Source organism: Dipodomys merriami, unplaced genomic scaffold (genome assembly GCF_024711535.1).
Source record: "Dipodomys merriami isolate MVZ:Mamm:240054 unplaced genomic scaffold, mDipMer1.0.p SCAF_275, whole genome shotgun sequence".
Taxonomy (NCBI): Eukaryota; Metazoa; Chordata; class Mammalia; order Rodentia; family Heteromyidae; genus Dipodomys; species Dipodomys merriami.
Window position 1 is genome coordinate 1480180 of NW_027204215.1, and position 66640 is coordinate 1546819.

Genomic DNA, 66640 nt, shown 5'->3' on the forward strand with positions numbered 1-66640 from the left:
CCGCACAGCTGATGTGTGCGGGGCTGGGCATGTGGGTCCGCAGAGCCAAGCCCTAACACACCCAGGTCCCTAGAGGGCCAGAGTGGGTCCTGCGGGACCCTCTGGTCCCCCATCTCTTGCTCCCAAAGAAGCTAACACACACATTGTCCCCTCCACTCCGGAGTCACCAGCTGCCCATACCACCCTCAGCTCCTGCAGGCTCCAGGCCCAGGGAGGCCAGGCAGGAGGGGCGGAGGAGTGAGAAGGGGCAGAGGAGGGGTGAGGAGGGGCGAGGAGGGGCAAGGAGGGGCGAGGAGGGGCGAGGAGGGGGGAGGAGGGGCAAGGAGGGGCGAGGAGGGGGGAGGAGGGGGGAGGAGGGGCGAGGAGGGGGGAGGAGGGGGGAGGAGGGGCGAGGAGGAGCGAGGAGGGGGGGAGGAGGGGCGAGGAGGGGCGAGGAGGAATGAGGAGGGGTGAGGAGGGGTGAGGAGGGGTGAGGAGGGGCGAGGAGGGGTGAGGAGGGGTGAGGAGGATGCCCGCCACCCCCAAACCTGCTCTGCCTGCGGCCGGCAGACCTGAGCGCCATCCCAGCAAGGGAACTCAGGAGGCAAAGCGCCCCCACAAAGCAGTTCACCTCCCTGCCTCAGTTTTCCCACTTGTAGGAAAGGGAGGGACGGAGAAGCTGAAAAGGATCAGAGGAGGCGTGGTGTCACACGGCCCTGAGCCCCCACTGCCGACCCGCCAGACCGAGAGAGGCTCCGAGCAGCTGGGTGGAAACTGCCCGGGTCGGGCACTTCTGCTTTTTCATCAGCCTTTTCCTGACAGAATGAACTGTGTTCTTCCCCCGTGATCCCAGGCCCACGCTCCCACTTCCCCCCAAGTTTGTGGTTCACCAGGTATCAGTCTTGGCTGAGTGATGTCCTGAGGGTGGCCTGAGGCGGGGAAGGAGTTTGGCGAGGGCAGGGAACACGCCTAGGAAATTAACTTATCCCAAATGACTCCACCCCATTATCCTGGCTGGGCCTGGTGCCAATCCCGGTACTCAGGAGGTGAGGAGGGGGTCCTAGGCCAAGGGCCACCAAGACCAAACAATCTGTACCACTGAACGTGACCCCAGCTGTGGGAAAGGGCAAAAATAGAATTGCAGTCTAGGCTAGCCCAGGCATAAATGTGGGACCCACCTGGGAATAGCAGAAGAGGCCTGGGGTGTGACTCGGGTGATAGTACTTGCCACGCAAGCGCTGAATTCGAACCTCAGAGCTGGCTGAGCATGGCTATTTAAGACCAAGAGTTTGACCCAGCTTGGAGGACATAGCAGGACCTCATCTTTTTGCCAGTCCTGGGGCTTGAACTCAGGGCTTAGCCGCTGTCCCTGAGCTTCTTTTGCTCAAGGCTAGTGCTCTACCCCTTGAGCCACAGCAGCACCTCCAGTTTTTTCTGTGTCTGCGGTGCTGAGAAATCGAACCCAGGGCTTCCTGCCTGCTAGGCAAGCCCTCTACCACTAGGCCACATTCCCAGCCAAGAAAATTTTCTTGACACAGTTTGCACAAAACCAAGTTGATGTTCACACCTAGGGTATAGACAGGAGTGCTCAGATGAGCAAATAACCAGCCCGTTCCCACCACCCAGACAGCTTTCCCCAGGCCTTTGCCTGGGCCCTGTCCTTTGCCTGGGCCCTGTCCTTTGCCTGGGCCCTGTCCTTTGCCTGGGCCCTGTCCTGACCCAAGCACCTGGGCAGGCCTCAGGCCTCAGCCTCTTCAGGCTCCAGTCCCCCCCAGCCCCCCCGTCTCCAGTCCCCTCCCTGGGTCATGCAGCCAAGCCCAGCAGCTCAGCTCACTTCATGGCCGGGAGCCACAGCACCAGGATGCCCATCACGAGGCGGGGGCCCCTGTATTTACCCACGGACCTGTTCCGGGTTTTTTTGTTTGTTTGGTTGGTTGTTTTTGTTGGTTGTGGGACCTGAACTCTGGGCCTGGGCGCTGTCCATCAGCTCTTCAGCTCATGGCTAGCACTCTACCACTTGAGCCATAGTGCCACTTCTGGCTTTTTCTGCTTATGTGGTGCTGAGGAATCGAACTCAGGGCCTCATGCATGCAAGGCAAGCGCTCTACCACTAAGTCAACTTCCAGCCCCACCTGTTCAGTTTTGAATGAGTATAAACCCAGCGGCTGCGGACATCCACGGGACTTCTGGGGGCTCCTCGGCTTTTGTTCCATCACTGGCATTAGAGCCCCTGCCCAGCCAAGTCAGTCCCAAGCAGGAGACACACATGGGCCGCACATGCCCCAGCTGGCTCCACATGCAACCTCAGCTCTGCTGAGCTGCCGAGGAAGCTCTAGCTCAGAGACATTGGTTACCAGCCTGGGAGGCCCAGCTCCCAAGGGTAGAATCATGATCCCACCCTGGCTGGGTCAGGAGCTGGGCAGAGGCCCGGAACCCAGATGCAGGGCTGATCCAAGTCATTTCAAGGAGTAGCACGTCTGACGGAGGGCCTGTGCCCCTACCTCCTCATGGAGACCCCCCAAACATACACATCCCGCCAAAAGCCCCCTGGTGTGTACTCCCACCACCCCCATGCTGAGCATGTACCCAGCAGGCCAAAGTTGTCACCACGTGCAGACATGGAAACATGCTGGGGACACACAGCCGGGGACATGCAGCTGGGAACACACGCAGCAACCAGGGGCAGCTCGGTCCCCAGGCTGCTATATACACCACCACGCCGGGGCTGGGGGGGCTGAGGATCAGCAGAAGGCTGTTTCTCAGAGTCCTGGAGGCTGGAAGTTCAAGGTGAGGGCCAGGCTGGTTTCCTTGTTCCCAGGTCTCACCGCATCCTTACCCGGCAGAGGGACCGCAAGCTCTTGGCCCCTTGTCTAAGAACACTGGCCCCATTCCTGAGGCTCTGTTCTGGTGGCCTAATCACCTCCCAACCCACCCCTACACACACACACACACACACACACACACACACACACACACACACACCTGTGGGAACATAGCCCTGGGTTACAATATCAACGTACAAATTTGGGGGTGACCACAACAAAAAAAAGCAGGCATAATACACACTGGGTGCCATGCAGGTGTGCATGCTGACCCACACACCACTGTCCCCACACGCCCAGTGTCCCCACACTCCAGCCCTTGCCCACATGGCCCCGCCTGCCCCCGCCTGTGCTACAGAGGCAAACATGCCACAGGACAAGGCAGACACCTCTGACAGAGGGTAAGCACCCCCAAATAGTCCCCTTCCCAGAGTCCAGCCCGGGGCCATCAAGGCTCACACCCAAGCCGGTACCATCTGGGGCGGGAGCAGGAAGTCTGCAGCCTGGTCCTCCCACCTCACCTGCAGGGAGCACCTGAGCCCCACCACTCCCGAGGCCCACTTGGTGTGCTGTGGGGCGGGGAGGCGGGCGGGGGGGGGGGGGGAGAGCTCAGCTCCATTCTGGAGCTCCCAGGACTCAGGAGTTTGTTCCCCTGCTTCTGTGCACAGCCAGGGCAGGGGCGGAGGAGAGCACGGACAGCCACGGCCTCTGCTCTTCCTGCATGAGTGCAACCAGCACGTCTCCATCCAGAGAACAACGGGGAAACAACCGCCGCAGCTCCTCCAGACCCTGGGGCCCCTGACCTGGCCCTCACCCTCCAGAGCCCACCTGGCTCACCTGACTGGGGTGTCCAACCGCCCCCAGACAGCCCGAGAGGCCCGCCCACTGACCTTGGTCAGGGGCAGATCTGAGGCCCAGCCAGTCCCTGCCATCTCCAAGGAAATCAGAAGCCAGCTCTCCCGAGGGGAAGGGGCCAGGCAATGCCAGGCCCAGCCAGGTTCCTTCCAAAGCCCCTCTGGATTTCTGGGGCCAGGTCTTGGGTTTTGTGTCCTCTGTCACGGAGGAGGGGTGGGAAGGGGAGCTTCACCTGCCCAGAGTCAGTCTAGGGGCTGCTCAGGCCAGAGCCTGTGCCCGCCTCTGCTCCCCGCTCCCCTCCACCCACCCCGCTGCCCTCGGGGCCAGCCCTGCGGTCCAGCCCAGTCAGATGCTCCCCGTGGGCCGTTGCTTGTGCTGCCAGAGCCGGCTGTGCGGATTCCGGGGAAACAATCACCTCTATGTGGCTCAGGCCCGGCTGGTTCGGCCACTTTTCAGGAGATGGCCGAACCTGTAGGACGGCTTTGGGCAGCCCCTGCCTCCTTTCCACTCCTGCCTGGGAGAATGGGAAACCCGTCCAGCGGGTTTGGCCAAACATCCCGCCTTGCTGCCTCACAAGTTCACACAGTGCTCACTCCTATCTCTCCTGGGTGGGGAGCTCGGACCCAGGCCCCGGAGTCCAGGCGGGTCGAGGGCCCGGTGAGTACCCACAGACTCCCGGCAGAGTTGCTGAAGAAGGGGCGAGGGGTCACTTTGGGGACGGGAGTGCTCAGCTCCTGGCTCTGTCAGGGAGGTGGGAGGCTGGAGGCGGAAGGCTGGAGGTAGGAGGCTGGAGGTAGAAGGCAGGGGAGGGCTGGCCACCTACCCGCTGCGTGGCATGAGAGACTCATTGCCACCTGTTCTGCAATTCCTGATCCCAGGGACAAACAAAGGAGGCAGGCTCAGTGGGCTTCCTGGGCAGGGGCCTGGCCACAGAGCCACAAGGCCTGTCCTGGTATGGTGGCCTCTGGAAGTTTCCACAGTCCACTGAAGGGCTCTGAGACGCAGGAATGAGCTGGTGGCCACACAGGCTATCCTGACCTCCCCCAGCCCAGCTCCTTGTGGAGCAGGGTTTGGAGGGTGCAGCGCACCAGGCCGGGGCACTGGGTTGATATGACAGGCGGTACCGAGGCGGCCTGCTCGGCCCCTGCCCCAGGCCGGAGGCTCCTGGAGGAGTCGGGTTGCAGGGCCTTGTTACTTGAGCAGCAGCGCAGCCTCATTCCTCTGCGCATGTGTGCACATGCACGCAGGGTGTGCACGCGGATGGAATCCCCAAGCATGTGCCTGAGCTCAGGTGTGTACACAGCCCATGCAGAGCCGCACCGTGCTGGGCACACACGAGGGGCACCACAAACGTGTAATGAGCTCTGACCATGTACCCGGCGCTGGGCGGCCCAGGCAGAAGGATGGGGAGTCACTGCGGTGGAGCTGGCCAGGCAGTCATTCTGCAGGGAGAGGGACAATCAGGTATCCAGACCCACAGCCTCCGCCTGAGTAGAAGCAGCAGCAGCGTCCCCTCAGCCCCCGCCCAGGGGTGCCTGCTACCAGGGAGGGGCCCAGGAGAAGGGCAGGCAGCCTGGGCAGATATTCTTGGGGCCTTCATTCTGTGCCCTGGAAGGGCAGAACACTGGCTCAGTCCAGCTGAGGGCAGCGCAGGGCAGCACAGGGCAGGGCTCAGGTCTGGCTGCTGCCCAGAGGGCCAGATTCAGTCTAACCCTGGGGGCTGCACACAGACCCCAGCACTGAGGGCCAGATGGTCCCCAACCCCGCCGTGGAGCCTTATCTGTGCAAGGACAGTGTGACCCTCCGCGGACCACCCACCGAGATCGTCCTCACTGCAGGGTCTGTGTCAGCCTTGAGGGGGTCCCAGGCTCTGACCTGGATTTGGGGGTCCCCCTGGAAAAGGCCTTCTGGCCCTGCCACTTGAGCTTCTCTGGAGAGGAGGGACCCCCTCCCACCGGCGGGACTGTCAGCCGCCAGGGGGCTGTGGTGAGGGGCACTCACGGGTTCAGGGCTCACTCCACACCCAGGCACTGGGCACCTGCCTTAGCCGCAGCATGTGACAGCTGTGGAGCTTCAAAGCAACCTGGCTCAGAGAGGTACTGTAAGTTACCCAAGGCTGCACAGAGGATAAGGGCTAGAAGGCTAACCCACTATCCAAGCTGATGTCCAGCTAGCTGAGGGGTGCCCCTCCCTCTGGGACACAGTGAACCTGGCCTCTGAGAGGCTACTTGCGGGGGGGGGGCAGTAAAGGAAGGTAGGGGGCTGGAAAGCAGGTGAGGTCTAGGGGTGTCCTGAGGGCCGGGCACAGGGAGACGGGCAGGATCTGCAGAATGGGTCCTTCTTAGAGAGTGGAGGCCGTTCCGCCAGCTTCCATTCAGGGTGGAGCGCTCCCCTAGCCGGTGTGCGCTGTTCAGTCCTGGTAAACAGGGCACAGAGGCACTGGTTCTCAGCAGCGCCCACCGGATCGCAGTGGAACCCTGAGCCTTCTGGGTCTGCCAGCTTTTTTCTTTTTTTTTCGGTCGGTCATGGGGCTTGAACTCTGGGCCTGGGCGCTGTCCCTCAGCTCTTCAGCTCAAGGCTAGCGCTCTACCACTTGAGCCACTGCGCCACTTCTGGTTTTCTGGTGGTTTATTGGAGATAAGAGTCTCATGGCCTTTCCTTCCCGGGCTGGCTTTGAACCGCGATCCTCAGATCTCAGCCTCCTGAGTAGCTAGGATTACAGGCATGAGCCACCGACCCCTGGCTTGCCAGCTTTGACTCTAAGCAAAACCCCACCTCCGGGGCCGTGTCCTCACCACAAAGGAGGGAGAAAACGAGGCCAGAGGCAGCAGGGTCTGAGGAGGCGGCATCTGCCATCCCTCTCTTCCTCGCCAGCCTCCGGACGCCTCTGCTCTTCCCACCTTATCCTGCGGTGCAGTGTCATGCGAGACCTGCCAGCCCGAGCATCCAGGCTTGGGGGACCTCTCCGCCTGCCTCGGGACCCTCACACACCTCCACCCACCCTGCCCTGGGCCACCCTCTCAACGCCCACCTCCTGCTCCTGTGTATAGCTCCCTACAGCTGCCACCCCAGGCCTGGGCAGCTGGAGAGACCCCCACCCTCACCTGCAGAGTTCCTGTATCCCTAGGGACCCCAGCCACCTCTGGCATGGCCTAAAGCCAGACCAGGCCTGCCGGGGAAAGCCAGCTTGCCGGCTGCTGGCGCTGGGCGGGTGGCATGCGCCTGTGTTATAATCAGACGCATTCCACACACAGCAAGCATGAGGCTCACAGCTTCCCCAGGAGCCTACCTCCCTCCTACCCTAAAACTCCTACCCGAAAAGCTAGGGACAGGCCACTGTAGAGGTGGCAGGAGGCCGGGTACACTTGGTTTGGGACCAGCGTGTGTCCGCCACCTGCTTGCTGGGGAACTCGTGTGAAGGGTCGCCTTGGGAATGTCAGGGTGGATGGCTTTGCTCAGGAGCACCGCGGCATGCTTTCCTGGGGCAAGTGCCTTCGGCAGGGTGCCCCGTCCAACTGCGTCCAGCCGCCACACCGCCACACCCAGCACCGAGTGTTTCCTGCTAGCGTTGGGAACTGCAGAAGAAGCCAGGCAGCCTGGGGGGTGGGGGCGCAGAGAGGAGCCCTTGGGTGTGAGGGGACAGGGCTCAGCACAGGGAACCTTGGCCCACCAGACCATGATAGCTCCGTTGGGAACAGTGTCCACCACGTGCAGCCTTGGGTAGGCCTCTCCCAGGCCCCTGCACACCTTGGGAGGCTCCAACACAGGCCTCAGCCCAGCCTACGCAGCCAGGCGCTGGGAGCCGGGCCGAGCTCTGGGCCAGTTGGGGTGGAATGTCCAGTGCTGCCTTTCAGCCCCTTCCCCACCCTGCTCTGCCCAGCTGCCAGGGGCCTGAGCCTCCATCTCACCTTTCAGGCCCCTTGGTAAGGCAAAGCAGCACAGCTGGGCACACAGCCATCAGGAAATACCCCAGGCCCCCAAGTGGGGAGCACACAGCACGCATGGCCCCAGGAACAGAGCTCAGGTCCAGCCTCCACAGTCTCCTGTGTGATCGAGATGGGGACAGGACTTCTCTAAGCCTCAGTTTCCCCATCTGTAGAGAGGCCCCTTGAGATGTGGCCAGGGCAATGTCTGTGTGTGTATGCATGTCCATGTCTGTGTCCGTGTGCACCTGCATGTGTGTGCATGTCCGTGTCTGTATCTTTGCATCTGCATGTGTGTGTGTGCTTTCTCATTGGGCTGAGCATAGCCATTCAGATGGTGTATGGGTTGTTGTGTGCATGGGGTCTGGGCTGCTCTGGGCTCTCCTCAGAGGGGGCCTTGGTGAGCAGAATCCTTCCCTGATGGCAGGCTGACCTTGCTCCCCGAGGCCCTGTCCCCTGGGCAGGCAGATGGGAGGTGGGACACTTCTGGGAGGCCAGGACACAGCTCACCTCCAAAGCCCCCTTGGCCCCTTTACCCTCCCCAGGTTGACCAGCCACCTGACCTCTAGCCACACATCTGCACCTGCACAGCCTCCACCGGCAGCACCAGCACCGGCTGGGCCTGGCCGCCATGCGAACCTGGGGAGCTCACCTGCGGCCCTAGCTGGGCTCTCAGCCCACCTCTGTCCCCTCTCCCCTGCGGCAGTCTGAAGACAAGAGTGGTCGGAGAGGCCTCTGCTGTCCCCACTGGCCTAGCAGGGCGCCAGGGTGCGGGGCCATGGAGAGCTTCATGGAGTCGCTGAACAGGCTGAGGGACGTGCACGAGAAGGAAGTGCTGGGTGAGTGGCAAGCAGCAGAGCTCCGGTCCTGAGGACGGGCATGAGCTCCCAAGGCCAGGGCACGTGGTCCCGGGGGCCAGGGCACGTGGTCCCGGGGGCCAGGGCACGTGGTCCCGGGGGCCAGGGCACGTGGTCCCGGGGGCCAGGGCACGTGGTCCCGGGAGGCCTGGGCACGTGGTCCCGAGGCCAGGGCACGTGGTCCCGGGGGCCAGGGCACGTGGTCCGAGGCCAGGCCAGGGCACGTGGTCCTGAGGCCAGGGCACGTGGTCCTGAGGCCAGGGCATGTGGTCCCGGGAGGCCAGGGCATGTGGTCCCGGGGGCCTGGGCACGTGGTCCCGGGGGCCTGGGCTCGTGGTCCCGGGGGCCTGGGCACGTGGTCCCAGGGGCCTGGGCACGTGGTCCCGGGGGGCCAGGGCATGTGGTCCTGAGGCCAGGGCATGTGGTCCCGGGAGGCCTGGGCACGTGGTCCCGGGAGGCCTGGGCACGTGGTCCCGAGGCCAGGGCACGTGGTCCCGGGGGCCAGGGCATGTGGTCCTGAGGCCAGGGCATGTGGTCCCGGGAGGCCTGGGCACGTGGTCCCGGGAGGCCAGGGCACGTGGTCCCGGGGGCCAGGGCATGTGGTCCTGAGGCCAGGGCATGTGGTCCCGGGAGGCCTGGGCACGTGGTCCCGGGAGGCCAGGGCACGTGGTCCCGGGGGCCAGGGCATGTGGTCCTGAGGCCAGGGCATGTGGTCCCGGGAGGCCTGGGCACGTGGTCCCGGGAGGCCAGGGCACATGGTCCCGGGGCCAGGGCACGTGGTCCCGAGGCCAGGGCACGTGGTCCCTGGGGGCCTGGGCACGTGGTCCCGAGGCCAGGGCATGTCATGCGTCACCCTTAATTCTGAGGACCATCTTCCTGGCCCTGTAAGACAAGTCCTGACTCGGGCTGGAGCCGCATCCAGACCCCCTGCCGGCACTGTCGTCCTGCAGGTGTCTTCTGACCAAAGCCTGGAGCGTGGCCTGGTGGGGAGAGGCCCCTCAGGGATCTGAGGCCACCCCCCCCCATGCCCAGGCCCCAAGTGTGTCCATGCTGAGTTCAGACTCAGCCTGCACAGGCAGAAACAGACTATCCATCCCGAAGGCCCCTGGCCGGGAGACCAGCCTCTTCTGTTTCAGGGCCTGAGTGCTGTCCTTTCGCTTTTTTGCTCAAGGCTGATGCTCTACCGGTTGAGCCCCAGCTTTACTTCCAGCTTTTGGGTGATGAATTGGTAATAAGAGTCTCACAGACTTTCCTGCCCTGGCTGGCTTTGAACCACTATCCTCAGATCTCAGCCTCCCGAGTGGCTAAGATTACAGATGTCAGCCACCAGCACCAACAAGACCATCTATTTCCCCGGACCTCCAGAACATTCCAGGAACATAGCTGGCATTCTCTTCCCTTCAGGATTGTCATCCCTAAGCCCTGCCCTCCTGTCTACCATTTTCACCCTTCACCCCACACACACACACACACACACACACACACACACACACACACACACACACACAAAGACACACACAGAGCAGTTCCAGGCCTGCCCCTTGGGAGGCCCCTAGTGCTTACAGCAGCCCCCATTCCATGTCACCCGCTGCTCCTAAGCACTAAGAGGCAGGGATGCCTGGGCCAGAGCAGATCCCAGACAGGTGATGAGAAGGGGGGCTGCCACAGAGGCCTAGAGAGGAGAGGGAGCCAGGTACGCTGGGAGCAGGCAGTGCCGGGAACGTGCAGGGCTTTCCTGGGACTTTGGAGCCAGCACTGACCAGACAGAGGCTGGGCTGCTCCTGGAACAAGGGAGGAGTCGCCTCGGCTGGTTCTGGGCAGGGTTAACGGGAGTCCATGGTCTTGCCTAGAGGACTGTGTGCTCAGGAGCACAGGTGGGGCTGCAGGAGTCTGGGTGCAGAGTGGGCGCGGCAGCAGCTGCTGGCAGAGCGGGAAGCCGCCAGGGCCAGGTGGCCAGAACAGACCTGACCCAGAGGCCAGGGTGGCAAAGTGGGGCGGCTGCCAAGCCGCCTCCCCTTTCCAGATGCCCACCACACTTCTGCGGTCTCCTCGAGCCGAGTGTAGTGCACAGGCCTGTAATCCCAGCACTAAGGGGCTGAAGCATATGGATCGTGAGTTTGAGGCCAAACTGGGCTTCATGGTGAGACTGTGTCGCAAAACAAAACTGCTTCGCATTCTCCGAGCTCCCTCGGTCACTTCCAGCACCGTTCCCCACCCTCGCCAAGCACCCCAAAGCTGGAGCCAACCACGGCAGGGAGCAGTCCACGGCCTGGGGCAGCCACTGACGGGGCAGGGCCTCGGTGGGGGCCCTGAGCAGTGAGCACGGCCAGGAGCCCACCATGGGGTGCAGGGGAGCTGTGTGCCCACCGGGGCAGCAGAGGCCACCGGTGAGGGGCTTGTGGTGAGCTGGACCTGACCCAGGCCCCCCACTCTGCCTTCCAGGCCTGCAGAGCAAGCTTCTGGAGCTGAACTCTGAGCGATGCCGGTGAGTCTGCGCAGCTGGGCCAGAAAGGGATGGGCAGCGAAGGCAGCCACAGCCACCAAGACAGCCCCAAAGCCTCGGGTGCCAGCCCTGCCCCCGTCCCAGACGAAGAAGGGAAAGTGAGGCTGGCATGTGGGTGGGCGGTGAGTACCTTGGACAAGGAGATGTGACGTGCAGGTGATAGAGTAGGGACCTCGGGCCGGCGGGGCTGGGCCCCCAGCAGGGGCTCCACTCCATAACGCCAGCCAGCAGGTGACCAAATGCATGGTGAGGGAGGACATGTGGCCCCATCTGTTCCTAGCTGACAGCGAGTCAGGTGTCCATGTCCCGTCTCCAGGCAGCTGCAGGCTGCATGCACAGTAGCTACAGTGGCACCGAGGTTCAGGGAGCAGCTGCAGGCTGCATGCACAGTAGCTGCAGTGGCACCGAGGTTCAGGGAGCAGGTGCATGCACAGTAGCTACAGTGGCACCGAGGTTCAGGGAGCAGCTGCAGGCTGCATGCACAGTAGCTACAGTGGCACCGAGGTTCAGGGAGCAGCTGCAGGCTGCATGCACAGTAGCTGCAGTGGCACCGAGGTTCAGGGAGCAGCTGGCGTCTGGGCTGCCGGGGGAGGCCTGGCCTCACAAGGCCCCACTTCCAGGCAGATCCCTACAGAGGGAGGCCTCGGTCAGCCAACTCACCTCCACCACGGCTGGTCTCCACAGGGAGGCGCAGAGAGTGGAGGAACTGTTTGCCAAGAACCACCAGCTCAGGGAGCAGCAGAAGGTGCTGAAGGAGAACCTGCGGGCTCTCGAGAACAGGTGAGGGAGGCTGGGAGCCGTTGGCACAAACCAACCCAGGTAGGTTCCTCCAGCGCAGGACCTCTCAGAGCCTTCCAGATTCCTTCCCAAACTCAGCTGAACTCGGGACATGAGGCCCGCAGGGTGGGGTCGGGTCTGAGGGTTCAGGAAACAGTGCTGGGGAGAGGCAGGAGGAGGTCCTACAGTGGGGGCCCCTCAGCAAAGCCCCTCGCCTCCCCCACCCAGGCTGAGGGCTGGCCTGTGCGACCGGTGCAAAGTCACCCAGGAGCTGGCCAGGAAGAAGCAACTGGAGCTGGAGAGCGCACACCTGCAGAGCCTGCAGCACCTCTGCGTCCTCAGTGAGTCCCTGCAGCAGCCCGGGCCTCCGTCCGTCCTCACTCAGAGGGCCTCTGTCCCCAGCAGCCTCCGTCCTCAGCTCAGCGGGACTCCGCCCCCAGAGGGCCTCCGTCCCCAGCAGGTCCCCACCCTGCAGGCCTGGCCCACCCAGCCTGACATGGAGCCATCGGAAATGGGGAAGGCGCCCGGCCCCACACTGTGGGGAGCCCCCTGCCCACCCCCACACGCTCCCCTCCCTGACTGCATGGGTAATTTCTGTCCTTTGCAGCCAACGAAATGAATGGGTTGAAGGAGGAGAACAAAATGTTGAAGGAGGAGGTGAAGCGACTTCGGGGCCTGGAGTGAGTGAGAGGGCCGGGCCCAGAAACAACCCCCACAGAGCCTGCATGACTCCCCCCAGATTCTGTACAACATCCCCAGAGCCTGCACAACCCCCAAACCTTCATGACCCCCCGACTGCACGACCCCCCAGAGCTTGCACAACCCTCCACCCCCAGAGCCTGCACGACCCCCCAGCCTGCATGACCCCCCCAGCCTGCACGAACCCCAGCCTGCATGACCCCCCAGCCTGCACGACCCCCCCACCTCCAGAGCCTGCACAACCCCCCAACCTGCATAATCCCCCACCTCCAGAGCCTGCACGACCCCCCAGCCTGCACGACCCTCTATCCTGCACAACCCCCCAACCTGCATAACCCCCGACCCCCAGAGCCTGCACGATCCCCCAGCCTGCACGACCCCCAGCCTGCACAACCCCCAACCTGCATAACCCCCCCACCTCCAGAGCCTGCATGACCCCCCAGCCTGCACGACCCTCCATCCTGCACGATCCCCCAGAGCCTGCACGACCCCCCACCCCCAGAGTCTGCACGAACCCCCAGCCTGCACGATCCCCCACCCCCCAGCCTGCACAACCCCCCAGCCTGCATGACGCCCCAGCCTGCACGATCCCCCCCCAGCCTGCATGATCCCCCACCCCCCCAGCCTGCACAACCCCCCAGCCTGCACGATCCCCTATCCCCCCCAGCCTGCATGATCCCCCACCCCCCCATCCTGCACAACCCCCCAGCCTGCATGACGCCCCAGCCTGCACGATCCCCCACCCCCAGAGTCTGCACGAACCCCCAGCCTGCATGATCCCCCACCCCCCCAGCCTGCACAACCCCCCAGCCTGCATGGCCCCATCCTGCACGATCCCCCACCCCCCCAGCCTGCACAACCCCCCACCCCCAGAGCATGCACGCACCTCCAGGAGCTGCGGGGAGGGGAGGCAGGCTCGCTGTGGGGAGGGCTGTGTCTTCCTTCTGGGATCTGGGTCCTTGAAGAGGCCCTGTGGCTCCCTGGCCCTCCGGGGCTGGTGGCCTGCCTTTTCTCACCTTGGACCCCTTTGCCTCCCCTCCAGAGACAGAGCAGTGCCCGTGGCCAGGGAGGGCACCCCAGGCCCCCCATCCCCACTGCTGCTCCCCTCCCCTGGCAGCTGGAAGACGGTCCCTCAGGAGACACTGGCAGGTTCCGGGGAGGACCATGCGGGCCCAGGTCCATGGGGAGAAGTCCTGTGGAGTGGGGGAGAGGCCAGGGGCTGGACACCCATGGGCGCTGCCCGCTCTGGCCTGGGCTGAGCCGCCCGCTCTGCACACCTCCCTAGCCCACATCCCGCTTCTCCTCCCACAGAAAAGCCAACGGGCCATAGGACGTCGCCAGGGACTAAAATCTCCCCAGGCACCAACCTGCCTGAGCCGCGCACCCCAGACATGGTGAGGGCAGGGGTCCCTGACCCGCCACTCCTGGGGGACAGGCAGACATGGTGAGGGCAGGGGTCCCTGACCCGCCTCTCCTGGGGGACAGGCAGACATGGTGAGGGCAGGGTCCCTGACCCGCCACTCCTGGGGGACAGGCAGACATGGTGAGGGCAGGGTCCCTGACCCGCCACTCCTGGGCGACAGGCAGACATGGTGAGGGCAGGGTCCCTGACCCGCCACTCCTGGGGGACAGGCAGACATGGTGAGGGCAGGGTCCCTGACCCGCCACTCCTGGGGGACAGGCAGGGCTCTCTGTGCACCACGTCTGCATGGCAACCTCACACCACACAGGCCTATGCCCTGCCAGCTGGGGACACTGGGCTGCACTGGCCACAGGAGCAGGCCAGGCTGGCGGGGGAGGGGGGACCCCAAGCCAGGTCGCCCCGCCAGGCTGACCTCTTGCCCCCCACAGAGCCCCCAGCGCATATCCAACCAGCTGCATGCCACCGTCGCCGTGGTACGGCCTGGGTCCCGGGCCTGCCCTGCTGACTGCGGCCCCTCCGGTGGGACACCCCCACCCACGACCACCAGGAGCAGCCCAGCCAGCCCAGTATATGAGCACAGCGCCCCCCTGGACAGGTGAGGCCCCACCCCCACCGTCCCAGATCCCGGGCCACCTTCTGGCAGCAGACTAGCAGCCCAGGAACCCAGCATGGCCCCTCAGGGCCCTGCCTTCCTCCAGCTTGGCTTTCCCAGATGTCCCACCTGGTACCGCGTTCTCACGTGGACACCTGCGTGGCCAGGCGGGGGGGGGCATGTCCAGGAAGCATGCTCAGAGAGACCCCCGCCATGCCTGTCTCGTGGTCTGAGTTAGTGAGCGGGGCTGAGGAGGGAGGACTGTACACAGGACTGGCGGCTGATGATCCTGCTAGGATGATAGAACCATGGGCAGCTTGCTTCCGCCCACTGGCCTCAGTTTCCTCCCCTTTGAAATGGCGTGCTTTCTGTCTCTCCTCTGGGGGCTTGCTCACTTCCAGTCACTGCTGACCACGAGCCACAGTCCTGGGCTTTTCCTCCCTCCCAGCTTTCTGCGAGCCTCCCGGTCCTCGGCCGAGGCCTTCGAGTCCCTGAAGCGCTCCCTCCAGGCCGACCGCCGCTGCCTCCTGAACCGCCAGCTGTCCCTGCGCCTGCGCAGCCCCCACGGGAGCCCCCTGGCTGCCCCCAGGGCTCCCCACAGCCCTCAACTCCAAGGCCTGAAGGCTCAGGACACAGAGGCCTGGGAGGAGCCCACGGGCCTGCTGGGCCTGCCCAGCGCCTTGGTGGGCATGCAGGACCCACGGCTGGAGGGGGCCCTGCACCTGCTTCTGGCCCAGCAGCAGCTGTGGGCTCGGGCACGGGCGAGCAGGCTGCGGGACTCACCCACACCCGGAGAGGAGCCCGCGTCCCCGCCAGCCGGCTCCCACTGGGAAAGCCCCGGGGGCCAGGTGCTCCGGGCAGGCGTCGGGACAGCGGTCCCTCCGGGCGGGTGGCACTCTTCCCCTACGGGTCCCAGCGGCCTCCAGAGGAAAGAGGACAGCGCCACTCAGGACTGCGCCTCAGACAAACCCCTGGACCTCTCAGACCCGGCCCGCGGCCGCGACTCCAGACCCGTCGGCCAACACAGACCACTCAGCCCTGCAGCTGCCCCTGCGCAGAGCCCGGAGCCCCTCGAAGGAGCAGTGCCTGCCCTGTGCACACCCCTGACTCCCGGTCCCCAGGCACGCAGCAATGGCATCAAGGGTACCAGAGTGACAGAGCGTGAAGAACTCTCCATTCCCACGGTAAGGGGCTGGCACGGGCTGTGGGCTCTGCTCCTGCTCTCAGCCTCCGTGGGCCCCAGCTGCACGCTGGCCTCCGGCCTCCACCCCGGGCAGTCAGTGCCAGGCAGCACTGAGTGCCCCGCCACCACTGGGAAGGCCAGTGGCTCAGCATCATCCAGGCTACTCCGGAGGCTGAGAGCTGAGGATCTCAGCGCAAAGCTTTCCCAGGCAAGGCTAGCCCACCAGACTCTATCTCCACTTACCCACCACAAAGCTGGAAGTGGAGCCAGCCCGGTCAGCAAAGTCTGTAAGACTCATATCTCCAATACACTACTCTGAAAAGAAACCGGAAATAGTGTTGTAGCCGGAAGTGGTAGAGCTCTAGTCTTGAGAAAAAAAAAACAACTCAAGGACAGTGCCCAGGCCCTGAGCTCAAGACCCAGTACTGGAACCTCCCCGCCCCCAAAAAAGGGGGGATAGGGCTGACCTTCCAGCTACAGCCCCAGATAGGGCCCCAGGCTGCATCCAGGGCTGAGAAGTAGAAAATGACCCCCAAAGAACTCAAGCCACTTACTTGCCTCCCCCAGGAAGCCTCACCCCCTTGTCCAGGGTCCCCCCACAGACAGCCGAGTCCTGGTGGGATGGAAGGTGAGGCTGGAGGAAGACTGAAGCGGGGGCCCTGCCCGCAGAGGATGGATGGTGACCGCTCCCCAGGTGAGGTGAAGCCCTGGGAGGGGGGCCTCCGTGGGTGGAGGAGCCGTGGCCAGCCACTCCCCCAACTGGCCATGCCCTGCTCCCAGGGCTGGTGCCTCCCACGTGGGAACTAACCAACCACCCCCAGCACAGAGAGAGCCATTCCCGGTGCCGTCCCTGCGGTGATAGTGCAGGCTAGGCCTCGGTTTGCACCCAGCCGGCCTCTAACCAGCAGGAACCCTAGCACAGGCGACCTAGCCCCTCCGTGTCCTCCTGCCCTGGCCACCGGCCCAGCTGCCCCCACCCCCGCATCTTGTAGAGCCCAGCAAGGCTAGCGTGCAGAGGCCAGAATCGGATGCACTGGACGAGCCTGCCGCCTCACACAGCGAGGTGAGTCCCGCCCTTCTCCCAGGCCGGCCCTGGCGCTGCGGCCCGGGGGGGGGGGGGGTATGTGCTCCCTGACCTGAGCGCGTCCCCTCTGCCCAGGCGGACGCAAGCTGTGAGGCGGGCACCGAGCTGAGCCTGCCCGTGAAGGGCCCTCCGCAGGATCTACAACAGAAGAGGAAGTGGGACCTGGACCTGGGGGACACAGGTACGCCTGCCCAGGGCAGGTGGGGCCTCAGCCCTCTGTTCCCACGCCCTCTCCCTGGGGCCAGGGCTGCCCTCCACGGGCCGGGCCACCTGGCCTGCGCTCTGGAGTGCTTAACCTGCTTCCTCTCCTGGGAGAGGGCAGACACGGGAGCTCTGGCTTTCAGCGGGCTGGGATGAAGGCCTGCTAGGGCGGAGGCCCAGAGAGGGGGCTGGGGCTACCATCACCACTGCCCCGGGAGTGAGGGTCACCAGCCAGCTTCCCTCAGGATGACCTCATAAGCCCTCTGTCACCTTCCAGCGGGAGCGCCCACGGGTGACCCCACCCACACTGGCTGGGTCCCACCCGGAAACCGGGCTGGTTGCACTTGCCCAGGGTGGTGCCTGGGGCTCAGCTCCTCCCCATAAAGCTGCTGGGGCAAGCCCTGGTCCCAGGATGTCAGGCCAAACCTCCTCTTCCTGCTCTGCTCACAACTGCAGAGGCTTTGCACACCTAAGCTAACCATCAGGCAGCCCTGGTGTTTGTGCAACCAGGACTCCAACTCCTCAGGCCGGGCTGGGCCACCACCATGCACCATTGTTGCCCTGAAGGTGGCTAGGCCTGTGTGTGCTCCAAGCCGAGGCCAGCACATCTGTGTCCTTTCCAGGCTCTTCCATGCACACCCGTGCAGGACCTGTCCTGTATGCTCTCCCGGCTTTTCTGTGCACATGAGTGTGGAACTTGTCCTGTGTCCGTTCCAGACTCTTCATGCACACATGTGTGGAACCTGTCCTGGGTCTTTTCCCGGCTCCACCACGTGTGTGCAACCTGTCATGGGTAGGGTGTTGTCCACCTCCACCCTGAGCAGCACCAGCCGCCCACCCCCAGCCCACCCTCCTGGCCTGGTCAGGGTAGGACTCCCTCAGGCAGCAGCCACTCAGCAGGCAGCACTTGCCTAGCTGGGCACCACTCAAACCTGGCACTGGCCAAATACCCTCTTGTGCTGAGCAGAGTGAGAAGGACGAGGTCAGCAGTGCTTGGGCCTCCAGCCCTGCCCAGCAGGTAGATCATCCCTGCTTCACAGGCGGAAGAGGTCAGCTTGCAAAGTCACGGGGCCAGTGAGGGACCCTGGTTCTCCAGGCCATCCCAGGCCCTCTGCGGGGCAGCGAGGGAGTCAGAGGCCCTGTCTTGGCATCTGAGAGGAGCCACGCTTGTGCAAATTCTCACAGTCCTCTATCCCCTAACCCCCCGGCGCTTGCTGCTGCCGGGAGCAACGGTAACTGGCCACGTTCACCGAGGCGGGCTCCCCTGAGCTAAGGTCGCCGGCTCTGTCTGAGAGCCGGTCTCCTCTAAGGAGGACACACAAGGCCACAACCTCACCTCTGCCTGATGTCCGTCCACTTTCCACAGCTTCCAAGGAGCCATCCCGAGGGAAGAAACCCAGGGTGCCCCTGACAGCAGCAGAGGAATCTGAGAGTGGGCCGAGCCCTGAGGACCGCAGCCCTTCCCCTGGGAGCAGCGGCTGGGAGAGCTAGCCAGGCTGCGCCATCACTGCGGCTCCTCCACCGCACGGGTCAAGTCACTTAACCAGCACGGCTGTGGCCTGGGTCCAAGTGTGGCTGGCATGGCCAAGACAGCCCTGCCTGGCCCCACACCTGCTCCTCGGGAGGGGCATACCTGGGGAGCAGAGGGCAGGGCTGCTCGGGCCCTGTGCAGACCCACCTCGCTGCCCGTGGGGGCAGTGCCCCCAACTGTAAAGGCTGTGAATCCTGCCCGACCTCGGGACCAGGCAGGGAGCTCTGAACAGTGGTCTCGGGCGCCCCCTCATGGAATCCAGGAAAACAAATGTGAGGCTGAGGGAAGGCCTTGCGGGCTGCGTACTCCTATTCAGGATCAGAGGCTTCAGCAATAAACCTGTGACATCTGATACCTCATCAAAGTCTACTTCATATGGAAGCAGTCACCCACCCCCAGCACCGGTGGCTCACGCCTGTAATCCAGCTACTCGGAAGACTGAGTATCCTCAGCATAGAGACTCAAAGCCAGCCCAGGCAGGAAAGTCCATGAGACTCTCCTATTAACCCGCAAAAAAGCTGGAAGGGAGCTGTGGATAAAGTGGTAGGGCAATAGCTTTGAGCAAAAAAGCTCAGGGCCAGCATCCAAGCCCTGAGTCCAAGTCCCAGGACTGACACCAAGAATAAATAAATAATCTGTCCTCCTAAGTTTCCATCAAAATGGCAGTTGAAGAAAACAACAAAAGCTAGCAGGGGGGCTCATATATTAAAAACAGCACTACCTTACGACCCTACCATCCCTGGGCACAGACCCAAAGCAGTCACCAATATGCAAGGCATTTGCAAACCCTTGTTTACTGCAGCATTGTTCATTACAGCCTAACCATAAGAGTCAGCCAAGGTGTGCAACTGTTGGCAAATGGATAAAGAAAAACAATATATATATACATTACTCAGCCATAAAGAAAAATGAACGTACGTCACTTGGGTATATTAAATAGGTAGGTTTCATCAGGTAACTGATGGAGAGACCACCACCTGCTATTCAAGCAGGAAAAGTTTATTTACCGAACTGCTGCCTCCGCTGTGCACGGTGGAGACGCAGGAAAGGGGCGACCCGGCCTGGACCAGGACTGAGCTGGGCCAGGTCAAGGGGTGACCCGGCCCGAGCCAGGACTGAGCTGGGCCAGGTCAAGGGGAGACCCCGCCCGGGCCAGCACTGAGCTGGGCCAGGTCGCGGGGCAGACCTTACAATCTGCAGAAGAGTGGCTCAAGCTGAGACCGACGTGGTGCGTGCGATGAGCCAGCCCCAACCACCAGCAAGTGTCACACGCTTTCATTCATTCGTGGAACCCAGACTTGAGAGACGCGCCCACGCCCACGCCCACGCACACAGAACCACACCCCAAAAGAACAGAGAAGGCCCGGGGAGTCGGGCGCAGGTCAGGGACACTCAGGCCCGCACGAGCAGCCGACGGTGAGGGCCGTGCAGGAGCCTGCCTGCGCTGAGGCCGAGCCCTGCGCGGCTGCGCGGCCGTCCTCGCCGGGCTTCCAGCCCACGGACCCTCGGTCTCCCCGCCAGGCCTCCCGGAGGCCGTGGGCCTTCCCGAAGGGCCGCGCCGTGCGCCCCGAAGCACCTCGGCGCCAGAGGTCAAAAGGAAGCTCGGGCTGGAAGGGGAAGTGCGCCGGGCCGGCCCTCGCCCCAGCACCTGGGCCGCGACCGCGGCGTCGCAGCCGGGCCCCGGGCGCCACCCCGCGCCCCACCCCGCGGGCCCGGCCGCCCAAACCCTGCGGGGCGTCCAAACCGCCCCTTGGACCTGGGGGAGTTCCGGGACCCGCCCTGTGGAGCGGCTCAAGCCAATGGGAAAGCGCGGCGACGCTTCATTTGCATGTGGGCGCGCCATGGCCAATCGGCGGGCGCAACGGCGGCACATTTGCATGTGGGCGCGGCGCGGCCAATCGGCGGCGGCGAGGCGGCGCGGCGCGGCGGCGCACTCGAGCATGGCCGCGGCCGCGGCGGGAGGAGCTCCGGGCCCGGCCCCCGGCCCCGCCAGGCCCGCGCCCGCCGCCCGCCACCCGCCGCCCGCGCCGCGGAGGCGCGGGGACTCGCGGCGCCGCCAGGCCGCGCTCTTCTTCCTCAATAACATCTCCCTGGACGGGCGGCCCCCGAGCCTGGGCCTCCGAGGCGAGAAGCCCCCGCCGCCGCCGCCGCCGCCGCCCCCGCCGCCGCCGCCGCCCGCCGAGGCCCGCGAGCCGCCCGCCCCGCCGCCCGCGCCCCCCGCCGGCCTCCCGGGGCTGCCCGCCAGGCCCGCGCCCCAGGGCCTGCTCAGCCCCACGACGGCGCCCGCCAGCCTCGGCCCGGAGGGGCAGCGCCAGAGGTGAGTGGTCGGCGGGAGGCGCGGGCGGCCCGGCCGCCGCAGGCCCTTCAGCCCGGTGCGGGGCCCGGCAGGCCTGGGCTGGCGATGCGGGACGGCGGGTCCAGGAAGCAGAGGCGAGGCTCGGGGTGGCCGCGACCCCGCTCCGCCCAGGCGCGAGTCCGGCGTCCGGGACCTGTTTTTGACGCCAAGCCAGGGCCCTGCTGGCTCCGGATGCCCCCCCCCCCATGGGTGCTCTGGACCCGGACCCGCGTCCCTCTGCCCTCCGGTTACAGGCTTGCTGAACCCCGGCTCTGGTCCTGGCCCCCCGCCTGGCCCAGGGCAGCCCCCAGCCCTGAGCTCCATCCCCTGCCCAGTGGCGCTGGCAGCCGGCGCCCTGTGTCCTTCCAGGGAGCCCCAGCCCACCGGCCCGCCCCACTCCCTGCCCCACGCCCTCCGCTGCTCACCTCCAGCGGGGGATCTGCTCAGGCCCGGGAGGGATGGGTGCACACCTGGGTGGGGCTCGTGGCTCCCTGTGCCTGGAGGTCATTGCTGGCCCGCTCGGAGAGGTAGCTGTGGGGTTTCAGGGAGCCCGGAGGTTGAGCCCAGCATGGAGCCCTGTCATCTGAGATCCTGACCTCAGATCCTGCCTGTTTCTGAGTGACCAGGGGATGGGTCTGAAATGGCTGAGGTCACCAGCCTGACCTCTCTGGCACCCGGCCACAGGGGGTCCTGCCGGCCCTACGCCTTTCCATGAGACTCCCCCACTTCCCTGAGGGGCATTAAGAGCCGCCTGGGGTCAAGGGATCCACTTACCCAGGGTGACAGCGTTACTGTGGGAGCTGGCCTCACATGTATGAGGAGGGTGTGTGCCTGCTTGTGTGCTGCTGTTTCCCTGTGGGGGGCTTTGGCCTTTCTGATCCCCTTGGCCTGCCTTCCGCTCCTGCTGGTGTGGATGCCCCCCACACACACACACACCTGCCCATGAGGAAGTCATCCCTCCTTGGGCTCTGCTGTTGGTCACTGCCCTGTTGCCCTTCCTTGATGGGCACAGGCCCTGAAGAAAAGGACCAGCATCCCCACCCCATCCCACACCCCCAACCCCACACTCCAGCCTCCAGAATCCCAGGATCATGGATTTTAGGAGAGGAAGAGAACTCAAGTTCCAAAGTATATGTCTGGGTACTGATCTGAGCGAGCTCTAGCCCCATTCCCAGCCCCACTGTTCAGTAGCTCTGTGATCTTAGACTGGAAAGGCCTTCCAAGCCTCAGTCTCCTCTGGAGGAATGGATGGGCTCATGCAGAGTGCTTTCTGAGGTCAGGTGATGCTAGAGGTTCAGTAAGACCCTCAACAGCACTCGTCCATCCTGGGGCCCACTGTTCATTAGCCGGAGGGGGAGATGGGAACCCGCCTTGCGTCACAGGAGAATTGACACTGTGATTGCCTAACGCCCCAGAGCACACTGCTTTCTGGACCTCTGGCCAGGCGTGGAGCAGATGGTCAGGCACCCAGCCTGGCAGCTGACTCACTGCACTCTGGCTTTGGCCCACAAAGCTCAGGTGAGTCTAGAGACTGTGGTGTCAAAGCACCGCAAAGGTGGTGACACCTCGTACTTATTAGTGCCAGTGTGTGAGTAAAGGAGGAAAGGTGACCCCATGGCTGAGTGCAGGGGGAAAGGTGACCCCACAACTCAGGGCAGTCAGATGGGCCCCAAGCAGAGCCCAGGTGCAGCCTTGAGGCGCAGGAGTCCTCTCGGTGCTGCCCCGTCTAGAGCAACGTCCAGAGTCAGCCAGAGCTTGTTGGCTGGCATCCAGCACCTTCCAGGTTAAGCAAGGTGCGGCCTTGCGCTAGCACTCTGTTTAGAATGCTGTTGGACGTGGCGCTGTAGCTCCAGTGGTAGAGCACTTGCCTTGAGCTGAAGAGCTGAGGGACAGCGCTCAGGCCCAGAGTTCAAGCCCCACAACCGACCAAAAAAAAAAAAAAAATCCCTCTAGAATGCAGTTTGGGCTTTGTTGCCCTTTATCTGAAAACAGCTAAGGGGTGGGCTAAGGCTGGACCGTAGGGCCGCAGGGCGTTTCTCAGCGGCAGCTCAGAGGCTTGGCCGGGCGGGCCCCTGTGTCCTTCCACCCTGTGAAGCAGCTTGCCCCACAGGCCTCTGCTGGCAGTGCCGGCGCGGGCTGCCTTCGCTTGAGACTGACGGAACCCTGGAGGGGCCATTCTCTGGGCGCATGTGCCCTGAGGATCCACGGTGGGCCAGGCAGGCTGCTCAGGCTGGACATGGAGCAGTGCCAGTGGGACACAAGTCCTGTCTGCGCTTACCCGGCCCAGGATGCCCACCTGCCCTCGGGGCTGGCCTGTGGGATGAGCCAGGGGCTTGCTGAAAGCCCCTGTCCTTTATCACAGGTGGTTCAACAGCGCCCTTCTATGGCTGCCGGCAGGTGACGCCAACCTTCGCCTGCACGGCAGGGTGGTCACCCTTTGTAGTCCTCAGCCTATGAGAGATGACTGCCCCAGCCTCTGCTGGCCCTCTAGGGACCAAGTGAGGAAGCCGCCACCAGAATGGCTGAGGTGGAGGCCCCGTCGGTGGCCGGTCAGGGAGGCGCTGGCGCAGCAAGGGCCACGGAGGGACACCAGGCCAGGATTGCCCAGCCGTCTGTGCTGGGAGGCTTTGGAGTCCGTTTGCTTGTTTGGGGCATATTCTGGTGAGGTGCGTGGAACTCGAACGTGGCCCGTGGAGTGACACAGGCACCCCCTGTGGCCATCTCCTGCTCCTGGGTTTCCCCCTCCCCTCCCCGCCATTCCCCCAGGGCAGGTGTGCTGTTCCCAGAGTTCAGGTCCCACCGATCCTGTCCAGTCTGCTGGACAAGGCTGTGGTTGGCCCTTTTGGCCTGTCTTCCGAGTGCGAGGCAGGCAATGTGCACTGGCTTCTGTTCCCCTCTTACCAGCTGGGTGACCCCAGGCAGGTTGCTGGATGACTCTGTGCCTCAGTTTCTCCCTCTATAAACTGACTAGTGCCTACCTGGTAGCTTGTGGGATAGTTTGTAAAGAAAGGGCTCACAAGGAAGGAGTGAAAAAGTCACTGAAGGAAAAGATGTGTGGACCATCTGGGAATGGATTTTATGAGCTGCTGAGAAGAGCACACCGTCCCTAGAGTGAGGAGAAAATAGGAGCGAGCCTCCGCTCCCAGCGCCCGCAGGCTGCCTCTGCACCTGCAAATGAGGCCCCAGGTGTGCGGGAGCCAGGGGCATCGCCGGGTAATTGAGGGAATGCCCCTGGAGAGCCAGGCTGCCCTGGGGAGGGGCCTGAGAACACAGACTCCAGCCTCTGCCACGGCCAGGTTGGTGTGTGAGGAGTGTTGGCATGGGGGCTTGTCTGCCTGTCCCCCACCCCCGCTCCTGAGGCCGCCAGGGGCCCTCGACGAGTGGCGGGGATGGGCTGAGAGGGCTTTCCCTGGGCGCTGCCCGGAGGAAGTACTGGCCTGGCCCAGCAGCTACAGCTCCCAAAAGTGCTCCTCCCGGGGGGCCTTCCCCAGGACGCCTGACTTGGCTCACGGTGAGTGGCATGGTTCTTGCTGACAGACGGAAAGCCCATTTCAGGACAGCGGGGCTGCCTGTGGCCCGCTTCCCACGCAGCAGCCTGCCCTGCTCTCCTTACCGCACAGATGGGCTCGGGGGCTCAAGGAGCCTGCCCAGCTCACGCAGCTCAGAAGCTGCAGTGCGAGGCACTGCCCGGCTCGGTGCCGCTGTATCGTCACTGTCTGCATGTTGGTCCCTTGATCTGCCTGTTGTGTCCAGCGGGTCCGTGGGGCTGTAACACCATGCAAAAGGCCAGCCCCCAGTCACCTCGCTGGTGGACCCCAGTCCCTCGTCTCCATCTGGCATTGGGGCTTCCCGCGAGCCCCCAGGTCAGGAAGGTCAGCTGCCAGAAGAAAGCTCAGGCCTGGCCGTCTGGCCAGACACTCACTTCTGCTCAGAGGCCGAGCCACCTTGTAGGTGTGTGGACTTCCTCCCCTCCCTGCCCTCGTACGCCTGGCCCTTTATGTGTGCCTGTGTCTTAATCGCCTATGAAGGACACCAGCCGCCTGTCAGGCCCCAGCCCACTGGCCTCATTCTACCTCATCCCTCTCTGAGACCCTTCTGGTGTTTGACTTCAACCTGTTGAATCTGCAGGGGACACTGTTCAGCGCATGCCCAGAACCCCAGCAAGGATTAAGGGTGTACTCAAATCTGTGGGTGCCCACACGGAAGGCCAAGGGGCTCCTTCATCTAGAAGTTTCTGGCCAAGGGCTGAGGCTTGAGTGCATAAGACAGTGGCGGGGTCCAGGGCATGGCCGCGCTCTGCACTGCCGCTTTTTGTGTATTTCTTTCCCTGCCCTCAAGGATGGGCACTTCATGCTTGGTGGGAGCTTGGGCCCTGGTGGCTGCCTGGGTTCCACATGGATCCCTGCACACTGTCGAGGAGGGAGGGAAGTTTCCAGGGCTATCTGGAAGGCTTGCAGATCAGTGGACCTGGAGTTGGGTTGAGTCATGTGCACATTGGAGCAAAGTACCTGTGTCACAATGTAAAAAGATCTCCAAGGGCCAGCACAGCGGTGCAGGCCTATAACCCAAGCTACTTGGGAGACAGAGATCGGAGGACCGCCGCTTGAGGCCAGCAGGGCATGGAGGCTTACAGACTCAGCGGCTGGGCGCAGTGGTGTGGCCCTCGTCCCCAGCAACATGGGAGCACACAAATGAGGCCCTGTCTCTAAAGTAACCAACACAGAATGGCTAGCGGCCCAGCTGGGGTGCCGTGTGGCACTGGGGCCCAGTACCACCAAAAAACCGCTCCCCATAGGTAGCCTCTGGAAAGAAAGGCGTGGCCTCTCGCTGGCCACAGGGCCCGCCCACGTGACAGGGAGCCTGCAAAGCTGTCCCCAGTGCTGCCTGGGTCAACAGTGAGAACCACTGGACCCTGGCGGAAGGCTCTTGCGTCTGCATTGGCATTCCCTTCTGGAACTTCTGCAGGGAGCCGCGGCCTGGGGCTCTGCTCGCCAAGTTCCCAGAAGCTCTGTGGCTCATCGCTGTGACTCCACGTACCTGTGGCCGGCCTCCCGGGTCCCCGGGCGGCTCCCATCGGGCTCCATGCCTCCCTGGATGGGAGGAGCATGGAGCAGAGAGAGCCACGTGCCTGGCACCTCTGCGACCACCATCACCACCGGCCACGCCATGGGTACAACGCTGTTCACGCCCTCCCACCCCCACCCTACCCCGTCAGCGTCACCACGGGCATCCGCAGGCAGGGTCGCAGTATTTGTTCTCTTCCCCGGCATTGTGGGAACTCTGAGGGACACTGTGCGTGTCTTGGCTCCTGGGACAAGGAAAAAAACAAAGCTTGCCAGTCTCAGACTGAGGTGCATGTCTAATGTGGTCTGCCATAGAGCCGTCTGTCCAGCCTGAGCCCTGCTTCAGGAAGGGTGGCCCTGGCGTGGTCCTGTGCACCAGGCCCTGGGCCGCTTCCTCCTGCAGCATCACTCAGTGAAGAGTGAGTTCAGTTCTGCTGCAGAAAATGCCAGGGATGCCAGAGACTGAGAAGCAGGTGCTTGTCTGTGTGTGGCTGGGTTGTGCATGGGGGTCTTCGCTGCCAGTGGGCCATGCCTAGTACCCTGCCGAGTAGTCAGTGCAGATGAACGAGGGTGTTGGGCGCATGGTGCTCACACAGCCTCTGCCGAGGTCAGGGATGCCACAAACCGTGGGAGGCGCCGATGTCGGCGGAAGCCGGTGGACGGCATCCGCCCCTCGAGCGCAAACCTCCGGTGGCATCCTGCGTGTCCCGTGACTCATGCCACACGGGCACGAATCCACCTCTGGGTGGAAGCCAGGGTGATGGCAGAAGTGACCTTTACAGGGTTGCTGCTCTGAACCTTGTAGCTTTTTCGTGTCTAATAGAGGGAGAACAGAGCTGAGCAGCCATCCCAAGCCCAGGCGCAGCCCAGGGCTCGGCCGTGGCCGGAGCCACACTGTCCACCAGCGTGGTGAGCTCAGCACAGCTCTCGCCTGTCCTGGCAGGGCTCTGGCTCAGACGCCCAGTGGTCGGAGCTCAGGGCAGACAGCAGAGGCTCCTGGCTTCCCTGGCCTGGCCTCGGGGAGGCTGCCTGTGTAGCACTGGGCCCCCTCCGCATGGGGCAGGCTGGGCCGTGGAACCGGGGCTGCCTTCCGCAGCTCTGACCTGGGCGGCGGCAGCTCTATCCCCGGAACTCGGTGGTGTGGGCAGTCCCTGCCACAGTGGCCGTCTGTCCTGAGAAACAGCTCTTCCCACAGGAGGCGGGTCACCTCCCAGCGCTGCTCCCTGGAATTTCTGGAAGATGCAGTGGGCTGCGCCTCAATACAGAGGTATGTGCCCCTGCCCCCTGCCCGCCCCGCTTCCCCTTCCCCCTCTCCCCTCTCCCCCCCTGCCCCCCCACCCCCGCAGGCCCAGCACTACCTGTTTTTTGTTTTTTTTCTTTTCTTTTTGGGTCGTGGTGCCTGAACTCTGGGTCTGGGCACTGTCCCTCAGCTCTTCAGCTCAAGGTTAGCACTCTACCACTTGAGCCACAGCACCACTTCCGGCTTTTTTTTTTGTTTATGTGGTGCTGAGGAATCGAACCCAGGGCCTCAGGCATGCAAGGCAAGCGCTCTACCACTGAGCCACCTTCCCAGCCCACTCCCTGCTTTTTTACCTTGCAGAACCAAACACGCATCTGGGTCACCAAGACACAAAGGCCTGAAGAAAACACACTTCATCAAAAACATGAGGCAGTATGACACAAGGAACAGCAGGTAACGGCACGCAGCCCGGCCTGGGCTGTGCTGGCTGTCCAGGCCTTTGGGTCCCTCAAGTCAGCCCCTGGGGCCCCAGCCCCCATAGCCACGGCCCACCCCGTCCCAGGGGTCCTGTGCCGGGGGGGTAGGCCCCACCCTTTCTGGGATCCCCAGTGCCTGGCCTCCCGATCCTAGGCTGCCTATTTGCACGTGAGGCCCACAGGCCCATATTCTCTGGGGCTGGGCGACCTGCCAGGAGTCACTGAGGGCCGGGCATCGCTGGTGGGGCCCGCATCCACGCAGGACAGAATTCCTGCCCACCTGCCCCTCGCCACCCACAGGATCGTGCTCATCTGTGCCAAGCGCTCCCTGTGTGCCGCCTTCTCCGTGCTGCCCTATGGAGAGGGCCTCCGGGTCAGGTACGTGCTCACGTGGGCACACACCCCGCAGTAGCAAAAGGTGGGGTGGGGCATCACGCCAGCTGCTGCCATGGCGGGGGCCGCCCGTTGCAGCCCCGCCCTCTGGGGCCGGGAGTCGGGTAAGGCCGCCGTGTCTCGGTTTCCCTCTGAACACACAGCTGTCAGCCCTCGTGGCCAGTCCTGCACTGTGGCTTGAGGATAATTCAGAGAAGGAAACACTGGCTGAGGGGGTGGGACAGCGGAAGGCCTCACAGTAGTCTGCGTGGGGAAGCGTGCCCAGGGCATGACACAGCTGGCTCTCAGGTCCCAGCCCCACCGCTGGGTGTGGCCACTGGTGAAGAGTTAGACACCAAGAAGCAAATTTGGGCAGAAGTGCAGGTAGGTGCTGACAGATGTCCCAGAGCTGTTGGCCGCCTGGTATTTGGCAGACAGGGTCTGTGACGCCCACTTTTCTTCCCAATGGACCACGCGCGCGCACGTGTGCTTCGGTAGGGCGGGCAGTCAGGCTGAGGTGCCAGAGCGAGGGCTCCGCGGGGACCTGGCCCCTCCGGCCTGGACAGAGCGGCTGTAGCCCCTCCCCCTCCCGTGCATTGCAGTGACCTGAGGGTGGACAGCCAGAAGCAGAGGCATCCATCCGGCGGTGTTTCCGTTTCTTCCGAGATGGTCTTTGAGTTGGAAGGCGTTGAGCTGGGAGCCGATGGCAAGGCAAGAGGCGGTGGTGGCCGGTGGCGAGCTGAGAAGCAGCGTTCACATCCACTGAAGGGCAGCAACGCCTGCCGCTCACCCCAGCTGCCCAGGCCCATCTCACCCCATGTCCTCGGTGCCTCAGGCCCTACCTGGGCCTGCCGGGGGGCAGACCCCGATGGGGGTGGGCACTCCCCACTTCCCCAGAGCGTGCAGCACGGCCTCCACGCATGTGCCACTTTCTGGGCCCTTCTGCAGGTCCCAGGGAAGTGGAGCCTGCTGGGACCTTCTGCCATGGGAAATAGCACCTAGTGCTAGTGTAGTTGCTTTTCCAGGTTGTGTCTTATGCAAAGTTCCTGTACCCTACCAACGCCCTGGTCACACACAAGAGTGACAGCCACAGCCTGCCGCCACAGCCTCGGCCCAGCATTCCCCGCGCTCCTCCAGGGGCGAGACACAAGCCTGCCCCCGCCCCGCCAGCACCAGCCAGCACCGAACTAGGTAATCCCATACCTTCCCGGGACCCCGAGGCAAAGGCCCGCGTCAGCACATCCCGCTCAGCTCCTTCAGTGCAGCTGAGCTTACAAAAGCTGTGGACAGCAGACCAGGCTGCTGCCGGGGGGCGGGCAGCATGCTTCTCTGTCCACCCAGCTGGAGGACACGGGGCCCCAGGCACTGTGCTGTGCTGCCTTCGCTCCTCCCTCAGGGCCGCAGCAGCCCCAGCGAGGCTCTGCTGGTCAGGGACTGCTTGTGCTTGCAGGGGGCGACGGCGGAGACGTGCTGGAGTACAACCCCGACCTCCTGGATGACCCGCAGTGGCCCTGCGGGAAGCACAAGAGGGTGCTCATCTTCGCCTCCCACATGGTGCGTGGCCTCTGCCGGACTGCAGGCCCACTCCCCACCGTGCGGCTGCCCGCGTCAGGGTGCCCAGCCAGGCCTGTCCCCACCCACCCCAGCAGCTGCAGGGCAGAGCCAGCCGGGCACTTGCCTGGGGCCCTCCGCGCCTTGTAGCCTAGCCTCCCCACCAAGGACAGAGATGGGCTCAGAGATCCGGGGCCTCTCTGAAGCCTCACATTTGCCCCCGGTCCCAGGCTGAGGGTCTGCCTCTGACACCAGCCCCTCCCTGCTTCCTGGTCCTTCCCTTCAGACCACAGTGATCGAGTACGTGAAGCCTGCAGACCTCAAGAAGGACATGAATGAGACCTTCAAGGAGAAGTTCCCTCACATCAAGCTGACGCTGAGCAAGATCAGGAGGTAAGGACGAGCAAGACAGGAGCCGCAGGCTGCTCCCTGCTCCCTGCCTCCTGCCCCTCACCCTGGAGTCCAGCTATCCCCTAGGCTGCTGGGGATTGAACCCCAGGCCTCTAGCTCACTAGACAAAGGCTCTACCACCTGAGCCATGCAGTCAGTTTGCTTTTTAGATAGGGTCTTCCATTTTTGCTCTGGTTGGCCTACAGCCACCACCTGTGTCCAGGCTTTTCTGACAGCCCGAAGGCATACAGTGCGACTGTGCCGTTTCTCTAGTGCAGCAGCTCCGACCCACAGGCGCGGCTTCCCTGCTCCCCCTCTCACCCCCCAGTTTGAAGCGGGAAATGCGGAACCTGTCAGAGGAGTGCAGCCTGGAGCCCGTGACCGTGGCCATGGCCTACGTGTACTTCGAGAAGCTTGTGCTGCAGGGCAAGCTTAACAAGCAGAACCGCAAGCTGTGCGCTGGCGCCTGCGTGCTGCTGGCAGCCAAGATAAGCAGCGACCTCCGCAAGAGCGAAGTGAAGCAGCTCATCGACGTGAGTGTGGGCGCAGCCTGCCGCACGCGCACCCCGGGTGCGGGCGCCGGACATGATGACTAACCAGCTGCCCCTTTTCTCCTTCCCTGCAGAAGCTGGAGGAGAGGTTCCGACTCAACAGGCGAGATCTCATTGGGTTTGAGTTCACAGTCCTTGTGGCTTTGGAACTGGCCCTTTACCTACCCGAGAACCAAGTGTTACCTCACTACAGACGCCTCTCCCAGCAGTTCTAGCCCAGGCCCCTCCGCAGGAAAGCATCCTTGATAATGGTGTCTGCACTTGACGCACCCGTCTCCCAGGCCTACTCACACCTGCCCTTCACAGCTGCACGGCTGTCTTCAGTTTTCCTGGAGAGGGGTGTCACCTCATTCCAAAGCTCTCGGCCCCCCAAGAGCACTTCTGAGAGTTTTCCTGGCATGAACACACGGGCTCAGCTGAGCCCAGCCTGGCACCAGGACTTTGGTCTCTGTTGTGTGGCAGTGGATCCCGGGCGCCCCCTTGCCTTCACTAACCAGAACCAGGATGGACCTGGTGTCCAGACATGAACACCGAGGTCACCAGGTTCCACTGTGGCAGCATCCATCTTGGATATTCCAGCTAGATGCGGCGTCCCCCATTCCCTGCCTCTATCTGAGCAAGCTCCAACCAGGGCTCCCCATCAGCACGGACAGCCCTGGTGGACTAAACCACCAAGAGCAGACTCCTGCTCTGATCCTTCTCCTCACTCAGGCTGTTCCAACTTCACGTCACTGTGAATCGCCCCAGCTGTGGGCTCGTGCCAGGACCCACCCTCTGCCTCTTGCCAGAAAAAGCTGCTTACTTGTGACATTGAACTTCAGGAAAATGACTCTTGGCTCTTGACTTACCCTAAGCAATATTGTAACAGAAAAAAACTCTATTTATTATTCAGGACTTGATTCTTTGGGTCTCTAAGGAAACAAAACCTGGTTTAGAGGTCTGTTGAAGGTGTGCCTGACCTCAGGACCACCAAGCAAGGCTCGCTCGTGCCGCAGCCCTGGGCAGTCAGCATACGGAGGCCATCTGGGCAAACCTGGCCATGCAGTGGCCATCCTCATGCTCCTCCAGGCTCACCAATGCTCTTGTAGGAGCACTGAAAAGCCGACAGGTTTCCCCTTGCAGATCAGCCCAGCCACTGAGGCAGGCTGTCTAGGCTTAGACACTTGTGCTCCTGGACAGGGGTGATGGCTCTGCCACTCACAGCACTTGGCAGAGGCACAAGACAGCTTGCTCCCTACAAGCCTGCGCCTGCCCTCACCACCTCAGTAGAATGGAACACAAAGACAGTCCCCCCAAACCATACACATGCCCACTCCATGCCCTCCCCTGTGAAAAGCAGCAGTCCAGCCACCAGAAGCCACTCCCATTACAGGCACTATTAAGATGACTTCCCAAGCTCTGCTTTAGTCTCCTTAGGACAGACATTAGCATTGAGAAAATAGCTAGTACACAGTAATAACTTGCTTGTGTATGTGGTAGCATTTAGTCATTTGCCAAGCTGGTCTGTTTGAAACCCTGCTTCCCTATCCTTTTAGAGGATAGCCAAGAACTGCTGCTGTGCAGCACATGAGCTGCTACAATAAAGCCAGTACTTGGAATGACAGCCTGCATCTGCAATTCACCAGACAGACCAAGAACCATGACTGAAACCTGATGTGGCCCTTCCCAGTACCAGCAATGGTTGTAGATGTTTGTGTGTGAGCAAAAATCGGACCTCAAAATGCTTGAGCCTTTGTCAGATTGTTTTCAAATGGACGTGTTTCTTAAAGTAAAACCTTGTTTTGCAGTACACTTCAGTGTGTCTCCTTTCAATGAAGCACCACCCCTTTCCTGGCCCACAGAACCCCACACATACACAGAAGAAACCCAACAGTTTCTCAGTTTATTTATGACAAATGTTCCACTCTAAATTTCCAACGCTTAGAAGTTCCTACAAGAGAAAAACAAAATTAAAAGGGTGTTTGTGGGGAAGTCCTGGTCCACTGTGCCCCAATGTAAGGACCCCACTTACTTTGAGACAATGCAATCACCCTTGGCCAGTCGGAGAATGGAGTCATCTGACTCCCCCTTTGAAAAGAAGGAACAGTCCTGAATATTCCCATCAGGGCTCCCTGGGGGCTGGCAGGGGATCCCACAGGATTGGCCAGCTCACATTTCTACGACTACACCAGTGAGGGAAGCTGGTTGGGAGCAGACACTCTAGGAGTGTGAGACTGACACCCAAGAGGAGGCAGGCAGCCAGCAAGACTCCATCTACCTCCATTCCAGCCTGGGGAAGGGATGGCACACAGAAAATTCTAGTGCCCAAACACGGTGGTGCAATTGTCACGGAGAACTCACCATCCTGCGAATGGCCCCACAGATGGCATAGGTTTTAAACTGGCCGTTACATCTGCCTGTGACCTTGTCGACCTGCAGAAAGTGGGGGAGCCACTCACTCAGGCGCCCCCGGCTCTGGCCTGGGCCGGCCCGACAGTTCCAGGCCCTCCAGGCTCCTCCCGGGAGGCCCGGCTTTGCCAAAGCCGGAGTCCCCCAGCTCACCTCGGCCACGTTAATCTGGATGGACGCGTGGTCCTTCGCACCGATGATGCGGTTGCTGGCGGAGCTAAGGGAGGAAGGCGCCGTGAGCGGGGAGGGGAGTAAGAGGGGCGGGGAGCGGGGGGAGGGGGGACGCACTCACCACTTCCGCGGCACGTACAGGTCCACGAACTCGCCCGCGTCGTTCTGCATGTCGAAGCCGCACCTGCGAAATCACCGCGCGCGGCCATGAGCTCAGCCCGGCCGCACTCGGGGCGCGCGGGCCTCGGGCATCACCAGGCCCCGGCCCGGCCGTCCCCGCACGGCCCCGGCCCGGCGATCCCGCATGGGCCGGCCCCGGGGAATCATCGGGCCCCGGCCCGGCCGTCCCCGCACGGCCCGGCCCCGGGGAATCATCGGGCCCCGGCCGGGCGATCCCTGCACGGCCCGGCCCCGGGGAAATCATCGGGCCCCGGCCGGGCGATGCCCGCACGGCCCGGCCCCGGGGAATCATCGGGCCCCGGCCGGGCGATCCCGCACGGCTCGGCCCCGGGGAATCATCGGGGCCAGACCCGCCCCGCCGCCCCGCCGCCCCGACCTCCGCCCGCTGCCCGCGCAGCGTGACCGACCTCAGCTGCTTCCGAGACGAGCGCGAGCACAGAAAGGAAGTGCGGCGTCCCCCGGCAGCGGTATCGGCGGGCGGGGCGGGGCCTTGGCGATCGTGTCCGGGTCACGCGGCCGCGCCGAGCCTGAGCAACGCCTCCTTTCCGGTTCCCATCTAGACGCGATTCTGCTTCTGCTTCCGCTTCCGCCTTGTGGAGCGCCGGACTCCGCCCGCCCCGCGCCCGCACCCCGGCCCCGCACCCCGCGCCCCCTGGCCCCGCGGGCGCGGCCGCCCTCCGCGGTGGCATCCCGGAGGCGCGGTGGCTCCGCGGCCTGGCGGGGGCGTCCGCACGCGGGGCGGGAGGCGCACGCGCGCTCGGCTCCCCCACCTCGGCCGAGGCCTCGGACCCACGCCGACCCGCCGCACGCAGGGAGGGACTCGCGCAGCGGAGGCCGCGGCGGGGCGGCCGAGCCCAGCTCCGGGGCCTCGCGCGCGCTGGCGGGCGGGCTCTGGCAGGCCAGGGTCGGGGAAGGCCGGGCCCGAGCGGGGGCTGAGCCCGGCGCACCCCGGGGCAGGACCCCGGGCCCGTCCCCCGGCCGCCCTCGGAGACACCGCACGTACAGAGCTCCTCCACGCCGCAAAACGTAGAAGCCGGACGCCGGTGGCTCACGCCTGTTACCCTCGCTCCTGGCGAGGTTGCAGTTCAGGGCCAGCCCCAGCCAGAAAGTCCGCGAGCTTCCTGTCTCCACTCAACCACCGAAAAGCTGCAAGTGAGCTGTGGCTCAGGCGGTGGAGTGCCAGCCTGGAGCGCAAGGCCCAGGACCCGCACGGAAGAGGACACGAAAATCCCCAGACTCACTAGCTGGAGGTGTACCGGGCAGTCGGTCTCTGGAGTCAGCCCCACCCTGATCAGCACCTGATGGGAATCTGGGCTGCCCGCTCACATTTGGCCTGGCCCACCTCACACTACTGCTGAGGGCTCTCTAGATCCAGCTTGCCTTCCTTCGCACAAGATCGCCCCTGCACTTAGTAGGCACACAAGACACCAATTGAGTGCACCTGAAGCCCTCACCCCTCTGAGTTGTCCTCCATTTCATAGGACTGAGAGGATTTATCATCTGGGTCCTGGAGGAGCTGAGATTGAAAAAAGTACCCCCACGGGCTGGGAAGGTGGCTTGGTGGAGTGCTTGCCTAGCATGCATGAAACCCTGGGTTTGATTCCTCAATACCATGTAAACAGAAAAAGCGAGTAGTGGAACTGTGGCTTAAGTGGTATTGCACCAGCCTGAGCTAAAGCAGCTCAGGGACAGGCCCAGGCCCTGAGTTCAAGCCCCAAGACTGAAAAAACAGAAAAGTCTCCCTAACCCCACCCCCATCCCATGCCTGGAAAAGACTGTGTCTGCTGATGCTTCCTCCAGACTCCAGCAGCGTCCGAAGTGAGGTCACTGAAGCCACTGTCCTTGGGAAGGTGGTTCTGTCCCTGCAGGCCCTGAGGCGGCGTGTGCCTTTCCAGAAATGCCAGTGGTGTAAGAGATGACTTGTTTATGTTTGCGGTTGGGGATCTGCAGCTGGCCTGGCTGTGTCAAAGTGTGAGTTAATCCAGAAAACCACATAGTTTACCCTGATCTAAATGTTACAAAATGTATATGTGTATCAAATATAACTGGGCATCCTGTAAACATGTATAATTGCTTAGATATAAATGTTTTAAAAGACTCCTAAATCCAAGGAATTCTGCTAACTCCCAAGACAAAAGATGGGGGAAAAAAACTACCAAGGCCCCTTGCTCAAAACCAGTGATAAAGAGAAAATTACAACCAAGCACCAGTGGCTCACCCCTGTAATCCTAGCTACTGAGTAGTCTGAGATCTGAGAATTGGGTTCAAAGCCAGCCTAGGCAGAAGCCTGTGAGGACGTTATCCCCAGTTAACTACCAAAATATAAGTGAAGTTGAGCACCAGTGGCTCACGCCTATAATCCTAGCTACTCAGGAGGCTGAGATCTGAGGATCTTGGTTCAAAGCCAGCTGGGCAGGAAAAGTCCATGGGACTTATCTCCAATTGGCCATCAAAAAGTCAGAAGTGGAAGTGTGGCTTAAGCAGTAGAACACCCTGCGTTCAAGCCCCGGTACACACACACACATACACACACACACACACACACACACACACACACACACACACACACACACACCATATATATGAAGAAATTGAACCTAGAAATCGATGCCATTTCCAATAGCACTACCAGGGTAACGTTTGAGGGAGGTAAGTCCGACAAGCACGTAGGGTATGCATTCATGTGAACTGTGGCACTGTGGTGAGCACATGCAGGAAAACCTGGCACGTGGAGTGGCATGTCTCCTTGTGTGTTGGGGAAATCACGGGTTTCTTTACATGTCTGCAGAGTAATTCCATCCCGGCCAAATCCATACAGGCTTTGCAGAAAACTTTCTAAGGTTTATGTGAAAATGCAGCCGTAAGCTCACTGAAAAACCTGTGGCATAAAACCCCAGGCCCGGGCTGGGAAGGTGGCTCAGTGGTAGAGTGCTTGCTTTGCATGCATGAGGCCCTGGGTTTGATTCCTTAGCACCACATAAGTAGAAAAACCTGGAAGTGGTGCTGTGGCTCAAAGTGGTAGAGTGCTAGCCTTGAGCTGAAGAGCTGAGGGACAGCGCCCAGGCCCAGAGTTCAGGCCCCACAACGGTCAAAAATAGAATAAAATAAAACCCCAGGCCCCCAAACGGTGTCATCAACAGGGATGACAGGCAGGGGAGGTGGCAGCTAGGCTGGGCCCATCCCAAGGGATGTTCCACACCTCCCGGCACGGCCCCCGGCGGGCGCTGGGGGGCATCCGATCCCGGCACTGCCCCGGGCGGGCGCTGGGGGGCATCCGAGAGCTACTCGGGGCCTGCTTTGCCCGCTGAGCGCCTTCACCCTCCCCTGCGGCCACCGTAGTTGCTGCAGCGCCTTCTATATGGATCCCAGAGTGCGAAGGAGACCGAGGCCAGGTGGGAGTGAAGATCCTTTCCCTGGGCAGAACCCCAAGGCCGCCCTGGGGCTCAGATCAGCAGTGGCCTCCACAGGGCGGCCTGGGGCTCAGATCAGCAGTGGCCTCCACAGGGCGGCCTGGGGCTCAGATCAGCAGTGGCCTCCACAGGGCGGCCTGGGGCTCAGATCAGCAGTGGCCTCCACAGGGCGGCCTGGGGCTCAGATCAGCAGTGGCCTCCACAGGGCGGCCTGGGGCTCAGATCAGCAGTGGCCTCCACAGGGCGGCCTGGGGCTCAGATCAGCAGTGGCCTCCACAGGGCGGCCTGGGGCTCAGATCAGCAGTGGCCTCCACAGGGCGGCCTGGGGCTCAGATCAGCAGTGGCCTCCACAGGGCGGCCTCCTCAGGGTCGCGGAGTGCCCCTGCATCCCCCAGAGCATGCTCACACCTTCCACCTCTCCCCCTCCCCCTCCTCTCCCCCCTGCACCTGCAGGAGCCCTGTGTGATTCAACAGCCAGAATCACAGGATCACGGGCTGGCTTTGCCCCTCCTCCCTCTTTTTTCTTTTCTTTTCTTTCTTTCGTTCATTCTTTCAGTCGTGGGCCTTGAACTCAGGGCCTGAGCACTGTCCCTGAGCTTCTTTTGCTCAAGACTAGTGTTCTACCACTTGAGCCACAGCACCACTTCCAGCCTTTTCTGCTTATGTGGTGCTGAGGAATCAAACCCAGGGCTTTTTTTTGGGGAGGGGGTCCTGTTGTGGGGCCTGAACTCTGGGCCTGGGCGCTGTCCCTCAGCTCTTCAGCTCAAGGCTAGCGCTCTACCACTTGAGCCACAGCGCCACTTCCAGCTTTTTTCTTTTTGCTTATGTGGTGCTGAGGAATCGAACCCAGGGCCTCATGCATGCAAGGCAAATGCTCTACCACTCAGCCACCTTCCCAGCCCAAACCAAGGGCTTTTTGTACATGCTACATGAGCACTCTACTGCTGAGCCACCATACCAGCCCTTCTCTGCCTTGTTAGCTGAGTGACCCAGGAGAGATCTGGTCACCAAGCTGCCTCTTGTTCAGCTATGAAGTGGAGCGATGGTAACAGGGCCTTCCAGGCTGGAGTTGTCTGTATTGACAACACGCATGCGTAGTCAGAAGGCCTTCCCGTCTATCCATATGCACAACCATCCAACCATCAGCCACCATCACCACCACCATCACAATCATCAACATCATTGCTCTTACCATCACAATCACTATCATTATCTTTACCACCACCACTATCACAGCCATTACAATCACTACCACCACATCAGCATCACATCCTCACATCCATATCAGCATCATCACTATCACATCAGCAGAATCAGAATCATCACCACCACACCATCACAGTAACCGTCACCATCATTATCGCCACCCTGGCCATGACTTCAGCCTCACTGTCCCAGGTGTCATTGTCACTGTTACATCAGAACCAGCATTGCACACCACCACCGCAGTCACAGTTGTCACTGTCAGCACCATCACTATGGCCAGCAGCAGCAGCAATCACCATCACAGCCATTGTTAACACACTCACCACCACTATCATCATCATCATTATTACCCAAACTCACGTGGCTAGATTAAACTCTTGGTTGAGAACTCTGGAAGCCTTACTGTACCAGCCCCAATCCTGTACAGGTCTCCATTCTGGCTGACTGTGTACAGTAGTCCCTGCTCCATTGCCTACTTCACTTCTGCAGTCCTCAGTACTGTGAAGGTGAGGCTTTAGCTGAGTGGCTGTGCAGCCTTCAGAGAAGCCATCTTCTTCTTCTCCTCCTCCTCCTCCTCCTCCTCCTCTTTCTCCTCCTTCTCCTCCTCCTCCTCTCCCTCCTCCTCCTCCTCTCCCTCCTCCTCCTCCTCTTTCTCCTCCTTCTCCTCCTCCTCCTCTCCTTCCTCCTCCTCCTCTCCCTCCTCCTCTTTCTCTTCCTCCTCCTCTCCCTCCTCCTCCTTCCCTCCCCCCCCCCACCTTCACCACAGCAGCTGTGTCTGGGCCAGCCTGAAATGCACAAAACAAGGAAATCCTCTTTCCAGGCTTGAGTCCAGGATCAGGACGACTGGTCGACCAGGCAGACCAGGGACATGCCCTTTCCCTGGACAGGCCTAACGGGAACTGCAGCTCCTCCCCCAAAGCCTGCCTGGGCAAAGGCCCTGTCCCAGGCCACAGTTCCTTCTAATCATAATGGGCAGTCAGAGGCCCCCAGCGGACTTAGAGGATTCAAGTGAGACCCCCACCGGCCAGCGCCAAGGGGGTCCGCCAGACCGCAAGCCACAGCTCGCTCGGGAGCCAGGGCTGCTCAGCTCCCTACGCTTTCCACTTCATTTCACTTTAGGTTATATTAGCTTTGCTAGACGGAAGCTCAGCCCACGCCTGTCCCGGTCCTCCAAGCTCTGACCTGCTGTAGCCCTGGACACCCGGAAGGTGCTCTCCCCGCAGACCACGCCGGGCATTGGTCCGGTCTGGATGGGTCAGCAGCGCCCAGTCTGCCTTCCCAGCTTGTATGTGGAGCGGCAGAGGGCTGAGCCTGGCACTCAGGAACAGGCCCCATCCAGAGCCTACCCACCGTGCACCTGGCCCAGCAGTCCCCCTGTGGGCGTCCCATGTCAGGCCCCCACATTGAGGCCCGAGGGAGGGTTGCAGAGAACGCCGCCCCTGGCAGCCCAGCCCACAGCCTCGGGAGGCACCAGCCAGCTAGGTGTGTCCCGCGGTAGCTGCCCGAGCACGCCCAAGGCCAGGGTTTGCTGGCTCTGAAAGCCGGGTGGGTGATGGGATCCAAATTCTTGCCCTGGTGAGTGGCCCAGGCTTGTCCCCCTCAGCCGGCCTGGCTCCTCAAAGCTCCTGCCCCACCCAGACCTGTCTGTAACTCCAGGGCCCAGAATGTTCCAAGACTGGATAAACCCCCAGGGACTGGCCAGCCAGGAGGTGCCACAGCCCCTCCCCCTTCCCTGCTGCATCCTCTTGCAAGTACCTGCAAGAGGCCACAGCTCAGCAGGGTCCCAGGCTGCTGTGGGCAGAGGCCCAGACTGCTAAAAGCCTGTGTTGAGCCCCAGGGGAGGGGGGAGAGGAGAAGCAGGGGTCCCAGGGGAGGGGTGTGCCCCTAGCCTGGCCATTGTAGTGCCCCCTGGCTGGCTGTGCTTCTGGGGATCAGAGACCAGCATCCTGCAGCCCCAGAAGAGCGTCCACAGAGCTCCCACACCCAGAGCCTCTCAGATGGGCTCCTTTAGGTGCCTAGCCAGGTCCCCTGGGGCCCCATGACCACAAGGCTTGCACAGTTGAATTCCGCAACTCCCCCCCTCCCCTCCTGCCCAGCTGAGGTGCAGGCTAGAGCTGGGGTCAGGCCTAGACCAGGCCTGCTTCCCATCAAGCCTTGCACAGTAGCCAGCTCCGCTCTGGACACCCGCTCAAGTCCTCGGGTGCGTGTCCAGTGCTTACTACTCCAGGTCCTGAGTCCAAGCCTGGAGGTGGCTGGGCACCCCACAGCGCACCCACAAAACAGGTGACCTTATCACAAGCGAGGGTGAGTGCTGGCCTCCAGCAGGCAGAGGCCGGGCTGCTGCTTATGCCTGCTGAGCACCTCCCGCCGATGGTGTCCAGGCGGTGTCCAGCCAGCACCAGACCTGTGGGAGAGGTTTGGCTTGGTTGGGTGCTGGCATGGGCCCAGAGCCTTGCACATGCTAGGCAGGCTCTCAACATGGAACTCCACCACCTCTAGAGGGTCAAGAGTTCTGAGAGACCACCACACGGGTGGGTGGTCAGGAAAGGCTTCTGAGGAGAATGGATTCCCCAAAAGCAGACCCTGGAGGAATCTGCCACCCTGCATGCTCTGGAGACGGGCCTTGGAGTGCTGGTTGTGCTGGGTATACTGGCAGCGCAGGCCTGAGAAGCAGCCCGCCTGATACCAGGCCCTGGAGGGGGTTCTGCGCCCCTCCCCCTGCCACCCCCCCCCCGCATTCCGCCACCTGGGCGGGCAGGGGTGGGGATTCGGAACATTCCTGGCAGACAGAGATAGCAGCCCACGGTCTGCTGGTCTGCTCTGGTCCCGGGGTTCAGGCTGTCTGAGCTCCAGACGGGGTGAGGCTGGGGTCTGGTCCAGGACAGCTGGGGTAGCTGCACAGCAGGGGCGCATGTCCGGCACAAGGCCCAGCCCACAAGGTCAGGAGCGACCGGCCCAGGGAGCTCTGCTGACCCGCGGCGCAGGGAGGCAGTGCCCGCTGGCACTGCAGCACAGCCCCGCGTCCTGTCTGGTCTGTCTGGTCTGTGAGAGGGCTCACGTGGGCAGCTCCACCCCCCTCCTGGGGTCAGGCAGTTGGGCAGCACGCACAGGAGGGTCCAGGAGGGGAGAAGATGAAGTCGAGGTTCCAGGGCCGCGTCTGGGTGTTGCACCCAGCAAAGCCGATGGCGCTAGGAGCAGGGCTAGCAGGGCGTCCTGGCCTGTCCTACGTGGAGGCCCTGACCTGGCTGCCCGGGGACATCGAGGCCGCGCAGGAAGGTCCTGAGCCCCGATGTCCCTGTCATCCTCCACAGACCGCGGGAGCCTTCCAACCTCCGTGTTTACATTCCCCGGAAATACTTCCCCACAGGAGCCTCAGGACAAATATTTTGTTAATGTTGAAACTTGGGGCAAACAGAGGCCAGAGTGGGGCCTGGACCCACCGCTGGGTTCCAGGGGGGCCATCCTCACCTGGCCCACCCTGTGCCCCCAGTTGGCCAGGCTAAGCTGGACAGCTCCTGGCCTGGTTAAGAGCCGGGGACACAGGCTGGCAGGAGCCCCTGTGGGGCAGGCACCTCGTCTGAACATGGCGGCCCGGGTTCCCTCCCAAAGCCTCCTCTGCCGTGGGCATTTGTTCTCGAGCCCGTCTCTGTGAACAGGGGAAAGGAGATGGAAGAGGCCTGGGTGTCCCCTGGCAGTTGAAGCCCCACCCCCCTGGATGGCCCCTGTCAGGTCTCCCTCCTGTGGGACAAGGAGGGACAGGGACTTTCATTCTGGCCTTAGACAGGGAGGGTGGGGTGCCTGTGCCTTGGGTCCCAAGGGGCCTACTCTGGGCTGAGTCAGCGTCACGCTGGGGGCTGGGTGTCCTGTGTTGATGGCCCATGCCTCTCTGTGCGTGGAGACAGGGCCCAGCTGGTGTTCGCAGGCTCTGTGGGTGGCCTGTGGGCGCAGGGAGGTAGCTGCTGCTGACCGCCTGCTGCCCCTCCAGTACCCGCCCTGGCTAAGCCAACCGCCATAGCTCCTTCTCAGCTCTGGGACCCAGGTAAGCATCTTTCCGACACCTAAGGAGGGCTGTGGTATGACCTGAGCTGTCCCTGGGCAGCTTGTCCTCAAAGCCACTGCCAGCCAGCCAGCTGTGCCTCCCACCTGTAATCCTACTCAGGAGGCTGAGATCTGAAGACTGCAGTTCGAAACTAAGCCAGGCAGAAAAGTCCATGAGACTCTGACTGCAGCTGGATGGGAGGTGTGGCTCAAGCGGTGGAGTCCCGGCTATGAACAGAAAAGCTGACGAGAGCACAGAGCCCCGAGTTCAAGCTCCAGAAATTAAAATCTGGCACCAGAAATTAAAATCAAGTCCTCTGTGGGCAGAGAGGAGCTCGGGTCTTTCTCCAGCCCGCTGCTGGGTGGCTGTCCTCTGCCCCTTCCTGGCTAGAGACACTTGGTGGTGATTTGCACTGCAGGAACTTCTAGGGGACCCCTGGAGATGTAGGGGTGGCACCAGGCAATGCATCAGCCCCTCACCTTGAGCCTTGAACCAGCTTTCCTGGGAGCCAGTGGCGTGGGCAGGACACACGTCTCCCCCCCCCCCCCCCCCCGTGCATTGCTTGCAAGGCCACAGCGGTGACCCGGTGCCACTCAAGCCTGCCGGCCCGCCCGCCCGCGCACGCTGAAGGTGAAGGCAGAGTCCTCCTCCCACCCACGCCCCTCTGTCCTTCTGTGGAGGCCAACACAAAGGAGGAACTCAGGAACACTCCAGCCGGGGGTGGGGCTGAGCGGGGCTGAGGGCTGGGGAGGGCCCATGGGGTGGCGGGGGGCTGCACAGCAGCGGCTGGCACGGCGGGCTCGGGGCGTCTGCGCCCTCCAGCGGGTCACTGCCCTGCCAGGACCGGCAAGGCTCCTCCTGGCAGCCCTGGGCAGGTGAGACAGAAGGAACGAGGAGGAAAGAGCTGGGGGGGACTGTGCGGACGTGCAGGCAGGGAAGGCTACCCAGCCCCTGCCGGGGTCCAAGGGCCAGGCCAAGGCCGGAACCCCAGGCATCAGTGTGGACTGGAGGCTAGCTGTGCCTTGGGCTCCAGCCTGGAGCCCAAGGCACAACTAGCCTCCAGTCCCTGCCCTCGCATGCGGGAAACCTGGCCGGCTCTGGTGAGGGTCTCCCTCCACCCCGGGCCCTGCCAGCTGGCCTAGAGCAGGCAGAAGCCTGCAGGCAGCTCCCTGGGGGGAGGGGTCCAGGCGGCCAGGTTTGCAGCCCATCAGAAGCTATGAGCTGGGGGAGCCCTGGCCCCGCCCACTGGGCCATCTGGGGGGGGGCTGACATTCCTCCAGGCCGCTGGCCTTATAAGGCTGCCTGTGGGCACCTCCTGGAGCACAGAGCCCTACCCTGCCTGCCCCACGGGAACTAGCTGGGCCAGGCCCAGGATAGGAAGGGGCCTGCTGAGGCTTTGGTACTCTTGGGAAAGGGCAGGGTGGGTGGCCCCCAGAGACCAGGCTCAGGGTCCTTGGATGCCACCAGCCTCCCACGTGCAGGGAGCCCCCCTGTCTGTCTCCCCCTAAGTCTGAACTACTCAGGAAGCTGAGATCTGAGGATCACCATTCAAAGCCAGGGTGAGCAGGAAAGTCCATGAGACTGTATTTCCAATTAAATGACAAAAGCCAGAAGTGGAGTTGTGGCTCAATTGGTGGAGTGCTAGCCTTGAAGCTCCAGGACAGCATCCAGGTCCTGAGTTCAAACCCCAGAACTGGCATGCAGGTACACATGTACACGCACACACACACACACACACACACACACACACACACACACACACACACACACACACACACACACACACACACACACACCAGCTGAAACAGGGTTGGCCAGCGGTAGATGCTGTTGGTGTGTGCTCAGTGGGCGGTAGGCTGCGACCCTTTCCTGGGTGAGGGGGGAGCCCCGATCCCCGGCCTCAGGCCCCAGCGTGGAGCCTGTACCTCATCCCTGAAGGACCAGCCCCTTCCTCTGTTGGATCTCCGAGGTTCCCAGGGAGCATGCTGTTCCCTTCCAGGAGGCCGGTGGCCTGGGGGACCTGACGCTTGTCCTCCAGGCCAAGGCGTGCCAGGCAGGTGAAGACGATGCCTTCATGGATGCAGCTCCCCTCCTGCCCCCCCCCAGGCTGCTCCTCCTTCCAGCTCCCAGAATCCAGGATTGGGGAGCCTGAGGACAGACAGGACAGGAGTTGAGGCACAGAGTTAAGAGACTCCTCTGGGACATTCTAAGTGTCCTCTAAGCTGCAGGCTCCTCAGAAATCTGCGCAGCCCAGGGCAGGTGACCCCAGGGGCTGGTCCTTCACCCCCTGGGGTGTGGGGACCTCTCTCTACTCCTGGGAACAGCCTGAAGACGGCTTAGACTTAAGGATTGAACACATCCAGCCAGGAAGGCCAGGCCTCTGAGGGAGGGAGGAAGGAGACAGTCACACAAAGAAGGCCGGGGGCTCAGGGTCTGGATGGAGGTGGCAGGTCAAATCCCAAGCGAGAGAGGTCAGAGGCGAGGATCTAAGGACCCTGTGGGGTGCTGGGCCTCTGTCCTCAGCCAGAGGCGCCCAGGCTAGCGAAGGGGCTTCTAAGCTGGAGCCTGGATTCTGAACGCCTAACCCCTGTTCTGAGGACTGTGTGCAGCACCACGAGTCCCTCAAGTCCAAGCGCTTGTTGTAGATCTGGGTCCTCCATGCAGGGCTCTAAGCCAACGCCTCGCTGTAACCCTAAGGGGACACAGTGAGCGGGGTAGAGGAGAGGTGCCCTGGTCCACAGAGAGCCAGCACGGGGACCGTCTTTCTACCATCTGTGTGACCTCTGACCTCTGCTGCAGGCAGGTGGACAGGAGCACAGCACCTGGTGGGTCTCTGGTGCTCTTGGAGTTTGGAAACCAGAGCCTGTGCTATGAGCACAGCCTGGAGGCTCTGGGGCTGCCACAGAGCGGTGCCTGGGGCCGGGCCGTGGAGGAACATTGAAGTCAGAAGCTCTGAGGACCGGGCCAGGGCCAAATCCTCCATTCCTGGTTGGCATCAGTCCAGGGCCTGGCCTTGGTGACCACCAAGAGCCTAGCGCGTCCCAGAGGGGGCTGCAGCCACCAGGGAGACCCTCTTCTTCCAGTCGCTTCTCAGGCAGGAGAGGCCCAACACTCTCATCCCACCCTTTGGAAGCAGAAAGTTGAAGAAAGGCAGCTTCCCTGGGGGTGGGCAGAGACGCGCTTGCCCGGCCCCGCGAGAAGAGGTGCAGAGGCCGGCTCTGCCCCCCACCCCGGCCGCCGCCTCCACTTCAGCTCCCCCAGCTCTCCGGCTCTGGGCTGGGTCCCGTAGTGACCCATAGACCTCTTCCCCCAGCTCCCTGGCTCTGGGCTGGGTCCCTTAGTGACCCACGGACGTCTTCCATAGCTGTTGGGCTGAGGACCACATTACACAGCTTGGCCCGGCAGTGGCCAGCAGAGATCAGAGCTCCACCCTAGGGGTTTATATTGTCCTGATAAGATGTTTTCCTGGCTGAGTCCTCCTGGTGTCTGGTAAGTCTGTGTTCTCTTCAGAGGACGGACTGGACCATTCTGACACAGAAACCAGACACAGTTCCTGGCTTCTCTGCTCCTTGGATAGAAATAGAAGTTTCACCACTGCTAGCTGGAAGGGTTTCGGAGCAGCCCTGAGACAGGGACCATAGCCTCTGATATCCCCAAACTTGCCGCCAGCCTTCCGCAGGACTGGGACTGGAGCCTTGAGGGCCCCGCGCTGATCCTGGCTGGAGCACGGAGAGCCTGCCGCGTGCAGCCCTCCCAGGGAACAGAGACGTGTGCAGACCGGCTCAGGATGTCAGTGTTGGTGCTTGCAATCTGGAGCCTGGAGCATTCCACGTCCCCAGTGTGGCTCCCGGAGGCCAGCTCAGATGAACTGAGCCCCCATTCCCCCTGGCTGCAGGGGCCCCGGGGCACCTGGGAAAGGAACACCACTGGAGGGGGGGGGACGGGGCGGGGCAGGTTTGCTTGGCTCAGGATCCCTGGCTGAGGAGAACCGGCCAGACCCCTGGGTGGGGCTGCGGGGAGGGGGCGCCCTTCCCTCCAGAGCTCCCGACCACAGACTCCTGTGGCCCTGGGGCTGGGCGAGGGGCTCCAGATGTTGTGTTGCCTTAAGGGAGGGCAGCAGGGCCTGTGCCCTGCTTTCCTAGTCTTACTCTGGCCTGGGCACCCTCTCCTGTGGGTCCAGGACAGCTCCTTCTCTGCGTTCTTGATTGTCTTAACCCTTGTGGCTTCAGTGTCCCGTCTGTAAGGGGGACAAGTGGTTGGACTGCCTGTGCGTCAAAGGAGAACAGGAGGGACTCCCATTCATGAGTCAAAGGAAAACAGGAGGGACTCCCATTGGTCCAAGTGGTGAGGATCCAGAACCTGAGCTGGTTAGCTGCAGGTGGGGGACAGGAAGGAGCTCTGCCCCTCCCCACAGGCCTCGGGCAGCTGCTGGGATATCTCCTTCACCTGCTGGCCTCTCTCTCCCAGTGGCGTCGGGATGGGGCAGAGGATGGATGCTGAGCCGGCCTGTGTGACTTGTCTCCTGCCCACTTCACCCGCTGCTGCCCAGTGCCAGTTGCTCGTGTGGGGCAGCTGTCTTCTGGGAAGCAGCTACCCCAGGATTAACCCTCCCCACGCCGGCCGTTGTCCCTGAGTCAGCACATTCTCCGGCAGTCATTCCTCCCTAAGCCTGGCCAGTGCTCTGGACAGCCTGGCCTGGCCACTAGGAGGCTGGGAGGGCTCTTGGCCGCGGCTGGCTGGCTCTCGGCTGGATCTCTGCCGACCAGCCCCCCCCCTCCCCCAGGGATTGGTGGGAAGCCTGCAGATTCTCAGGAGCCTGGCCAGACCCTGGGGATAGTATGCATCTCAGCCTCCAGCCCCCATGATGTCAGGGCCCCCAGCTGTCCAGGGGAGCGGGGCCAGCACACATGGCCTGGAGGGCGTGGCGAGGGTGACCTCGGGGCGCAGCAGGGTGGGGTCTGCCTCCGCCCCAGCTGTCCCTCACCGGCTGACCTGCTTCCTCTGAGCTTCTAGCCCACCTGCGGGCACCCAGTGCTCTGCACCACCTGGAGCTTCCACAAAGGGGAGAGGCCTCCCAGCCTCGCCCAGGTGGGGGAGCTAACTGAGGCTCTGGAGGGATTTGGGAGGCACCCGGTAGCATGGGGTGGCCCCTCCCACTGCCCAGTTCCCAGCTCCACAGAGAGGGGCCGCCCAGTGCCTTGGGATTGGGGAGTTTAGGAGGCTGGGGGCGGCCGGGGAGGTACGGCGCTGTGGATGGTTCAGCTGCTCACCTGGAGCCCCCACCAGCACCCACTGTGGTCCCGCGCTTCATAAACTCTCTCAGCCGCGCCCTGCCCCGGCCAGAGAGATGGGAACCCTACCACCAACTGGGGACAATGGCTGGGCCGGCCGGCCCAGGGACTGGGGGAGCTGCCAACTCGGCAGCTGTGGCCCCACCCCGCCCAGGGCTCCCCTCGAGGCCAGTCTGGCCCCGGAACCCAAGGGGAGGAGGAGCCCCAGTGGCCGAGGCCGCGGCCACCCAGAGGCCGGCACTGCGCCGCGGCGCTGGGCCCCGTCCCCGTCCCCGGGCTGTGGGCTCCTCACCAGTGGCCGGGCAGGGGCGTCGCTCGGAGCACGGGTCGGGCCTGGCCGGGCAGTTGGAGCCCTCAGTGCCCAGCCACGCGGGCCTCCCGCCCCGGGTCCGGTGTGTCCACCCGCGCCGCCGGGAGCATCCCTGGTCCTCGGCTCTCGCGGGCACCTGCGACCGCTCTACTGGCCCTTCGCCCTTCTGGAGAGCCGGTCGGAGCCCAGCTGGGACCCGCTGGGGCCGGCCGGAGCAGGGCAGGGCGCCCGGGGGCGGGGAGGGTAGGGGGGTCCCCATCCGGACCCCCACCGCGGCCACCCGGGGACGGCGGCCGGGCCGGGCCCGGGGGGAGGAGCGGCTGGCTGCGCGGTGCCCGAAGTTGGGGAGACAAAGAGGAGAGCCGCAGGGCCCGGAGGGCCAGGCGGGCGCCAGGACCCGGAGACGGGGCCGCGGGCCGGGGAGCGGGGCGGACCCGAGTTCCCGCGGCTTGGCCCCGGGCCAGCAGGTGTCCCTGCGGCGAGGGCGGGCGCGCCGGGGCGGGAAGGGTTAACGCCACCCCCGCCCCTCCCCGCCCCCCTCCCAGGGCGCGGGGCGCGGGCGCCCGGGCGGGCCGGGGCGGGGCCTGACGTCCGCGGGCGGGGCGAGCGGGGCCGGCCGCCGGGCTCCAGTCCCGCCGGGCTCCGCGGGACGCGCAGTGCCGGCGCTCGGAGCTGCGGGAAGATGGCGAAGTGCGGCGCGCGGCGGAGCGCGGGACGCGGACTCCCCGCGCCGCTGCGGCTGCTGGCGGCGCTGGCGCTGCTGGGCGCGGCGCGGGCGCGGGCCGCGGCGGGCGGCGGCTTCAGCCTGCACCCGCCCTACTTCAACCTGGCGGAGGGCGCCCGCATCGCCGCCTCCGCGACCTGCGGCGAGGAGGCCCGCGCGCGCGGCGCCCCGCGCCCCACCGAGGATCTCTACTGCAAGCTGGTGGGGGGCCCCGTGGCCGGCGGGGACCCCAATCAGACCATCCAGGTGAGCGCGGGGCGGCGCCCCCGCGACGCGTCCCGGGCGCGCGGGGCCCCATCCCGGACGCCCCAGCGCGGCAGGGAGCTGCGCGTCCCGCCGGCGGCTCCGGCGAAGCGTCCCCGCCGGACGCCCGGCCCGGCCCGCGGCGGTGACCCGGCCGCGAGTGCGGCCCCGAGTCCCGGCTCGCGGCGAAGCGGGGCTTGGCCGGGGGCGGCGCCCGCCCTCCCGGGACGGGCCGGGACCTGCTGCGCTCCGCGGCGCGCCGGGGCCCTGGCCCCGCCCCCGGCCGGGGCGCGCTCCCCGCCGCTGCGCCGGGGACCCCGGGGTGGAGGAGGGCGGGCGGCGCGGTTTAGCCGAGCGGGAGCACGTGTGGACGGCCGGGGGCGGCTCTGCTCACCGGGGAGCCCTCGGGCTTCCGCGTCGCGGCGGTGGACCCCCGACCAGTCTCTGGACTTAGGTTGGGGATGGGGTCGGCCTCGGGGGCAGAGTCCGCTTCAGGGGCTCGGGACTGCGCAGCGAGGCAGCTTCTCCCTCCTGCCCCGCTCGGGAGAATCCGGGGCCCTCCCGGGGAGGTAACCTGAGCCGCCGCCTCTCGAGCCGGCCTCCACCTTCTGGGTCAGAGTCTGGGGACATTGCAGAGCCACTGAAGTGGGCTGTGGGGGAGGGGAGGGCTGGGGAGCCCGCGGGGATCGCTCTGCCCCCTCCGTACCTGCCCGCCCACCTTTGTGCCTCCTGGTGGGCAGGGAGGAGCCGAGGTTGGTTTTCCCCAGCAGTACCTGAGCCCCAGCCCTGCGGGATCCCAGTCACCAGCCTGCACTTCAGAGGGGAAACCGAGGCCTAGAAAGGTGCTGGGGCTTCCCCAGCCTCCCGCAGCCGCTCAGACCGGCCTCGGACCCTGGGGCCTTCTGCCATGGGTCCCCTCGGCATCCGGGGCTGGGCTGAGAGCCACGGAGCTGCCTGCAGAGGCCCGTTAGTGAGGCTGTGGTCCACTTCCGGGCCCCATACCAGCCCTCCGCTCCTCACAGGCCCTGGTGTTACCTGGTCACACGGGCTACCTCTGTAGAGCGTGATGGCTGAGCCTTGGCCTCTGTGACCTGGGCTCAGAGCCCTGCGTCCTCGCTCACTGTGGCTTCCGTCTGAGCCTCTCGTCTTGTTTGTGGGGTGGACACTGATGCCTGCCTCACCTGGGGTTGCCAGCCCGGCTCAGGAGGCTGGAAAGCCAGCACACAGTGACTGCTCGCCACCCTCCGTCCCCGTCTTTCCGCAAGCTGAGCTGGTCCTTTTCTACCAGCACTCATCTAACCCAGCCAAGCATCCCTGTGCCAAGCTGCTTCCCCACCTGGCCCTTTCTGGGTGACCTGGGTCTCAGAGCCCACCTCTGATTGGCCTGGAGGCTGGGCCTGGCCCACAGAACCTGCCCGTGGCAGGATTGGGGAATGGGCACAGATGGTACCAAGGCTGTGAAGCCACAGCCTGCTGCAGTGGGAGATGGGGGTGGGAGATGGGGGACACTGGCTTCACACGGCAGCTCCAGAGGTGGCTGGGAGTCATCCTAGGGGATGGGGCAGGGGGTTGGGACCCCCGGTGTGAGCCTGGCCCAGGCGGAGGGCAGCTAGTCTCAGGTGGGTATCAGAGGAGCTTGGGCTGGCCTCTGGCCAACCTTGCCAGTGACTCATTGGAAGAGGAAGTCATTATCAGTCCCTGGCCTTTTCCTAGCTCTGTTCCGGGTGGGGGAGGGGTGGGGTACGTGGTCAGAGTTAATTTCCCAGCCCTGTCCACAGAAACTGAGAGGATGGTGGCCGCAGGGCTCAGCTGGGTTGCTGCTCAGGCCTCCTGGGACTAGTTCCATGTCTTCCTGACTCCAGAAGGATGCCGGGGCCTGGCAGGGCTGGCTGGCACAGGCTCCTTTGGGCTCCTGGAAGGCTGGAGGCCTGCTTTCCACCCTCAGCGTTGGGCCCAGCCTCTGCCTGGGTGGGTGTTGGCCAGCAGCAAGCCTCCCCTGGAAATGCTGCCCGCCCACCTCCTTCCTGACCCCTCTCATCCCAGCTGGCCCCCACGAGCGCTGCCCTCACTGAGCACCTTGGACCTCGCCCTGCCTCTCTAGAGGCTAGGAGGCCTTGGGCTTCCGTTTAAGGATCACCACTGAGCTCTGCCCTTGCCTTAGCTTCTATGCAGCCCTCTCTTTGTGGTGGCTGGTGCCATGAGGGGTGAGCAAGGGTGGGCCTGCTTCCTTCAGAGGCCTGAGGGGTCCCTGAGGGAGGTGGGAAACGAATGATAGCCAGATAAATCTGGTGGCCCTGACTGGCCCCAGCTCAGCATCTTTGGTGGTCCCAGCCCCAGGCCCTGCTGAGGAGATGACATTTAAGACCTCTGAGCTGAGGGTCAGTAAAGGGGAAGGTCCTCAAAGCCAGCAGGCAGGGGCCACCCTCACTCCAGGCTACCCTCCCCTCTTCCCTCCCCCCCACCTGGGCACGGAGGCCTGGGCACGGCTGGCTGGACCACAGGGGCTGGTTGCCTTTTGCATCCCAGCCATGTGTGTCCTGAGAAAGTGGGGACAGGAGATGCTCCCACACTCCTACCTACCTTCTGGCCCCAGCCCAGCCTTGCCAAGACTGGGCCTCTGGGGGCCCCAATCAGCGCCAAGCCTATGGGGTTGCCTTTGTTCTGTAGGGACAGCAGGTTTGGTTTCCTGTGGGGGGTGGGCAGGCCTCCAGGGCCCTGCCCCTCCCCCATGCAGACAGTAGGCCTGCACCCCGTGGAGCATGGGGGGACCTCAGAGCCAGGCGCAGCAGGTGGCTGGGCAGTGAGGAGCAGCTGCTGGGGCTTCTGGCAGGCAGGTGCTGCCCCATCTCCACCCTGCTGATGGGGACCCTGAGGCTCTTGCGTGACTTGGCCCAGACCTTCCTGGTGCTCAGGCATTGGAGTCAGAGAGCCTAGGCCTCACCTGCTACTGCCACTCGGACCTGGGCCTATGCTGCCCACAGCCTCATCTCCCTCTGGAGATTAATGGGAGGCCCTGGGACTGGTGGGCAGCATGGGCTCTGGAGTGAATCTGACCCCCACCCCCCAGCCCCCCCTGGAGCTTGAACTCAGGGCCTGGATGCTGTCCTTGAGCTGCTTTTGCCTGAGGCTAGTACTCCACCACTTGAGCCACAGCACCACTTCTGGGTTCTTCTAAGGAATGGAACCCAGGGCTTCATCCATGCTAGGCAAGCACTCTGCCACTAAGTCACATTCCCAATCTCAAGACTGCTGTTCTACCACTTCTAGCTTCTTGGTGATTAGACTTTAGAGCCTCATAGACTTTCCTGCCCGGGCTGGTTTCGATTCTAGATCCCCAGAGCTCAGTCCCCTTATTAGCTAGGGTTACAATGTGAGCCACTGGGGCTGGGCCCCTCTGCCCTTCTCGGCCTGTGGCTGAAGGTGCCTTGCTGGCCCGCCCTATCCCGGAGCCAGCTTTCCCACGCTGGTAGGCGCCCCTGGCCTGGCCCTCCTCCAGCAGGCACGCCTGCTCTTCTGGAGCTCCATGTGCTCCGCATGTGTGGAGGGTGCGGAGGCCGGCGTGATGGCCTTCGGGCTGGAATCATGGCAGCACGGTGGCAAGAGGGACGGCGCTGCCCAGCCCTTCTTTAGCCTCCTGACTGTCCCTCCCCCTGCAGGGCCAGTACTGTGACATCTGCACTGCGGCCAACAGTAACAAGGCGCACCCTGTGAACAACGCGGTGGACGGCACCGAGCGCTGGTGGCAGAGCCCTCCCCTGTCCCGGGGCCTGGAGTACAATGAGGTCAACGTCACCCTGGACCTGGGCCAGGTAGGGTCCCGTCCTGGCCTGCACTGCTCCCCTGCGCAAGCCCCTCCTGGGTGCTCTTTCACATCCCTGGTTACAGCAGGGAAGGAGGGAAGGAGGGAGGGCTGGAGTCCTGCCACACAGCCCCTGGTGCCCCCAGAGGCGCCTGGGGCTTACTCAGAGGAATTCCTGGCGGGGGTGGGAGGGGCGCGCTCAGGAATGTGGAGGAGGAGGACATTCCTGGGATACCTGTGCTTCCACGGCCACCTTGGGGTGAGGGGTGAGGTGCCTGCTCCGCAGCCCAGGGCCCGTGGCGGCCAGGGCCAGCCCCGCAGCCTGCCATGGTGACAAGGGTCTGGGGCCGCTGACGTCACACCACCACTCACGTAGCTGGGTCTCACCCGGTGACGCTTCCCACACCCAAGCAGGCCTTCTGCCGGTCCCGGTGTGTTGCGGTTTGGTGTGTTGCGGTTTGGTGCCGTGTGCCGTGGGAACGGGCTGGCTCTGCTGTTACTCCCTGGGACTGGAGGGGAGGCCACCGCCTGGAGGGGGAGGTTTCAGGGTTGATCACCAGATCTTTCTCCCTGAGAGCCCACACTCCTGGCCTGCTCTGCTGAGGCGTGTGACTCAGGATCTCTGCTCTCTGAGCCTGTTGCCCTGCTACCATCCGGGTGGTGGGGGGGGGGTATCTCTTGGAGCTGGTTAGAAGAACGGTCCCTAGGACTGGCCGTCTACTTCCGGCAGCCTGTGAGTCTGGCTCTGGACAGGCAGATGGCCCAGTAAATGACCTGGAATTCCTAAGGGGGAATGGGTTCTCCCAGCAGTCAGGGTGAGGCAGGAGGGGGGCAATGAGGAAGACCCTCCCCCCCTTCTTGCTCCCCGTCCTCAGTTCTGAGCTGACCCAGGTCTGGGTGGAGCTTATTCCATTTGTCTTCATCTCATTGGTTTCCACCTGACCTGTGAAACTGGCACAGCAGTTGGGCATCTCTAATGGGGTATGTAGGTGAACTCTTTTTGTGGTCATGGGCTTGAACTCAAGGCCTGGCCCTGAGCTCTTTTGCTCAAGGTGAGTGCTCTAACCACTTTGAGTCACAGTACCACTTCCCGTTTTCTGGTGGTTCATTGGAGATTAAGAGTCTCATGGACTTTCCTGCCCGGGGCTGGCTTTGAACCGAGATCCCCAGATCTCAGCCTCCTGAGTAGCTAGGATGACAGGCGTGAGCCACCGGCGCCCAGCTGTATGTGAGCTCTTGTTGGGACTTGTCTTTCCTGTACCTCCCCCCAGGGACCCACCTGCCGGGTAGGTGGGTAGGGGAGACAGCGGCACTGAGGGCCCTGTTTCTTTCTTTTTTTTTTTTTTTTGGGTCCAGTTGTGGGGCCTGAACTCTGGGCCTGGGCGCTGTCCCTCAGCTCTTCAGCTCAAGGCTAGCGCTCTACCACTTGAGCCACAGCGCCACTTCCGGCTTTTTTCTTTTTGCTTATGTGGTGCTGAGGAATCGAACCCAGGGCCTCAGGCATGCAAGGCAAACGCTCTACCACTGAGCCACCTTCCCAGCCGCAGAGGGCCCTGTTTCTATGGCAACCCAGGGTGCCCAGGCCAAGGGAGTGTGGCTGTTTGCTGATCCAGCCTGGACCGGGCCATCCCTTGGGCTCTACATCTGTGAATGGGCCTGAAGTCCATCTGCCTTTCGTTTGTCTGGGGCTGGGAGAAGGTCTCCTTTTGTGGACCTCTTGTTCCTCCCTTAAGGGGCAGCTTCACTGACTATGAAATGACATAGGGAAGGGAGCCCCTTCTAGCGCACTAGCCCTCTGTCCCCTCCCCCTCCGCTCCCTGCCTTCCTCCCTCCTTCCCCTCATCCACACTCTCCTGACTGTGCAGGTATGTCCACGGGGCTCCTGCCACCAGCCAAGCCTTGGTGTGGGGCAGGAGTCACTTCAGCACCGCATGCTCCGGGCTGGTGACAGGTGTGTGGATTCACGCTGCACCATGGGGTTCTTCCTGGGTTCTGTGCTAGGGCATCCGGCAGCTCCTTGGAGGAGCCGGCTCTGGGCTGAGGTTCCTTCAGGAAGCGCCTCAGCTAGCGCCTTTGTTCTGGGGTTGGAGCGGATGCCCTGGAAAGGGGGTGGGGCCGCTGGCACCAGCTCTGGGGAGCTTCCTGCGTCCTGCAGGCCCAGGGAGGGTGCGGTGGGCTGCCTGCCTGCCGGCATCCCACGCTCGGGTGGGTGGGGCCTGAACTGGACCGGGCAGTGGAGATCAGGTCCCTGTGACATCTGGGCAAGGTGCCTGGGGGGTCCTGGGCCTGGGGCTTGGTACCGCCTCGGAAGAGGGCGCTTCCTGTGGAAGAAGGTCCCCAGTAAACAAAGGGACAGTTACCTGCGTTCCCGCTTGACTCAGGCCTGAAGGTAGGAGCTCTGTGAATCTCTCATGTCCTTCCCAAGCTGTGGGGCGGTTATCAGGTGGCTGGCCCCTGCTGCCCCTGCCCAGAGTCCCTGCAGACCCTGTGCTCCGGGAGCAGGCCCGTCTTCGCCACTCAGGCTCTGCCACAGAGCCCGGGCCCACCCTACCAGTCCGGTGTGCCCGGGTCCTGAGGATGAATTGGGATGGCTCTGGCCATGCTGGGCTCCCAGCAGCAGGAAGCACCCTGGTAAGAGGCCTGAGCCCTGGGAGTATGGGCAGCCATGAGCGGGGGTCTGGAGTAGGGGGTAGCATCGCACAGGTGTATGTGTGTGTGTGTGTGTGTGTGTTGAGTAGCATCACACTGTGTATGTATGTATGTGTTGAGTAGCATCACACTGCGTGTGTGTGTATGTGTGTGTGTGTGTGTGTGTTGAGTAGCATCACACTGTGTGTGTGTGTGTGTGTGTGTGTGTGTGTGTGTGTGTGTGTGTGTGTGTCCTGTTCCTCACCAGATAGAAGTAGTACTCTGGAGGACCTACTGCAGTCCTCCGCGGGCACTGGGGGAAACTGAGGCAGGGGTTCTGACAGGGACAGCACCAGGGTCCTGACCAGAGCCCTCTGCTGATATCTGAAGTTGATGCTGAGGATGGCTATGGCCAGGTGTCTGGGCTCTGGGCTCTTTTCTCCTCTGTAAGAGGGAAACAGAAGTCCTGCCTGGGGGCACGGCAGGCGCATGGCAGTCCGGCTGTGCCCTGCAGACCTGCCCTGTCCTGCCTGCTCTCGGACAGGCCGGGCTGGGCTCCCGGTCAGGCCTTCTGGCCAGGTGGTTACCAGGCTGAAGCCACTGGCACGACTCCCTGGGCCCAGCTGGGCACTTGTCCAGGTGGCCAGCGTCCTGAGAGGATCAGCGCGTTGTCCAGGGAAGTGGCAGGAAGTGCAGCTGTGGGCAGGCCTCAGATGCAGAGCTCGCTGCTGGTCCGTGCTGGTCAGGTGCAGGGCTGGGCCCACCAGCTCCTCGAGCTGTGTTCCCTGTGTGTGGGGTGGTGTTGGGGGGTCCTGTGGGCAGGTCCCCAGGCCAAGCGTGAGGCAGCACCTCCCTCTGCCCGCCCCCTCCCTCTGCCCGCCCCCTCCCTCTGCCCACCCCCCCTCCCTCTGCCCACCCCCCTTCTGCCCACCCTCTCCCTCTGCCCACCCCCTCCCTCTGCCCACCCCCCTTCTACCCACCCTCTCCCTCTGCCCACCCCCTCCCTCTGCCCACCCTCTCCCTCTGCCCACCCCCTCCCTCTGCCCGCCCCCTCCCTCTGCCCACCCCCCCTCCCTCTGCCCACCCCCCTTCTGCCCACCCTCTCCCTCTGCCCACCCCCTCCCTCTGCCCACCCCCCTTCTACCCACCCTCTCCCTCTGCCCGCCCCCTCCCTCTGCCCGCCCCCTCCCTCTGCCCGCCCCCTCCCTCTGCCCGCCCCCTCCCTCTGCCCGCCCCCTCCCTCTGCCCACCCCCCCTCTGCCTACCCCCCCTTCTGCCCACCCTCTCCCTCTGCCCACCCCCTCCCTCTGCCCACCCCTTCCCTCTGCCCGCCCCCTCCCTCTGCCCACCCCCTCCCTCTGCCCACCCCCTCCCTCTGCCCACCCCCCCTCTGCCTACCCCCCCTTCTGCCCACCCTCTCCCTCTGCCCACCCCCTCCCTCTGCCCACCCCCCCTTCTGCCCACCCCCTCCCTCTGCCCGCCCCCTCCCTCTGCCCGCCCCCTCCCTCTGCCCGCCCCCTCCCTCTGCCCACCCCCTCCCTCTGCCCACCCCCTCCCTCTGCCCACCCTCTCTCTCTCTTCCTGTCCTTGTTTGGTGGAGGGCCCAGCGAGGGACTGCCAGAGTCAGGCAGCTGTTCCTCCCAGCCCAGCCTTTTATGTTCTAGGCCACACGCATCTGTCTGTGGCACCCTTGTCCCTCGATCACTCTTGCTTCTGCTGCCCGCCAGAACTCCCCGACCCCCCGGTCCTGGGGACCCCCTAAGGCTTCCTGTTTTCTGAGCTTTTAAACAAACCCCAGCACGTCGGCCTGGTGACCTCTCGCCGTACCTCTCAGTGGAGACTAAACTGTTTGGGTTTCAGCCGTGGGGTCCCCTGGGGATAAACTTGACTTCCTGTGGCTCCAGCAGGCCATCTGGTCCACCCTAGCCCAGCCCTGTCTCTGCACAGGCCCCCTTGGTTCTGTGGTTGTAGCCGTTGTTATAAAGGTGAGGCACGGACGGGTCACAGCTATTTGAGTCAGCTTGTGAGCTCATTTCTTCTGAACAGGGTCACCTCTTCCTTGCTCTCCCCCGGCTTTTCCCTCCCACTGGGCTCGTGCTCTGCCTCAGGCTAGTGAGGTCCTGTCCCCCAGCAGGCCCTTCTGCCCCCACCCTGCTGGGAACCCCCACAGGTCAGGGGCTCGTGGGCTCAGTGCGCCCCGTGTTCTCATTTCTGTTTCTGGGCAGTAGGCTCGCTGGGTGGCATGCTTTCTCTCTGGGGCGGGTCCCCGTGTTTTAGGTCTGATGAGTCAAAGGGAGGCGAGTTCCCCAGTTGGGCTCTGAGTGTCCTGCACTGGCCCGGCCACCCTGGCTCCTGCTGTGGGGTTAGCAGGTTCCCAAGTGGGGTCTGCCAGGCAGGAGGGCATCTGAGAGGGCTGGCAAGTTCTGGCAGCTGGCCTAGGGCCCACTCAGGGCCTCCGAGGCCAAGCTAGCAGGCAGGACACAGAGGCCGTAAGTCCCCAAGATCTGGAGGGAGCGGTCGGGGCAGTGGCCAGATAGCCCTCACGCCCCGGGCTGGGAGGGGCTTCCTGCTTCCAGGGCCCGAGACCCTGGCCGGGCCCAGGAATTGGTACAGAGCCTCCTTCCTGCGGGGTCAGGGCTGAGTCATCGGCCGCGGGCTGAGTCACACCGCGGGGACAGCTCCAGGACATGTGCAGCCACCTGTGTGTAGCCTGGGTCTGTGGGTGCCGAAGGGAACCCCTTCCCGCAGGTCCCCTGTGACGCCCGGCCGCAGCCTGCAGGGCAGCCGGCGGGCTCGCCACCCACCTCACCCCCAGGGCCAGCCGCCCTCCCTCAGCCTCACCGCGATGACGATGCCAGCCCGGCTCTGCTCACTGCTCTCTCTGGCCTCTCAACGCCCAGGTGTGGGGCGCCCGGAGCACCCTCTGTAGCATCTGTCAGGCGGCTGCCGTCTTCTGCTTGCCAGCCAGCGGGACAAGTGCCGCTCTCCTCTCGGCTACCCCGTGGTGACGGTCTCTTCCCACTCTTTATGTCCTCGGAGGGCTGTGCCGCTGGTTCTCGCGGCCCTGAGATCTAGTGCTGCCCTTCGCTCCTGTCTTGGCCTGGCCGCTGGGGCCCTTGCCAACTCCCTGATGGGCAGGGTGGCAGGGCAGAGCCCTCTTTTGGGAGCCTTGGCCCTCGGAGGTCGGGCTGGGCCAGGGCGGGAGGGCATGGGGGCTAAGAGCCTGCCCCGGCTGCCGCTCTGGAGACGTGCCTGCCCCAAAATAGCCAGATGTATAAAAATAACCGCGGCTTTTGTTTGGCTTTTGCTTTAAAAGACATTTTTTTTTCCCTTTTGTACGGAACTATGCAGCAGCAGAAAGGTCAGCCGAAGCTGGCGGCTGAGTAGAGCAGGCCGGGCGGGGAGGGGCCGTGGCCAGGGAGGGCCGAGGTCCGCACCCCTCCCTGCACATACCGAGGATGCTGCTGGACCCCTGGGAGTGGAGAGGGACAGACAGGGGCTCTCCCTCGAGAGTCTGTGCCAACAGGAGATTCTTCAGGACAGTTAGTTGTCCTGGGCTCCACCTGACAGAAAAGGCTTGGATGGACGGACAGATGGATGGATGGAAGGACGGATGGGTGACTGGGATCTGAGTGCATCCAGGCTGAGGGACGGAAGTTTCCATGCCCCCGTACCCTGCCGTCAGCATCTCGGAGTCAATATTTGTGAAAGTGCTCTCAGCTGGGAAAAATGTGGGGCCTGCGGACCTGGGAGGGACGGGGTAGCGGGCAAGCAAACAGCCCCGGGCTCTGCTCGGGGAAGGCGGGGCGGCCAGGGCAGCCGGAGTCACGTCTGCATGCCCGAGTGCTCCCTCCTGCCTCTGCTCCTCCGCAGACCCCACTCTGGCCCAGGACGATCAGCTAGCGCCGCAGCCTCCGCAGAGCTCCAGGCGAGGGGCGGGGCTGGGCACAGGGACGGAGCCCTCCCCTTCACCCCCCCATGGGGAAGCGGTGGATGACCTCAGTTGGCAGCGATAAATAGGCCTGGCCCCCACCCAGGGAGGCCGGGCTTGGCTCCAGCCCATGGTGCCTATGCTACCAGGCTTCTGGCAGGGGCAGCAGCCGGGCCATGTCGGGGTCCCTGGGCCTCCCCTGCACTGGCATCCTTCAGCTGTACCTCCTCAAGCTGGAGCTGAAGAAGCTTCCATGTGGGTCCCAGGCTGGCTCAGGCCACTTGGGGCAAGGCGACTGGGCTCCGTGCGGCCCCTGGGGGCCTAGGGAGCCTTAGGCTTCAGGGTGGTAGCCTGCTTACTGGCACCTGCTGTGGTGAGAAATCCCAGAGCAGCAGGTTCCAGGATGGGTCCGTGCCTCTTGGCTGCGCTCAGCCAGACTTGGGGGTGTGGGTAACAGCCCATGGAGGTCTAGGACTGGGCAGGATGTGGAAATCACAGTCTCCTTGTGCCACTAAGTGGGAGCTGAGCCTGAGATAGGAGCTGGGCCCGGGGTAAGAGCTGGGCCCCGGGGTAGGAGCTGGGCCTGGGGTAGGTGCTGGGCCCCAGGTAGAGCCGGGGTGGGAGAGCCTCAGCGTGCAGGTGGCAGTGGGTGGCTGAAGGGCTTGCTGCTGACGGGTGAGGCCTGGCCCCACAGCTTCAGTTCTGGGAATTGAACCAAGGGTGTACAGGCTGGGCAAGTGCTGTCCCAGGGAGCTGTCCCAGGCCAGGCCAAGCTCCTCGGAGGATCAGACCGCTCCCTCCACCCCAAGTCTACTTCACACCAGGGCCTTGCTCTCCCCTATGGTGACCCCAACAAACTGCCCTCTTCCTCCTGATCTTGGGCCCACACGCTTCGTGTGCACATCCAGCCCTGGGCCCGGAGGGTCACCACTGAGTATGTACTGGTGAGACTGAGTGGAGGAATCTCGGCTGAAAGACCATGGGTGGTGGGGGGCGGGGCTGGTGAGGGGAAGGCAGCACGGTGTGTGGAGGGAAGACAGCTGGGGGTTTCCTGAGAAAGGGGGATAGATAAGCTAAACTCAGGAAGGACTTCCTGGAGAATGTGTCTGAGACGTCCCGTGGCGGCTGTGTGGATGGGCTGGGCTCCAGGAAGCTTTAGGGTGCAGGGTGGCCAGGAAGACAAGCCCTCCTCAGCCTCAGCGTGGACAACACCTACCCTGCAAGGGAGAAAGCAGGGAGGGCCAGACCGAGGGCGGGCCTCAGCATTCTGGTGAGCCCCCGCTCCGTGTGCTGAGGCCTGGCTGGTGAGCCTTGCTCTGTGCTGTGTGGTTCCCCAGAGGCCTCAAAGAGCTGGTCAACATAAAGGTGGAAGGTCCTGGGGTGGCGACCCGGTGAGGCTCCATCCCCGCAGGAGGCCAGGCTGGCTTGGGAGCTGGGCTTGTCCAGCCCTCAATCCTGGCCGGGAGCCTGGGATGTGTCTCCATCTCCCCCTTGCCCAGGCCTACTGCCCAGGCCTGCAGCCAGGTTCCTGTGTGCCCGCCTAGCGTGCCCTGACCACCCCCCACCAGGCCTGAGTCCAACGGACCAAGATGGCCCCGAGGCCCCTGAGGAGGGGCTGGGGAGGAGGCTGGGGGGTCTAGGTCCTGCATCCAGGTACACCCAGGATCAGGAGGGAACCTTTCAGCAAGGGCTGGTTTCTGTTGTTCCCCAGGAGAGATGGGTTCCCTGGTGGAGTTGGGGGTCCTCTGCACCACACCTAAGAGGGCAGGGGGCGGAAGGGGCCGAGGCACCCTGACGCCCTTGCCACACCCCCCTCCCTGCAGGTTTTCCATGTCGCCTATGTGCTCATCAAGTTTGCCAACTCTCCTCGGCCAGACCTCTGGGTGCTGGAGCGGTCCACAGACTTCGGCCACACCTATCAGCCGTGGCAGTTCTTTGCCTGTGAGTGTCCCGGGGCCACGGGGTCTGGGGTGTTCCTGGAACGGGCTGGATTGCCATCGCCACACTTTTCCGAGGCCCCAGACACCAAGCCCTGCCCGGTGCCAACCTCCACAGGGCCAGGACCATGGATGTGGGTCCCCGAAGGCAGAGTTTGCTGGTTTCGTTCTGATGTCAGCCACAGTCGGTGCCGCTCCGGGCCGTCTCCTGGTGGAGGCTTCAGCTTGGGCTGCCCCCATGGCGATGGAGCTGCTTGGGCGGCTCTGAGCCCACTTCCTGCCCGCTCAGCCGTCTATGTGAGGCTAGCAGCAGTGTCCCTGGCCGGCCATATTGGCAGCATGCAAATGCTTCAGTTACACAGCTTGGTCACATGACCCTCAAAACTCCTCAGCCAAGAATAGGGGATGGTGCCCCGGAAAGGGCCATGGGGAACTTGTTCCGGCATTTTCCAGGGAGAGGGCCAGCCATCGGGTATGAGCTAGTTAGTTCTGCATAGGTCTCCCACCTCCCTGACCCAGCAGGACAGACTCCGCCATCAGCCAGACTTCCCTCTGTCTTCCACAAGTCCCCCAGCCAGTGGAACATGGGTCGATGGGCTGCCAGGCAAGACCCGGCCCTGTGCCTGGTGCTGGGATCCCTGTGTCCGGCTGGCCCCGGTGCTCACCTTCCCATCGTTCTCTGTAGCCTCCAAAAGGGACTGTCTGGAGCGGTTTGGGCCTCACACTCTGGAGCGGATCACGCAGGACGACGACGTCATCTGCACCACCGAGTACTCGCGCATAGTACCCCTGGAGAACGGCGAGGTGGGCACGGGGCAGGGCCGGCCGTCTGATGGCGGCGTGGGCGGGGTGGCCACGCCCAGCCTCACCGGTCACGCTGTCCGCAGATTGTGGTGTCCCTGGTGAATGGACGCCCGGGGGCCATGAACTTCTCCTACTCACCCCTGCTTCGAGACTTCACCAAAGCCACCAATATCCGGCTGCGCTTCCTGCGCACCAACACGCTGCTGGGCCACCTCATGGGCAAGGCTCTGCGGGACCCCACCGTCACCCGCCGGGTGAGCTCGGGGGCCTAGGCCCGGGGGAGGGAGGAGGAGCTGGCTCTCTGCAGAAGCCCCCAGCCAAGGCTGAGGCCAGGTTGGGGGGGGGATGGAGTGACCCCCACCCCCACCCCGCACTCATGGGCCACGGGCACAGTACTATTACAGCATCAAGGACATCAGCATCGGTGGCCGCTGCGTCTGCCACGGCCATGCAGACGTCTGTGATGCTAAAGACCCCTCTGACCCCTTCAGGTAAGTCCTGCCTGTCTTCACCCAGAGGGATGGAGATGGTCGAGTTGGGTGTGGGTCTCAGTTTCCCGTTCTGCACAGCCAGGCAGAGAGGTGGTGCTGGGTGAGCCTCCTCAGCTGGCCCTGTCCTGCCAAGGGGTTGCCTGCCCAGTGGGGTCCTGACCTCAGAGGGGACAGACGTGTCTTCCCTGGGAGCTGGCTGGGTGCTGGCTGTGGTGGGAAGGATGGCCAGGTCACCTGATTGCCGGGGTCCCCCCCCCCGCCTGCAGCATGCGCCCCGGCCTCCAGGAGCACCTGCACCGTGTCACTGTGACCCTCTTCCCTCCACCATCTCCCCCCCTCCCCCCGTCCCCGGCCCTTGTGTTGTTCAGAACCCCCAGGGCAGAGGGAGGGAGGTCTGAGTAGGAGCTGGCTGTTAGAGTGGCACAGACTACAGGCTCCTTCGAGGCAGGACTGAAGTCCTGGCCTTGGCGCTGGCCCTCTGCCCCGGGCGGACCCCAGCCCTACCGTGCCCCCCACAGGCTGCAGTGCGCATGCCAGCACAACACATGCGGGGGCTCCTGTGACCGCTGCTGCCCCGGCTTCAACCAGCAGCGGTGGAAGCCGGCCACCACCGACAGTGCCAACGAGTGCCAGCGTGAGTGCCCCACCCACCTGTGGGCGCTCTGGGCGCCCTGGGCTCTCAGGAGGGCCGGGCCCTGGGGCTCGGTGCTGGGAAGGGCGGCTGACTGCGGATTCTCCCCAGCCTGTAACTGCCACGGCCACGCCCATGACTGCTACTACGACCCCGAAGTGGACCGGCGCAACGCCAGCCAGAACCAGGACAGTGTGTACCAGGGTGGGGGCGTGTGCATCAACTGCCAGGTACACTGCGTGTGTGGCCGGGGGGGGGGGGGGGGGATGGGGGTGGGCACAGGCACAGGCCCGGGCTGGCCTGGACTCAGCAGCCCCTGCCCCCAGCATCACACCACCGGCATCAACTGCGAGCGCTGCCTGCCCGGCTTCTACCGCGCGCCAGACCACCCGCTCGACTCTCCCCACGCCTGCCGCCGTGAGTGGCCCGGTGGGGTGGGCGCCTGGGTGGCTCAGGAGAGGGCTCCGGGGACCCAGGGTCTCGCCTGCCCCCTGGAGGCCTCGCCCCCTGGCCCTCCGAGAACTAGTGTCCCCAGCCGCCGCCTCCTCTCCCCAGGCTGCAGCTGTGAGTCAGACTTCACGGATGGCACGTGCGAAGACCTGACGGGCCGCTGCTACTGCCGGCCAAACTACACAGGGGCGCAGTGCCACGAGTGCGCCGAGGGCTTCGCCGGCTTCCCGCACTGCTACCGTGAGGGCCGCACGGAGCCGGGGATGGGGGAGGCCAGTCCACTGCCCACGGCTGGGGAGCCCCGTGGGGCAGGGCACCAGGGGCGGGGCCGACAGTGGCCCAACAGCCCTGGCTGATAGGGTGTCTCTTCTGCTCAGCTGTGCCCACATTCTCCCTCAACACTACCGGGGAGCAGGTGCTGCCGGCTGGACAGATCGTGAGTAAGTATCCCCCCACGGTCGGTCCCCAGGCTGGCCGCAGGGCTGGAAACCATGATGAAGCATGAGTGTCCATCTTAGTCACTGCATGTGTGCGCGTGCGTACGTGTGTGAGTGAGTGCACACGTGCCAGGCCTGGGGCCTGAACTCAGGGTCTGAGCGCTGTCCCTGAGCTTTTTTGCTCAAGGCTAGTGCTCTATCACTTGAGTCACAGCTCCACTTTTGGCTTTTTGATGGTTAATTGGAGATAAGAGTCTCATGGATTTCCTGCCTGGGCTGGCTTTTGAACTGAGATCCACAGATCTCCACCTCTTGAGTAGCTAGGATAACAGGCATGAGCCACCAGCACCCAGCTGACTCATTTATTTTTATATAAATAAGGCATATTCACCCTGGAAAATACCTTAAAAAATACTGTATCCCAGTGGCAGATGCATGATGAGCACGTACAAGCCCTATTTTCCATCTGCAGTACCCAGCCAAAAATAAATAAAAGGAAATGACCGCTTTCCATGCTGTCTGAGCTCCCCGTACCCATGTGGGCATGCTTGTGCAAACACGAGTGTCCACGCACAGTTCAGTTACTGCCTGTCTCACCCACAGTCCCACAGACGTGTTCTTTTACAGTCTATGTTAGACAGAGCGCTTATTTTACCAGTCTCGCATCGTTGGGAATTTAGGTTCTTTCCTTCCCTGCCTCCTTTTTTTTTTTTTGGCTTATAGCTCAGGGCCTTGTGCTTGCTAGGCCTGTGTGTTACCATTTGAGCCATGCCCTCAGTCTTTTTGCTTCTGTTATTTTTCAAATAGGGTCTTTTTGCTGGGACCAACCTACAGAGTGAGCCTCCTATTTATACTTCTCTGTATCTGGGATGGCAGACACATGTTACCACACCCGAGTTTCTATTGAGTAAGATGGGGTATCACATAATTTTTGCCTAGACTGGCTTAAACCAAGATCACAGACACGAGCCACTGGCACCCAGAAGGATTATATGAGTATATGTAGGTTTTCATCATAGTACACACAGTAAAATGTAATGTCTGGATTCTGCCCAGCTCTGCGGCTTCTGCCACTAGGTTGCAGCTAGCCGTAGACCATATTGGAGCAAGTGGGTTGGTGTTACTTCCAATAAAACTTTATTTATAAAGACAGGAGTCCTTGCACCGTAGTTTGCCAAATTCCTGGTGTAGACTATGAAAATTCTTTCTCTATGGGTCCATGGTAAGTTACCTAGGGCTGTATAGTATTCCACTTTAAATTGGTGTATTATACTATGAATTGCTGCCTTTCCTGATGTAGCTCAGGCCGAACATAAGTTGTTTCCTTGGGTCTGCTTCCGTGAGCAAGACTTGTTGACAGCTTCTCATTTTTGTCTGTGTGCTACCATGTTTTGGTTTAGCAAAATCCTTGGGAAATTAGCCATGTTCTTCTATGAACAGATGAGTTTAAAAATCACATGCATTCGTGCTGGGTTAAAGCTGGAAGGCAGAGTGCTTGCCTAGCATGCTCCACTTTCTTTCCTCCCCTCTATTTTGAAACAGTTTCACTCTATAGCTCTGGCTGGCCTCAAACTTGTGATCTTCTTGCTTCTGCCTGAAAGGATTGTAGGCAAGGCCTTGTTTCCAAAAGGGATATGTGATGAAGATTTTAAGTTCTTCCATGATGTTATCTGCCACATTTTGGCCTCATTTTACATCTTTTGGTTATTTCTTCTAGCAAATTGTTTATGTTGCACATTCCGATATAGTGGCCTAAAGTTATGGTCAACATTCTCTGTACTTTTTAATTCTCTATTCCTATGATCCTCCCTCCCTCCCTTCCTTCCTTTCTTCCTTCTTCCCTCCCTCCTTCCCTTCCTCCCTCCCACTCTCTCTTTTTCTCTCTTTCTTCTCTATTGATCATACCTAACTAAAGTTTGTACATGTTTTAGTTTTTCAATAAATAAAAAGAATAGTTGGTGTTTTCAATCTATATAGCTTAAGGTTATATGGATAGGATTCTGATTCCTAATAAATTTGTACATTTGTCTTTTTTTTTTTTTGCCAGTCGTGGGGCTTGAACTCAGGGCCTGGGCCCTGCCCCTAAACTGGTTTTGCTCAAGGCTAGTGCTCTACCACTTGAGCCACAGCACCACTTCCAGCTTTTTCCGTGTACGTGGTGAGGAATCAAACTCAGGGCTTCATGTGTACTTGGCAAACTACCACGGAGCCACCTTCCCAGCCCTGATAGGTTCTTGAGTTACGCTTATTTTGGCTGCTCAACCATGCACAGGAAGGTTGAAGGCAGTGTCCGCCTGCCTACCCCAGGGTGCCTGCCGTTAGCGGGGGACGGTGACGTCTGGGAGGAGTTTGGTTGTTACGACAGATCGTGAAGCAGGTGGAGGCTGAGGTCGGCCCAGCCCCACAGCCATCATCCTGTCTGGAATGTGGCTCCAGTCCTGCTTCTGAGCTACGCATTTTCCTCAGCATGCAGCTTTGGTTAGCTGTACCCCCTTAGGTGTTTTTTTGTTTTTTGTTTTTGTCGGTCATGGGGCCTGAACTCAGCCTGGGCACTGTCCCTCAGCCCTTCAGCTCAAGGCAAGCACTCTGCCACTTGAGCCACTGCGCCACTTCTGGTTTTCTGAGTGGTTTATTGGAGATAAGAGTCTCATGGAGTTTCCTGCCTGGGCTGGTGTTGAACCGTGATCCTCAGATCTCAGCCTCCTGAGTAGCTAGAATTACATGCGTGAGCCACTGGTGCTCAGCTCTCGCTTAGGTGTTGAATGCTGTGTCCTCATTTCTTTTCTGACTCGTTGGTATTTTCCATCTGTATTTCCTCTTTGGCCTGGGTTATCTGGCCGAGTGCATCATTATTCAGGGCAGTGGGTTTTCCCGAGCCCCGGTTGTGTGGGTGCACCGTGGTCAGGAGTGGTATGTGAATTGGTGACAGTAATGGCTCTGACCTTGGCTCTTCAGTCTCCTCGTGGCTCACGTGGAACACGACCGCTTTAGATTGCTGGGTGGTGTTTGGCAGGAAGGCCTGTTCTGTTGGGTGCCAAGTTCTATATGTCTGTGATGTTGCCCGTCTACTTGGTCCTCACCGGAGGCCTGCTTCTTTGAGTTGGGGTTTTCGCGTGAATTCAGGCTTCCCTGCCAGCGGATTTGTGGAGGTCTTGTGTCTGCG

The 66640-nt window shown here is 62.7% G+C and overlaps 4 protein-coding genes across 4 annotated transcripts in view; 3 read left to right on the top strand and 1 right to left on the bottom strand.

Moving 5' to 3' along the window:
* Positions 1–4226: 4226 nt before the first annotated feature.
* LOC138837741 (RBBP8 N-terminal-like protein) lies at positions 4227–19087 on the top strand. Its single transcript, XM_070036680.1, has 14 exons — positions 4227–4313; positions 8125–8418; positions 10879–10921; positions 11624–11719; positions 11945–12057; positions 12324–12396; positions 13458–13591; positions 13727–13809; positions 14267–14433; positions 14879–15614; positions 16181–16307; positions 16606–16676; positions 16773–16878; positions 18265–19087. The coding sequence occupies exons 2-14, from the start codon at positions 8358–8360 to the stop codon at positions 18387–18389; spliced, it is 1935 nt and encodes a 644-aa protein (XP_069892781.1). The 5' UTR covers positions 4227–4313; positions 8125–8357; the 3' UTR covers positions 18390–19087.
* Positions 19088–20366: 1279 nt separating this feature from the next.
* LOC138837785 (CDK5 and ABL1 enzyme substrate 2) lies at positions 20367–32198 on the top strand. Its single transcript, XM_070036797.1, has 10 exons — positions 20367–20746; positions 27023–27094; positions 27428–27520; positions 27844–27921; positions 28518–28626; positions 28941–29106; positions 29366–29469; positions 29753–29859; positions 30185–30389; positions 30482–32198. The coding sequence occupies exons 1-10, from the start codon at positions 20370–20372 to the stop codon at positions 30620–30622; spliced, it is 1452 nt and encodes a 483-aa protein (XP_069892898.1). The 5' UTR covers positions 20367–20369; the 3' UTR covers positions 30623–32198.
* Positions 32199–32269: 71 nt separating this feature from the next.
* LOC138837786 (small ribosomal subunit protein eS21) lies at positions 32270–33638 on the bottom strand. Its single transcript, XM_070036798.1, has 6 exons — positions 33554–33638; positions 33088–33150; positions 32949–33012; positions 32748–32819; positions 32419–32474; positions 32270–32337 (listed from the first exon to the last, which is right to left on the bottom strand). Exons 2-6 carry the CDS (start codon positions 33135–33137, stop codon positions 32328–32330), a joined length of 252 nt encoding a protein of 83 aa, XP_069892899.1. The 5' UTR covers positions 33138–33150; positions 33554–33638; the 3' UTR covers positions 32270–32327.
* A 14446-nt stretch (positions 33639–48084) lies between these two features.
* LOC138837799 (laminin subunit alpha-5-like) overlaps positions 48085–66640 on the top strand; it is a 44963-nt gene continuing 26407 nt past the window's right edge. The window contains exons 1-11 of the mRNA XM_070036810.1: positions 48085–48372; positions 52026–52178; positions 60551–60668; positions 61350–61468; positions 61552–61722; positions 61862–61959; positions 62478–62593; positions 62702–62820; positions 62917–63007; positions 63146–63280; positions 63418–63480. Coding sequence (XP_069892911.1) covers positions 48085–48372; positions 52026–52178; positions 60551–60668; positions 61350–61468; positions 61552–61722; positions 61862–61959; positions 62478–62593; positions 62702–62820; positions 62917–63007; positions 63146–63280; positions 63418–63480 — 1471 coding nt within the window. The remainder of the gene's footprint in view (positions 48373–52025; positions 52179–60550; positions 60669–61349; positions 61469–61551; positions 61723–61861; positions 61960–62477; positions 62594–62701; positions 62821–62916; positions 63008–63145; positions 63281–63417; positions 63481–66640) is intronic.

Bases quoted from the DNA above. Each gene is read 5' to 3' on its own strand.
- LOC138837785 (XM_070036797.1), top strand. From the start codon at position 20,370: ATGGCCGCGGCCGCGGCGGGAGGAGCTCCGGGCCCGGCCCCCGGCCCC. The intron at 27,095-27,427 runs GTATGTGCCCCT...TTTACCTTGCAG, and splicing joins GGCTGCGCCTCAATACAGAG to AACCAAACACGCATCTGGGT. The intron at 30,390-30,481 runs GTGAGTGTGGGC...CCTTCCCTGCAG, and splicing joins AAGTGAAGCAGCTCATCGAC to AAGCTGGAGGAGAGGTTCCG.
- LOC138837741 (XM_070036680.1), top strand. From the start codon at position 8,358: ATGGAGAGCTTCATGGAGTCGCTGAACAGGCTGAGGGACGTGCACGAG. The intron at 8,419-10,878 runs GTGAGTGGCAAG...TCTGCCTTCCAG, and splicing joins GCACGAGAAGGAAGTGCTGG to GCCTGCAGAGCAAGCTTCTG. The intron at 12,397-13,457 runs GTGAGTGAGAGG...CCTCCCCTCCAG, and splicing joins AAGCGACTTCGGGGCCTGGA to AGACAGAGCAGTGCCCGTGG.
- LOC138837786 (XM_070036798.1), bottom strand. From the start codon at position 33,137: ATGCAGAACGACGCGGGCGAGTTCGTGGACCTGTACGTGCCGCGGAAG. The intron at 33,013-33,087 runs GTGAGTGCGTCC...TTCCTCCCTTAG, and splicing joins CTGTACGTGCCGCGGAAGTG to CTCCGCCAGCAACCGCATCA. The intron at 32,475-32,747 runs GTGAGTTCTCCG...TTCTTTTCAAAG, and splicing joins GTGGGGCCATTCGCAGGATG to GGGGAGTCAGATGACTCCAT.